At 48.8% G+C, this 70,509-nt stretch overlaps 2 protein-coding genes across 5 annotated transcripts; both read right to left on the reverse strand.

Annotated features, from left to right (window-relative positions):
* Positions 1–1,798: 1,798 nt before the first annotated feature.
* Positions 1,799–10,768, reverse strand: NMRK2 (nicotinamide riboside kinase 2). Of its 2 annotated transcripts, XM_034755513.1 has the most exons (8): positions 10,568–10,768; positions 8,842–8,932; positions 7,138–7,142; positions 6,936–7,012; positions 6,580–6,751; positions 3,823–3,894; positions 2,652–2,758; positions 1,799–2,230 (listed from the first exon to the last, which is right to left on the reverse strand). In XM_034755513.1, exons 1-8 carry the CDS (start codon positions 10,591–10,593, stop codon positions 2,145–2,147), a joined length of 636 nt encoding a protein of 211 aa, XP_034611404.1. In that variant the 5' UTR covers positions 10,594–10,768; the 3' UTR covers positions 1,799–2,144. The 2 variants fall into 2 exon arrangements, with proteins under 2 accessions (XP_034611404.1, XP_034611403.1); XM_034755512.1 differs by lacking the exon at positions 7,138–7,142 and having other exon boundaries at positions 6,936–6,984; positions 10,568–10,767.
* Positions 10,769–20,651: 9,883 nt separating this feature from the next.
* ATCAY (ATCAY kinesin light chain interacting caytaxin) lies at positions 20,652–49,391 on the reverse strand. Of its 3 annotated transcripts, none has more exons than XM_034755370.1 (13): positions 49,017–49,391; positions 46,889–47,020; positions 39,640–39,701; positions 37,620–37,841; positions 36,488–36,673; positions 34,752–34,854; positions 33,913–34,044; positions 32,234–32,320; positions 31,276–31,374; positions 30,883–30,918; positions 27,186–27,221; positions 25,063–25,095; positions 20,652–23,087 (listed from the first exon to the last, which is right to left on the reverse strand). In XM_034755370.1, exons 2-13 carry the CDS (start codon positions 46,963–46,965, stop codon positions 23,078–23,080), a joined length of 1,083 nt encoding a protein of 360 aa, XP_034611261.1. In that variant the 5' UTR covers positions 46,966–47,020; positions 49,017–49,391; the 3' UTR covers positions 20,652–23,077. The 3 variants fall into 3 exon arrangements, with proteins under 3 accessions (XP_034611261.1, XP_034611260.1, XP_034611262.1); XM_034755369.1 differs by having other exon boundaries at positions 25,063–25,098; positions 49,017–49,389; XM_034755371.1 differs by lacking the exons at positions 46,889–47,020; positions 49,017–49,391 and adding an exon at positions 44,564–45,003 and having other exon boundaries at positions 25,063–25,098.
* Between the last annotated feature and the right edge of the window lie 21,118 nt (positions 49,392–70,509).

The raw sequence follows: 70,509 nt of genomic DNA on the forward strand, positions 1-70,509 counted from the left end.
CCTCCCAGGCCAGCCCCCTCCCCCAGCTCCAGCTGCGTCTCTGAGAACCAGCCCGCCCCCAGTGCTGTGGCCACTACTGCAGCCTTGTGCATAGCTGGTCTGCCAGGAGCACCCAGGGGTGACCCCTCTGTCCCGAAGCGTGAGATTTAAAAGCCCTGGCTCTAGGGCTGCATTTTAATTGTTGGTAGTTCTTTGTATTACAGCAGCAGCTGGCGGCCTGTCACAGGGTTCCCTCAGTCTGCGCCTCGTGTTGCAAACAGCCCTCACGCCCGGCTGCAGCACGTTCAACACCCGGTGCGTGATTTACAGCACGCCACACACATGCTTGTTCCCCACGGGTGGGAGAGCGTCGCCCGCCGACGTAGCGCTGTCCACACCGGCGCGTCTGGCGGTGTAACTCACGTGGGTCAGGGGGGTGTTTTTTTCACACTCCCGAACGACATACATTTTACCGACAGAAGTGCTAGTTTTGACGTAGCCTGACTGTCCTCAGCTGAAGAGCGGAGTCACCTTGTTAATGGGTTAATCGCCTGGTGCTTCGTCAATTGTCTTGTCAATTTAGCACATGTGGGGACGCTGACTATTCCCACTCTGTCACAAGGCCCCAGCCCAGATCAGGGCCTCGCTGTGCTGGGTGCTGCACAAACCCACGTGGGAGGCAGTCCCTGCCCCACAGAGCTGACAATGTAATTAGACGAGGAAGGGTTCTTTGCCTCAACCCCTCATCGGTAAAAGAGAGTGAGAGAAGTCACGTGACTTGCCCAAGGTCTCGCAGGGAGACTGTGGCAGAGGCAGAAATTGACGCTAGGTCGTCCACAGCCCTGTCCAGTGCTTTAACCATAAGCCCCTCCTTCCTCTTTTCTCAGTGGAGCCATGTGTGTTTGACACTTGGGTGGAATCTGGCTTATTTCCTCTCAGCTCACTACGTGTTTCTTTGAAGGCCTCGGGTGGCTAACCTGGGTTAACTTCCAGATGGTGGCAGCAGTGGGCTGGTGGCTAGCTGACGCAACTGGCCTCAGGTCCCGATTCTGCCCACTGATTTTTACACTCCATAGCATGGCCGTTTCTGCTGTTGACCCAGTCCTAGTAACTGGGGAATTCAAGACTGAATCACTTTCATGCTCAGATTACAAGATGAAGAGGAGACATGAGCTGCCACTTAAAATTCTTCATCTTACAAAAGGCAATTGACTATAGAGTGTGAAACAGTCCATTGTGCCGGAGTCCTGAGAGCCAGCACCTGACCCAGAGTTTGGGTCACTTACTAGTTCCCCCAAAGAAGCCCTGATTGAGGGGAGGAAGACTTAATTATCTAATCAGACTGGGAGCTGATGAGCTAAGGGGTTAATTATCCCATCAGCTGAGCCGGTAGTTCAAAAGCACAGGCCCTAGGTACAAAGCGGGGCTAGCAGAACCCAGGGGAAGATGGGTTTCTGGCTGGTGAGAGGCCTGCTGCTTCTTGGAGACAGGGCTGAGGATTGAAGGACGCTGTAGGTAGATCTACTGCATGGGGATTGTGGTGGTAACATCAATAATCTCACAGAGGTGCTGATAATTAAGAGGCATCTGACTTTGGAGAACTCCAGGGTGGGAGAGAAACTAGCTTTGTGAAAGCCACAATATTTTAGGATAAGTGCAAATTTGGTTCAAGGCATAAAATAATATGTCGAGGTTTGGCTGACACACAGCTCATTTCCTTCCGATCAGCATGTTTTAGAAAACGTGAACTTAAAAGTGGTATCACCAGCAATAAAACAAAGGTTTAACATCGGCTCAAAAATACAGGCAGACCAGATAGTGGTTTTCTGACTGTTTCGTGTTTCGTTATAAAAATGCATCTTAAACCGTTACATATTTAAACCAGTGGAATACAAAAAACTGTCTGTGGCTGAGTTGTAAATTACTTCTCCATTTTTTTTTCAATTATATACATAAGAGCTTTTCCAAAGGACAGTATGTGACTGGTTTACACAGAATTCTGTAGGGTTTATCCATCTTCTAATCTCTAAAGTACTATTTACATCAAATCGGGATCGTTAGCTCTCCTCAGACCCTGAAAAGCAAGAAAATAATCCCCGAGGATGGAAGGCGTGTGCTGTTTCAGTGGGGTCAACCAATACACAGAGAAGCAGAGGTATATTTCCCTATGAACAATTGAAAAGCATGTTCTGAATCTCTTCGAAGACCTGATGGCACAGGTCATCTCTGGACTTCAATCCATCCAGATAAACTGAAAAGGGGGGAAAAAAATCACTGATTAGTTGCAGTCAGAATGGCATTTGTGAAGGTCAAATTTCAAAAGGCACTTGAACCATGGCATGCAGGTGGCCAGCACAAAATAACCCCCGGCCCCAAAACACCTGCATTTTCAACCAAAATAAATCTCATTCCACGGAGTCTCTCAGGTGGGTTTAGACTTCTGGGAATAACCTGTTCCTAGGGCTGCATGGTTATAAATAACACTTTGCCTTTGAATGGTGTTAGCTACCCCTGAGCAATTTCATTGAAGTTAATGAGGCTGCAACCAGGCCAGTGTTCTTGGCTTCATCACAAGCCAAATAGCAGGTGATAGAATGACAGGGAATAACCTCCTGGAATGAAGTCTTGCCTGCCTTAAATCAGCAGCTCTGTTTGCAGAGAGAGTAACTTACCAGCATCAACCTCATGGGTCTCCATTTCCTTCCTGTATTTTAAATACATGGGCCACACGTGTCCATCGAAAAGCCCAGGTGGGTCAGGTATAGGATAATGGCGTGTACTGTGGGTGGTAAAAGGGAAAGGAATCTGTTAGATTACCATGTTTCATTGTGTCTGGCACCATAGGCGCCGACTCTGTGGGTGCAGCGGGGCTGGAGCACCCATGGGGAAAAATTACCGGGTGCGCCGCACCCACCGGAAGCCAAGCTCCCCCCACCCCCACCTTGCCTCCTACCCCCCTCCCTCCCAGCGCTTCCCGTCCGCCGCCTAACAGCTGTTTGGCAGCACTTAAGACTTTATGGGAGGGAGGGGGAGGAGCGGGGACGCGGCGCACTGGGGGGAGGAGGTGGAGAAGAGGTGGGGCGGGGACTTGGGGGAAGGGCGCTGAATGGGGACATAGAGGGGGCGGGGACTTTGGGGAAGGGGGTGGAATTGGAGTGCAGCGAGGGTGGTGCAGGGGTGGGGCTGTGGAACGGGGGCTCGAGGACCCACGGGGCAGAGGGGAAGTCGGCGCCTATGTCTGACACAATGCTAAAGACCAAAGGCAGGTAGCTAATGGTCCTTCAGTAGTATATGTGTAATGAGATTCCTTCCTAGGTGGTGTGCTGGGGAGTGGGTTACCACTGGAGCCGGTTTTATTTTTTTAATGGCGATTCTTCAGGCTGATGCCAAGACTATTTGGTGACGGGGCCGCGTGTTGCCCGTTGAAATTTTGTTAGTTGCTTTCAGGTTTGCAGAGCCATCAAAGACGCAACACTTCAACTCTGCCCTTAAAAACAGAAGCCCTCACATCGTAACCAATTCAATTCCGGGCCTTCTCCCTCGCCCTCCACCCCGCTTTGCAAAAATGATGAAGTCTGAGCTTTCCTAAGGGAGTTAAGTGCCCAGAGACAATAAGAGTTGGATATTTCAGGAAGTAAAGCTGTCTTTGGAAATGCCCCATTAGCTGGCCTCGTCCTCTGACTGGCTTGAAAGTTTGGAATTGGAACTTCAGTTGGCAAGTGATGTCAATACATCTAGTATTGAATCACAACAGTCACGTGACTAATACGCGGTCTTGCCTACGTGCGCAGAATCTAGAGCAAAGCCAAATACTATTAAACGTAGCTCAAGCGACTAGCTTACCTCCTCCTCCTCTTGCATTCGTCATAGGGAACTGTCAGATAGTAGCGTTTGTTGAACAAGTCAGTCAGTGGTCTGGGGAAGAAGGGGAAAAAAGGTAACACTAGATCACTACTAGATCACTTATCTCCTCAGACGGAGAGACAAATGCTAGTGGCCACGCTGCGACAAATAGAAGCTTTCTACATTTCCTCTATGGCTTGGCATGCCATTGCTTCAGATTCTGCAGCAATGTTTCAGTCAGCCTGAAATTTCCAAATACTCGTGCGTACTACACAGAAGTAAGGTGTCTAAAGGGGCCCGAACAGCCAGATTTGGCACAAGAAAGCTAGTCAACCCATGATCCTAGGGGGAAAAACAATGCAGGCTGTTAATTCTTTCACATTTGACTTGAATTATGTTCCTACTAGGCTGAAAAAACACTCACTGGAGAGGTCAGATCAGACCAGAGGATCACTGCAAGACCAATCAGATTTGTACAGCAGGGTTGAGCAAAGTTTGACTGACAGAATTCTGATACCTCCCATGAAGGCTCCCAGAATGCAGCATTCCATCTTGGCCTACAGATAGGCTGTTCACTTCAAGATGGAGCCTTTCATAATGGGACCCAAAGTCTCATTTGGGCAACACTGCTCCACTTCATTCAGGCACTGTACAGGCCTTGGGGGCCCTAGGCGAGTTACCGATGTAGTCTTCAAAGAGGCTCTCCTAATATGTAGTCTGTGGAGACAATCCATTTACATTTGACGTTCAGCTTCAGAAAGCAGATTGCCGCTACCTGTGAAGCTTGATAGACTCAGCGTTTAAACGTCGAGCAGGTGTCATCGTACATGCTGTCCCCGCAAAACTAACCACCGAGGGTAAGGCCAGAAGGGACCGTTGTGATCATCTCGTCTGATCTCCTGACTAACACAGGCCAGAGAACTTCCCCGAAATAATTCCTTGCGCAGATCTTTTAGAAGGACTTCCAAACTTGATTTAAAAATTGCCAGTGAGGGAGAACCCACGATAACCTTCAGTTAATTACTCTCACTGTTAAACATTTATGCCTTATTTCCAGTCTGAATTTGTCTAACTTCCAGCATTTGGACCATGTTATGCCTTCTCTGCTAGATTGAAGAGCCCATTATTCAATATTTGTTCCCCATGAGGGTACTGTTAGATGGAAATCAAGTCGCCTCTTATCCAGTAAATAAGCCAGTTGTTGGGAGCTAAGATTCTGATGCAAGGCAACTGTAACGCTTCTTGGAAGTCTCATAGTTGTCGACTTATTTCACTAAAGTTACATTAAGGTTATATGTGTGGACATATAAGTCATGGAGACTTCCATGCCCCTCCGTCTCCAGCCTAGTCCACTACTCCCCACATCCAAAACTAATTTTTCACCGCAAGAAGAGTGCAGAAAAATGTTGTTTTTCTCAAATGTGAAATTAATTGCTGAGATCAGTCTTGTTCCTAATTGAGATTTACCTCACAGGAGGCTATTAGACGGCTTTCCCTTCACCCTGTCCCTGGGTTCTTGTCACGCAGACAGAAAGCAGAGGACCAGAAGTCCAAAGTGCAGGCAATGCGATGTTTATTGGGGTTAGTTTCCAGCAAGCATGTGACACTGCCGAGCCTTGTTTCCTAGTGTCCCCTCTCCCCCTCCTCAGCAGGTAATGCACGCCCACAGTCCCACCCCTTACAACTTAGGGTCATGTTCTGTTTTGGGCCTGGGGTCTTCATCCCACCTCTTGTACCCCTTGGGAGGGGTAAGGAGTGAGGTTGTGCTACAGTCAGGGACAGGCATTTCTTTGGGCTTTTATACCTCCCCCCCATCCCTCTTTGCCACGCCCGACTGGTTGCTTGACCTTGCCTTGAGATAGGGGTTGAGGCAATCTTAAAGTGTGCTCTCCAGTAACACGTTAACTGCTCTTAGCTGTTCCCATTGTACTTACAAACCCATCTGGAAGCACCATACACAGTGTCTTTTGTCCTTTGTTAGGACATATTAGTAGAAGATATAAGAGGATCAAAAAGTCAAACCCAAAATTCTATCCCAGGCTAACAAACAAACCTATGTACTAACAGAGGCCACGAACTGAATGGGCTTGGAGAATAAAGTATCTTCTTGATCCCATCAGTGATCATTGCCAGTCTAGGCTGAGACACGCTGGCAGGAGAACATAGGAGGGAAGTTTTAATGACCACTGCAGGATCAGTGGGTAAGGAGCTCTGGTCTAAGCAGAAGTCTGGGTGCCTGTCACTCCCAAATTCAAATTCTGGCTCTTGATTAAAAATTTGCCTTGAACAAGTCAATCTCTATGGGCTGGTCTACACTGGGGGCGGGTGTCGATGTAAGATACGCAAACTTCAGCTACGCGAATAGCGTAACTGAAGTCGAAGTATCCTATTCGACTTACCCCGCTGTGAGGACGGTGGCAAATCGACCGCTGTGGCTCCCCCATCAATGCCGCTTACTCCTCCTGACGAGGTGGAGTATGCGCATCGATTCGGGGATCGATTTATCGCGTCTAGATGAGACGCGATAAATCAATCCCCGAGAGATCGATTTCTACCCGCCGATCCGGGCGGGTAGTGAAGACGTGCCCTATGTGTCTGTTTCCCCATCAGTAACGTGGGGGAAATTCTTCCCTACGGCACCTCACAGCAGCACTGCAAGGATCAGTTAACTAATTGCAAGGAGGCTTCGGTGCCCAGAGCTCTAAATCTAGCCTTTTCATTGCCACACATTTGTCTGTAAATAAAAAGACATTTTACTTGTAATTGTAAAGCAGGAAGCCTTCAATGACGAGGATGTGGATCTCCTCTGGGACGGGTTCTTTAGAGTTAGGCCTAACGTTCACCCCATGGGCGCGGGCAAACTTCCTTGGCTCCTCAATCCACGCCTGCACCGTGCTCACCATTGCATCCATATCCAGCGATTCCAGCGCTAGGTAGAAGAAAGGAAGGCGAGGAAGTCAAAAGCCACAAACCACAGAGGCATGAAAGTGTGTAAATATAAACTTGTCATATAGAATTATGGAAATTTACCATTAAATCTTAATATTAGAGTGAAAAAGAAATACTTAGGAAAAATATACATTACTGCTTCCTACAGCGATCACCGCTCTTACCATCCCATTGTTTAAAGCCGTCTTCCCCGACTTCTATCTGATCTTGTGGCTGAAATATAGTGAGCAATAAAACAGGGCTGCAAAGGCAGGGTGATCAGTTAGCTAAGACAAGATCACAACCTGGGCACTGTTGCACTACACAATGGAGCAAGTGTTCATTTAACAAACCGGCTGCCGCCTCCTTCTGGGGGGGAAATTTGACGGGGCCTTTTGACAGGCCCCGCAACCTGAGAGCTTCAGAAAGTTCGTTTGCTCTCTTGTCCCCGGGGGCTGCTTCTGACAAAGGATTCTAAGTTTAACATAGTCTAATAATGCCAGATCTGATTAGATTTAGGACCATGGTTTTTACACAAAGAAACAGAATCTTCGGCTATAAAAAACACAGGTAGTATTAAGTGACAATTGCTAGATCACATGTTCAGCATAGTAGGAATTAGTGTAACGAACAGGTCCAATAAAAGCTGTACGTCAGCATAGTAAATCTTCATCTTAGCTGTGCTTTCAAGAGCCATTTATGAATTAAACATGCCAGAGTGAAATGATATATTTTACAGAAAAAAATTAGCGAGAACTCCACCCCCTTTACCCTAAACTCCTATTAGCATTAATCTAGCTGCATTTTGTGGGTTAGGGTGAAGAAATGCTCCCAATTTAGCAATATATACAATCTATTTAGTTCTATTCAGTAGGGTGTGTATGCTTATGAAGGGCGGACAAACAACTTATAGGTTTGTCAGCACAGGAAAATCGAGGCTGGGGATATCGTGTTATTAAAATAGAATTGCTCCAACCGTATCATCATAACATGGCTTGGTCTTGCCTAGATCAGTGGGATCAAACTATGGTATAACCTGGGGGTAGGCAACCTATGGCACGGGTGCCGAAGGCGGCATGCGAGCCGATTTTCAGTGGCACTCCCACTGCCCGGGTCCTGGCCACCGGTCCGGGGGGCTCTGCATTTTAATCTAATTTTAAATAAAGTTCTTAAACATTTTAAAAACCTTATTTACGTTACATACAACAATAGTTTAGTTCTATATTATAGACTTATAGAAAGAGACCTGCTAAAAACGTTAAAATGTATGACTGGCACGCAAAACCTTAAATCAGAGTGAATAAATGAAGACTCGGCACACCACTTCTGAAAGGTTGCCGATCCCTGGTTTAACCATTATGAAAATTGTTAGTGTGAAACACAATTCAGGAACATGTTCTAACGTGGCTTGGTCTTTGACATCATCTGGGCTTGATCCAACACACCCACTACCTCCAGTGGGATCTTTTCCCACTGACTTCCATTGGCTTTGGCTCAGGGTCCTACAGAGGTAAAACAGAGCTAATGGTGTTAGACAGTCCCCTGACATTATACTCTTCCTGGCCCAGCTCCTGAAAGGTATTTTGACTCCTAACGTCCATTGAAATCAGTGACAGTTAGGAGCCTGAATACTTTTGAGGATGTGCCTAAAGGACGATAGATTGGTTTGGCTTTGTTTTAAATTATAAATGCCGACTTGCTTGCAGCTTTGTCATAAAAGATCATTTGAAAGCACCGGAAAGAGAATGCTAGCAAGAAAGGGTCAAGGTAGGGACAAACTAGGAAAATAATTTGAAATAAAAGCAAAAAAAAAAAAAGTTCCACTGCCTATGTTCCAACCTTGTTGGCCTGACACGCTGGGTTCCACATACTGTGTTGAAACGAACACACTAGCATTTAGTAAAAGGCAATTGTATTTCAGTCTGTCCAAAACCATTCAAAAGTGAAATATGTTCTTCCGAAACAACTTAACCTCACAAACGCACACCCAACGTCCCTATGGTACATACTTGACATTGTACTAAATAGAGAAATACATTCAATATATAACTATTTCTAAATCCATTAAATCGGCAGAGTAGTTATACTTACCTTGTAAAAATCATCCTGATGGACAACACAACAGTTTGGAAGTGCTTTGATAAGCCGGTTGGTCAAAGTGGTTTTGCCACCGTTGGTCACGCTAAATAGAAAATTTGAAGCAGCATTGGGGAAGATGCATTAGTTCAATGGGCAACGACTGCCGACTAACAGCACTTCTTCAGAGGGTATTTCCATTACAACCAGGTCTATTTGCCTCTGCATTATATGAATTAAAAAGAATCTTTAATCAAGCATTCTGATTTGTGGCACGTGTTGATGGCCAGCAGGCTCCACACTGTTTGCCCTGATGGAAGGAAGGGATGTTTCTTACATTAATTCCATCACTTTCGCTTCAATATTTTTTGCCCCCGCAGGATCTGGCAAAAGAGGCTAGGGACAGCAAGCCTGCCCGTCCTAATAGCCATTGATGGACCTGTCCTCCATGAATTTATCTAGTTCTGTTATAGACTTGGCCTTCACAACATCTCCAGGGTCCTCCTCTCAAGAACCAGAGTCAAAGGGGGGGACCCCTCCAGTCAGAGGGAAAGTCCCCCTGTCCTTCAGATTGTTCCCCTCAGTCTCAAATGGGGGGTGTTCTATGAAACCTCTAGTTAAATTGCTCCCCTTTTGGGATCTCTGCCATGTGTGTTTCAATGAGAGCCCTGACATCTCTCTGAGACCCATGTGGCTTCAGCCCTGAAGGGGCAAAGTTGCTCACTTAAAATATCGCCCTGTCTTTAAATCCTGGGACTATGAACAACGAACATGAGCAGATGTCTCCCAGGGATTCACTCGATGGGGACTGGCCCAGACAGGCACCCTTTTGATGAACAAGCCATTTTAAAAATAGATTCCAAATGTCTTCTTCTTGGCATTGCTTTAGCCCCGTTACCCTGCTATCTGTGGGATTTAGGATACATCAGTTGATACAGCCAAGATCCTTGAGACTTTAAAAAAAATCTGCCACAAGAGGGAAATGCTTTAAACAGCTGCCTTAAAAATAACCCCAATGCAGGGAGTCTATCTTTGCTGTCCTGTGAATGAGTCTTGGGGCAGATCTGGATTCAAACTCCCACATTCCCCCCACAACTGCATCCTCAAGTGGAGGGATTTTCCTCCCCAGAGGAGGGCGGGAGTCATCAGGGCTGAATGTGCCAACTTCAAACATTTCATTCCAAAGCTTTCACCCTCGCATGCTTTTTCATACCCTATACATCAGATCCTCCACTGGTGTCCGTTGAATGGCCCGTGACAACCGGCACCCGCAGAGGATCTGTCCCCTGCAGTCACCCAGTTCTGGAGGTTCATGCAGATCTACTTCCCAGTCTCATGCATTTGGAGGGGAAGGAAAAAAAGACCCTTCTTTTTGGATCCATTTTAGGAAGCTTTTCCATCAACTTCCCCTGTGTTTTGCAATGGAACACTTAAAACCTCACTCTGCCTTGAAAGGCTCTTTCGTTTTCTTAGCTGTTTAAACCTACTTAGAAATCACGGATAAAGATAAAGCTTTTCCGGCTTCAGCTCCCTCCCTTTATTACTATATAAATCCCAACCTGCGGAACTCTCCGCATGCAATATAACAAGCATGATCTGGTGTTAGGAGACATTAGTGCTAGATTTTTGCCTTATTTAAATCCCCGCCTTATTACCACATGAAAGTACATATCATCGTCACGCCCCAGGGCGTGCTGCGCGCAACAAAAATAAAAAGCAGGAAATAAATGTAGTGACTTACCCCCCTATACCTATGATGTATTTCATCTTCCTGGAGTTGCGTCCTCAGCAGCAATGGGGAGGGAAGAAACTTGGATTCACGAGCAGAAAGGATGCCTGATCCTTTCTCTCTCTAAACAAGTGCTTGTCTCCAGCCTCTCGCTCTCAGCTCTGCTTGCAAGTTGCTTGACTATTTCATTGAGGAAAAAAGACGTGGGCGCCTTTAATTTATACCCTGCTTCTGCAATGACCTCCCCCCTCCCTCCGCCTTTCCGTGCCCCACGGGATGATGGAAAAGCACTATGACTATCATGAGATGCAATACTTTAGAAGCTGGTCTTAGCCAGTCCTGATCTCAGTAGCTGGGTCATGCGCACAGCAGCGGCACCTGTTTTCCACTCCTCCCAGACCCTTTACTATCCCTTGCTAGCTGGGTTATAAATACCTTCTTGGCAAACCTTTCCTTTGCCTAAATTAGTAATGGGCAAGCTGAGACTGTCACCCCTTTTTACATTTCCACGGGGACTTCTGGGGTAGGGGAGGGAGGTTGGTAATGGCACAATGAAAAGCGTTGCCTTTTCCTTGAAGTGACACACACAACTTCTTTGCCTTCCCTTCCCTTTCTCCTGTGTTTCTAAGTGTCTCACAGTGAAAGCATGCGAACTCAGGATTCCACCTATGATTTTTAGAGGAACATTTCAAAGAAGAATGCAGGGGGAGGCGGTGAAATTATGCTGGGCTACCACCCCTTGAGGCTTTTTTGGGACGGGCACGTTGGCTTAACTGCCCACTATTTGGGCTTATTTCTGCCACATAGACACAAATGCATGAAAAATTACATGGGCTGCCTTCCTAAGTGCCTGCTTCTGCAAAATTGACTCCTCTTGAGTAGCACTGACTCATGGGAGTTGACTTGAGTTGGACTACACACTTGAATACGAACTACTCAGTGTGAACAAAGATTGGAGAACCTGCCCCCAAACCTTTATTCTTTCCAAAGGCCCTGCTTTTTGTCCTACTCAAATGCTTTTGCAGGTTATAAGGAACTGGGGACCTTTTGAAGTGAAGGCTAAAAAAAGCTGGTGTTAACCTGGAGATAATTTTTAATGATCTTTTTTTTTCAGATCAATATGATGCTAACAATGCATAAAATACACTTAAACCGCCTCTGTTTTGAACAGAGATGGAGCTTCTGGGTTCGAATTCCCCAACCACAGTGTATCTTTTCTGTTGTGCGTTTGATAGAATCAGTGGATAGACAAAAGCTTACCCGAAGATTCCTTACTTTGCAAGGCTTTGTATGCACCACTGTAAACCTTTGTGCTGTTGATTTTTATTTAAACGACACTGTGGACAAGTCCTGTCCCTTTCTTCTTCACTCTTGCAGTCCCAGAGAGCCAAATTTTGCACTGTGCTCTTGGGGTTACTGTACATGTGGGTAGTGCTGAGGTGGGGGCTTAGCCAGTGGATTGTCGGGCTGAAAGCCAAGCTGAAGGAGAATGCAGGGGACTCAGACACTCCTACAGCACTGAAGTTGCATTAATGGTCATGGAAAGGGTTCCCAGGTGCCCTGCTGTAAGGATTTTTAGGGACCCTATCTGACCAGAAGACTTCGGGGAGCTTTACAGTATACGTCCCGCTGGGTCCCCACTTAAGCCCCTCTATCCGAGCTGGAATAAAAGAAACCACCACACGGAGATGAACTCACAACACTCTATTTACTAAAGGAGAAGGAAGGAAGGGGAGGGGGATGGATTAAGGACACTGGAGATTTGGAATATAAGCAAACACACGCACTCGATAAAGCGAAGATGTTTTTCTACCTCCTTCAGGTACTGCCGGTGGTGAGGTTGCAGAATCCGGACTGGTGAGATCAGTGATGGACACCAACGGTGGATCACAGGGGGCCAAGCTAGGTAAGTAACCCTATCTCAGATCCACCCAGTCCCTCTTTGCGTCGTCTGTGGGTGAGTGTCAGATCTAACTAACCGGATCTAGTCCGAGAGCGCACGTCTGCTTCCCAAAAGCAAATAACTAATAAACCCCAAGATGACAACTTCGTTCAGAGAGTGGCTACTGCAGGCCAGTAACCCATGTGGGAGCTGTACCACCCCACATAGAGAGCGAGCTTTTAGACACCCGAGCCCCAAAGATTAGACAAGAGCCCCTGGCCCCTCCCTTCGTTTGTTTATATAAAAACCGGTTACTTAGCAACAACTGATTCCCGCTCTTTTCACTTTCCCGCCTTTTGCAAGGAGGTCACCTTGTTCTTATCCAGACCAAGATGGCCACCTAATAAACAGTGCCCTTTGGCAGGGTTGTAATTAACACTGCATCTTGGAGAAGAGGGAAGAGAAGAATTCTTGCTGAGCTTTTACACGGCACTAATCATTGTAGCATCTGATTGCGTAGTATTTTCTGTACTGCATCTTCCAGAGAATCACCGGGCAATACAAACACACTCAGAATTTGACCCATTAAGAATAGGAAGTCTGCCCATCCCAATGATAAACGTCTATGGGCGGTCGCCAAAAAAAAAACCACGGTTTGAGTGGTTTGCACATGTCACCCATAGGCCTAGATCAGTGTTTCCCAATGTATTCCCATCAGTTTAAGCACAGCACAATATTTGCAGTGGGGAGTCAAGGGGGCAGATCTTCAGCTCGGTTGAATCGTCATAGCTCCATTTCAGTGGAGTCGGAGCTATGACCCGCTGAGGATCTGGCCCAAGTTTGGATCTAGGGTCATTTAGCTTTTCCCACCCTCACTGCACCTGTCCTCTGCCCTGCACGCCTGGGCTGGGAAGCTCTGCCAGAGATAAAAATACCAATGTATTGCATTAGTTTGGTCAGGTGTAATCTGGTGTTTGCACAGTCGTATTTCAAACATAACACATACAATTTTAATTAAAACATCACTAACAACATTTCTCAATGTATCATTATTGTTGGATCAACTGAAACTTCCTTTTTCCTCCCTGTGTGTAAATAGTGTCTTTACTGACACTTTATTCGTACAAATACCTCCCACCTACCCTCCTCAAACAGATAAGGAATATGTTACCTCTCTTTATATTTCTTGCGTATTAAGAATGTTTACAAATAGTTAAGAGGGTTAAAATATTTTGATAGTTAAAATTTTGGAGCTGGTTTGAATTGTATGTGAAAGCAGATAATTTTACATAGAACTTGATGCTTTTTCCAAGGACTAAAGTAGGACTAAAAGTCAAATGAACAAAATGTCTCAAATACCCCAAGAAGCTAACGATCGCAGCCCAAGTTCCTGTATGTGAAGCACCAAAAATAAACATAAAATGTTCTGTTGAAGACTTTCCCTCTCTCCATTTGCTTCGTCACTTCATTAATCTCCCCTAGTGTTGAAATTTTCTTTACTCATGGTATTAACGATGCATAATTGTAAGATTTCGGGGGCAGGGATCTTGCCTTGTTTTCAGCCTAACGCCCCATGCACATCTATCATGACATATATCTGATAATAATGTACATCGGGGTAGGCAACCTATGCAGAGCTCCCCGGACCGGTGGCCAGGACCGGCCAGTGAGAGTGCCACTGAAAATCAGCTCGTGTGCCGCCTTCAGCACACAAGCTGATTTTCAGTGGCACTCTCACTGGCCGGTCCTGGCCACCGGTCCGGGGAGCTCTGCATTTTTATTTAATTTTAAACGAAGCTTCTTAAACATTTTAAAAACCTTATTTACTTTACATACAACAATAGTTTAGTTCTATATTATAGACTTATAGAAAGAGACCTTCTAAAAAGGTTAAAATGTATGACTGGCACGCGAAACCTTAAATTAGAGTGAATAAATGAAGACCCGGCACACCACTTTTGAAAGGTTGCTGACCCCTGATGTACATCATCAAACATGTTGCTTCATTCATGGGCTACCTTAATTTTAAAATAACAATATTGGCATAAAACAGGGGTGTGGGGAAGGTGAATTTTCAGTGGTGGTGGTTGGGGTGGAACTTTGCTCTTTTGTTGTGGGAATTTGGGTAGAAAGGGTTTCAAAACTCCTGGACGATTATGGGAAATGTTGAAGTGTCACTTTAAGGCTTGAGAATTGAAATGATTTCTATAGTAGTTGATTATAAGTTTTGGGGGGCAAAACTTTGTTTTTATCATACTTTATGAATTTTTGGATGGTCTGGTGGGGTATTTTTCTTGCTTAAATTCTGTGGACTTGCTTGCCTTTTAATGAAACTAAACTGAGCAAGATTTGCCACACAGAGTAATTTTGGGTTAAAGTGGCAGATTTGGATTTGAGCTATAACAGGATGTGCCATTCTTGTACATGTCTCATTAATGCCTCCACCAGAGAAGCCTGCTTTATATGTCCAACTAGATGCTCTCTAAACAGGCAGAAAGCAAAACCACAATAAGTGACTTTTGATTGAGAAGGAGAGGAGGGACTCAAACCTTTTAGATACCCCATGTGGCCCGGTTCATAGACCTTAGTGATAGACACAATCTTTTAGGTAAGATTGGCAGAATTTGATTTTTATTTTGTTGTAATTTTGATGGATAATATGTTTATTTTTAAGCATTTTTTTCAATTTTTATCAATTTAAATGTTCATGGTTGCATGAAATTGGGGGTAAGGGGGAGTCAACATCACATGTCAAAATATACTAAGTAAATATCCTTAGCATTTTTCTTATCTTGCCTGTCTCTACATTTCAGTCATCATCAATGGAAATATTTTTCATTGGTTTGTGTGTATATGGTGAAATGGACGTTTTCCGACATTTACCCATAAAAATCTAATCTGTCTAAGATTACTTTTAAATCATTTAGTCTATCCCAGAGCCTGGCAGGATTGTTTCCTACAGTGCTTTGCCAAGTGCTGATTATGACAGAGCTTAGTAGTATAAGGGGCTTACCATCAATCAAATGTTGGTCCCACCCACCTGTCACCCTAAGACCCCCCCCCCCCCCCCCGGTGGGGTATTACTTCCAGGGTCAAGATGGACACATGACCGGAAGGAGCTTAATGACTTGGACTTAATTTCTATTAGTGACTTTCTCATTAAGATTTGGTCTTTTACTGTAACTAAGGCCACGTCTATGTTACGGGCACTACAATGACAGCGCTGAAGTTATGCTGCTGTAGTGCCATAGCATAGATGCTTCATACAGCAATGGACTGGGTTTTTCTGTTGATGCAGGTCATCCATCTTCCCAAATGATGGTAGCTAGGTTGATGGCCTAGCCATGTCTATACAGTGGGTTAGGTCAGACTAACTACGGCACTCAAGGGTATGAATTTTTCACACCCCGGAGTGCCATAGCTATGTCGACCTATGTGTAGACCCAGCCGGTGTGTGTTATCTTTTCATGTAGGAAGGGAGTGCTGTGCACCTAAGGAAAATATTAGCAAAGTCATCTGTTTCACAATCCATTTATCTACAGAATACACATGGAGGATTTCCCAGGTTAAGTGAAATGAGCAACCTAATTCCCCCCTAAACCCCAGTACAATTCAGTATCCCCCCAGGGTTTCTAAGCTTTCCAGTGAATCTCCTCTTCTGTGTGCCAGTTTTCAGACTACGCTTTTTGTCCCAGAGATGGTTGTCTTTTTAGTTCTGGTGCAGAACTAAGTGTTAAGTCAGTGCTTAATAAATACTAAATAAGAATATAAACTCGATAAAGCAGTCTGCTGCATAGAAGAAATCAGTGTCATTTATGGAAAAATACAGCAAAGACTGCGCAAACAGTGTGTGTTTTTCCGAGAAAGGACATTTTGCCTTCTGATTACAACACTTTGTTTCTTCAGTAGAGTAGCAGTTAATCCTATTTCAGTTGCACGGCGTAGTCATAATGTGGGGAGCTTTCAAACTTTATCTGTTGCGCTGGTCACATTCCTAGCTGTCAGGATGTGTGATTAGCATACCGTAGCCAGGATTCCCGGCCTCCTTTTTTGTCACCACTGACTCAAATTCTTCTGATGGCAAAGCAGTGAGGTTAATAACAATCTGGTGAAGGGCCACTTGAAATATTTTAGAAGTAATTCAGATCCAAGTAATATGTGCCCCTACCACTGAGGCAGTGTTTTCATCTCAGAGAGCATGTTACACAGCATTACTTCAATCAGCATACTGTTGGTAAGTCTCTGGAAATAGACCAAACGAGAAGTTCATACACTATTACTTCCACCTCCATCTTGCCTTAAGCTTTAAAATACCACTCTCTAAGCACAGTATTTCATCTGCTCATACCAGTTCTTTTGAGAGAAATCTAATTTAAAATCAGAGATGGGATCAGACAAATTATCAGAAGAACGTTAGTTGTTATATATAGCGGTTATAGTGATAGATGCTCTGTAAATCAATATTAAAAAAATAATGGATCCAATTCTGCTCAAATTCTGCTCTCAATTTCTGCTCTCGTGTAACCCAAATGTCGCCCTAATAGTTTATACGCATATTAAATGTTATGGATTTCATGGTAAATTTTTCACAACATACATCCAACAATGTTTGGTTTACGAGGATATTAATTTATATTTTATGTTCACGCAAATATCTAATTTAAAAACGTTTCTAGCATTCAAGTTAGGATCCTGACATCTTAGCTATATGTTGGTTTATAACAGACTCTCTTGCGATTGAATGGGGAAGCACGTATGTCAATTAGACTGCAAATGAATATACAAAGAACAGGTCTTCTCAAATTTCAGTTTTCGTGGCAGAGTACGGTTCTGCACAGAGTGGGAGACACAAAGCTAATAGGACAGTTTTTCCATGAGTCTCTTCTGAAGCAAAATGTAGAGACACACTTGTAAAAATCATATTGATATAGTAAAGGAAAGTTGCTATATTTTTAGTAAGTATCAGAGGGGTAGCCGTGTTAGTCTGGATCTGTAAAAACCGACAAAGAGTCATGTGGCACCTTATAGACTAACAGACGTATTGGAGCATAAGCTTTCATGGGTGAATACCCACTTCATCAGATGCATATAAGAGCATTTTTAGTAAGAGCATTTTGAGAGATTCACCTTGCAGCCTCAGCATTAGAAATCTGGCACTCTGTGACTTGTTTTCTAGGAGGAAATGGTCCTTAATCCAAAGAAACTGAGATTTTCCTCCTGGTTTTTACATTTAAGGCGACTTTGTAAACAAAATACAGTGAAATTAGATGCACACAAACTGTAGGAGAGGCATTTTCCTTTAAGGGTCATTCTGATTTTAATTAAATATCCACAGATTTGTATGGCATAATACAAAGCAAAAAATAATAATAATACATAGTTAACAATCATCTAGGTCTTCTAGCATAAATCACATAAATACAAACACTTTAGAAAAATGACAGTTCACACATTATTACATGTAGGTATGTTTTGGAGGGCCCACTGCAAAAGAAGAAAACTGAGATTGATTATAATCCCCCTCATATGGTGGCTTCAAAATTCACTTTAACAGTAGCATGCTCTATTTTTGATTGCCAGTAAGTATGGAAATACAAAAGAAAAAGTGTCTGCATTTTTAAAGCAATCTTGCCTGTATATTTCTCCCGCTATCAAGTCAATATCAGCTTAAAGCAACCATTCTTGTATTAACTTTTCTTTTTTCCTAGCCAGGAAGGTGAAATAGAGGAGTGCTGCTTTTAAGAACGTTTAACACTTAGGAATATTGTTTTTCTCTACCAACATGTAGACACATCGGTAAGCAAAGAGTCTTTGGAAAAAGTAGATGGAAACAATTGCCATGAGGTATGCTCTAAACGGACACTCAGATTTACACAGGACTGATTAGATCACAGACTCTGTCCATTTCGTTTCCTGTGTCTTGTGGGACCAAAACAAAAACTATTGGACAGTCCTGAATTTGGACACATTCTAACAATGCCAGCACACAGTAGTTTGATGGCATATCCTGTCTAGCTCATTCTACTGATTTCGTTGGGTTGTCAGTAAAATATAGCGGAACAACAAGTAGATTGGAGAGAAATCACTGAAGCTCTTAGACAAACATACAAAAAAGTTTCCTTCACTATGGCCCACGTCCAAAGTTTACTGAAGTCAAAGGGAACATTCCCATTGACTTTAATGGACTTTGGAACAGGCCTTTAGGGAGTATGCATGAATACATTCAAAATTGAATTAGGATGTTTTAAACTCTGCCCTTTAACTATCTCGATATAGAGACCAGAATCTGATTTTTTTTAGTTTCTGGTTTTCTATGACCTGGATGGTAGAATTCAACCACTAGTAGGTGTGAGTGGAATACCTTGTTGTTATTCTTGGAGCTGGTGTCACAGATGTAAGATAAACTTTCCCTCTGTCAAAAATGTTGCTCCGGATGGACTCAATATTTGAACTAAATCACATAAGTGGTGGAGTCCAGGAGTTGCCTCACCCAGGAAAATGTTTGATAACACCTGTTATTTGATATCATACAAAGCATTCATAAGCCCAAATAACTACTCTTCAGAGGAATAAGGCAGGAATAAGACCAGGTCTACATTAGACCAGGTCTACACTAGAAACTTTTCTGTTATAGTAATTGTGATATTTTTACATCTTTATACCAGCAAAAGCCCTAAAGAAGATCCAGTTATACCGCCAATTGCTGCTTCTGCTGGTCTAGCTGATTTTTGTTTGGGGAACTGATTAAAACCTGCAGCAACACTAGAGTTTTTTGCTAGTAAAACGATACCGACTTAGCTATCCCATTAAACTCTTTCTAGTATAGACAAGGCATTAACGTCATCACTGTCAGACCTCTTTAAGTCAATGGCAAGGAAATCTCGTGCCCTACCTCCAATACTCTTTCCAGTTGGTATTCTGTATAGCAGCATCACATCCAGGTGTAACCTTTTTGAACGGCAGACCCATTTTGCCTCGGAAAGTAATATTGTTATTAACATCGATGTATTTCTCCAGCATAGAGTAAGAGTGGAGCTTCAGTGAGATGCGTGGAAATAAACCCACCAAAGGCTTCTAATGACATCATTAACCTCAACAGTGGACCTTGACTGATGTCACCAGCTTTCTGACATGGCATTATGTGGTACCAATTTGTGCATTTCTAGCAGATCCCTGCACATCTTAGTTCTGCGGTGAGGCCCAGGTATGTTAAATGCCTTCAACTACCTAACAAGTACAGCTGTCCAGTATGACGGCACTTCGTGAAGTGTTATTACTGTCATAAAGCGTATTTTGTTGTACTTTTTAAACAACTGGCGGAGGACTCCAGGCCTATGCGGTTATACCAGATCCCTGCGCTCTCTGAAACTTTGTCCACCATTCTGATTCTCTCTTTTGGCAGGCCAAATTCAACCCTCTTTGAAATTCACTGAGTCTTTCTATTGTCTTCATTGAGAGAATCCAGCTCTTTTTAAAATGAGTGCAGCCATTTTGCGTTGAGTATTTTTACAGTCTAGGGATCTTCTATTATATTCATGTATAAAAACATTTTAAAATCGCACAAGGCAGTCAATACCAGTCTTAGATATGTGGCTGCATATCTGGTTAAAGGGATACCGCCCACCTGAACGGCACATTTCCATCTCAAACATTTGTAGCTACTATGGTTACAAGTAATACCTAAAATCCCCACAAGTGAAAGAAGTGATTGATACTTTTTTGTCTCTTTTTAAAATTTACTTTTGTGCATTTGACAGTACTGTGTGTATCATCTGTTTCACTTTTTCGCCTGTATAGTCAGTTTTTTTCATATTGAAAAGATCCTTATAAAGACATCAGCTGGGAAGCAGAAAATCTCTCAACACATTTTTAAAAAAAATTTAGGATATCCTGTTTAAAGAGTGCTCTACCAGAAAGTGTAATTTTTTAAAAAAATTAGCTTATTTTACGAAATTCAAGTTGACGTTCTCCATTTCAATGAATTACCTTCCCTGTATATGCAAATGAAATAGATGATGTACATTTTAATATCCTGAAACCTCAACCCCAATTGTGAAGGACCTACCTACTAATACTTCAATCTCCAGGTCCAGCCTTTCTGTGGTTTCTCTGCTAACGCTGCAAATGATGGTGTTTAAAAAAAGTTCACCTATTGTGGTTACTATTCACAATCAACGTTTTAGTTCTCAAGGTCCCAAGATTTTTTTTTTTTTTCCCCAGCAGCATGTGTGCCAGAACAGTGTTAGTCCACTGACTGAGATGTTGTGAACATTTTTGCTGAAGTGTTGAGTTACTACAGATGTGGTATCAAGTATCAGGGGTAGCCGTGGTAGAGGTTTCTGGGGTTGGATTTCAAACATCTCTTTAATGTTCTACCAATCTGCCCATGATATGACTTTACAACTCCCTTCCACCTTTCAATATCATAAGTTTATTGCATTCTTGACTTCCATTGAAATGCAGGCAAGTGTTCTCAGAATGAAAGCAAAAGTCTAGGCCCGTGAATTTCTGATGGCAATGGGGAATTCACATGTTCTGTGCTACAGTAAGAGCTGTAACGATTTATTCTGAGTGTGTTCCAAAGTTCTTTGATGTCAGGGGGAGTTTTTCTATGCACTCCAATGGGATTTGGATCAGTCTGTTTGTGGACCAGATTAACCCTCACATATTCTGACTACTGCTTCTTGCCTTGAAACTGAGTGACTGCCGGGTTTTTGGAATGTTTAGTGCAAAATGTTCTTTTTTTGTCTTATTTAGTGTAAAACTCAAACGCCAAAAAAACTGAAGTGCTGCTTTCTTTTGCGTGTAGCACAGAAATCCTACCTCTACAGCCAGCAATTGGCCAAGAGTGAAATTTCCAGGAAGCCAGGTGGCTTCACGAATGCTTGGCAAATGAACTGTTACTTCTTTTTAACATGCCTGCAAGAGAAAACATCTAGTTCTGCTTCTGTGGTTCAGGATATCACTGCAGTTCTCCTCTCCTTCCATGCATATGTCTGTTCAGTAAATAAATCCATGATTGAAGAGTCATGCATCCCACTGAAAACCTTCTGCCCACAATATAGGAGAAACATGCAGAACATGAGAAGATAAGAACATTGGCAAGTATAGGGTGAGCTAGCATACTCTCTGCTCCTCTGCCATGGTTAATGATCGGAAAGAATAAAAAGCAACGCTCTGCATTTTACAGAAAGCCAATTCCTCTGTTCAGAAAATCTTGCTTTGCCAGTATTGCCCTCCTGTGGGGTTTTACAGCAGAGGGAAGTGGTATTAATTTCAAATGGTAACGAACAGCTGGACGGTTGGGGCTCTGTACACAAGATTCACCAGGGACACCAGTTATAAAATGTCTCTTGACCACTGAGATTCTCAGATAATTCTTCAGCTGCAGAACTCATCCATCAGGGGTTTTACCTTGTGCATGTGTAAGATTGTTTGCATAGGCTGACCCTGGGCTAAGCCAGGGGTTTACAAATCACGTTGCCCGATTTCTGCTTGTTCAAATGCTTCTCTCCTCTGCTGAAAAATCCTCACGAGCCCCCAAGCCACGTGTTAAAGTCCTGATGCCATGTCTGCATCGCTTCAGAGCTGAGCACCTGTAGGTCCATACAATTCCCCGTCTTCATATTTGCAAGATTCCCAACCTGGGTTTGGGCTGGTCACACTGCAATCCGCCCTTCGCTCAGACAAGACTCTCACCACCCAGGAAGAGAATGTAGGAACATTTAGCGGCTTGTTTTTTGCAATAGGAGGTATAAAGAGTGGATGATTGTCCAGTGTCATCATCTATATAAAGAAGAGGTGTGAAAAACCAGTCCATAAAGTTCCTTCATAAGAATAGGTCTTCCTTTGTGCCATGCTGTGAGAAAATGCTTATAGAAGGATTCTGGCTAAGGTGGCATCCGAGATAGAGGATCCTTCTTTCAGAGTATCGTCTTTTATCTGTGAGAGCCTTATGAAGAGGGACAGAACAAATTAAACATCATCGCACTCACTCATAGATAAATTTCATCATGAGCTAGCTAGCAAGCTGAACCAGCAAGGATGTAGGAGGTGCGGGAGCCAGAGATGGGGGAAATGTGTTGGCCAAAGGCTTGGTGGACACTCAACATCTACTGGAAGAAACATACACCGTCTCTGTAAGGGAGGAAAACTCGCTCTTCCCAGTTCCTGCGTTAGTTAACGTAGGGCCATCGGAATCGCTATGTGGAGGAAACTGATGTGCAATTGAAAGCAAAATCGCACAGTGCTGGCCAGCAGCAAGTTGGAGAAGGGGTTTATACATTAAAAAAAATAGACCTCTTCTTTTGGGCTGGTGGCTGTGATGGACTATGGAGTGATGATTACGTGCTAAGAGGAAATAGTGTATATGTTTCCACTATTTATCTCTTGCCACAAGCCATCGTAGAAACAGGAGCCAGTCCTAGAAAGTGCTATTATTGGATTATTTTTTCCTTAAATAAAATGTTTCCAGAAGCTTTAAAGGACTTTGCATCTCTGAGATGGGGGAGGCAGATTCCTTGATCTTACAGGAGTTGGAATGAGAAGATGACTAGATCTTGTACCAGGAAGGGCATTTACAGTGGGTGGCTGCCGGGCTGCATCATTCTCCGGTTCCATTCATTCCTCGTTATTTCTATTCATGACATGCTAGGAGGGGAGAGAAAGACAGGGACATTTTTAGAGGGCAAATTGTAAGAAATCTTATGCCTTGAAAGCCAAATAGCTAAGCATCCCAAAGAATATGGATATGTGGGAGTTTAATCCTCCATAAAATTCTGCAAGCCAAATACATGTCGGGCCACCTCATGAAGGCATTCCTTTTCCAAAACTCCTATCAGGGCCGGCTCCAGGCACCAGCCAACCAAGCACGTGCTTGGGGCGGCACTTGGTAAAGGGCGGGCAATCTTGGGGTTGTGGGGGGCAGCACGGTGCGGCGCTCGGCGGGGGGGGGGGTTTTGGCAGCGCGGCGCTCCGTGGGGGTTTCGGTGGCGCTCCGTGTGGGAGGGGGCTTCAGCAGTTCGGCGCTTCGCGAGGGGGCAGGGGTGTTCGGCAGCGCAGCGCTCGGGGATGTTCGGTGGTGCGGCACTCGGCGGGGGTTTCGGCGACGCGGTGCTCGGCGGGGGTGTTCAGCAGTGCGGCGCTCAGCGGGGGGGTTTCAGCGTCGCGGCAATCGGTGGGGGTTGTTTTGGCAGGGCAGGGCGGTGCTGGGGGGGGGTATTATGGCGGGGCGGCGCTTTTTTTTGCTGCTTGGGGCGGCAAAAAAGTTAGAGCCGGCCCTGACTCCTATTCACTTATATGGGCATTTTGCGGGGTCCAAAACTGCAAAGTTTTATTTGCCCAAAGTCGTGCTTATTCCTGTATGTAGCCCATTGATGTCTATGGTCTACTCATTGAGTAAGAGTGGCAGGGTCACGTTTAATGTGGCCCTTAAGAACGCTAGGTATTTCCTACGCTGTGATCTATACGTTCCCTTATGTGCTGTAAATAACAGCTGTTCCACTTTTTAAACATTATGCGTGTTGTCCAGTAGACTTTTAGGGGTTGATGTTTGTTTCCTTCCACCAGTTGTATGATCCTTGACGTTAATGAGCATTTCTAACTGGTGACAGTAACTTCTGATGGCCAGTACTTAAACATAATCAATGCAGGTCACTACTTGGGGCCCGCTGACTGGCCCAGCCTCGCTCCCTGGTAGCAGGGCAGGAGACGATAAAAAGTTCCCTGGCTCATCACTTTTTGCATCTCATAATACATACTTTCCTGCAGTGAGAGATCATTCGAAGCCCAATCTCTCCACCCAGCAGCTCAAGGACTCGCTAACGCTAAACCCAGCCCAACCCTTCCTAATGGGCCACACGTTTCTCTGCTATTAAACTCCATCAGCAGGATGCTTGTGTCTCCAGCAGGTGTTTGTGTGCTTGAGGATAGTGGGAGCATTAAGGAATGCCAGTCAGGGCGCGTCTACACTGTAGCACTTCAGTGTAAACGCTTGTTACAGCGATGGGAGAGGTTCTCCCACCGCCGTCGTGAATCCACTGCCCCCGAGGGTGTTGCTAGGCTGACAGAAGAACTCTCCCGGTGACCTAGTGGTGTCTACACTGGGGGTTAAGTCAGCTTAACTACATCGCTCAGGGGCGTGGACTTCTCACATCCCTGGGCGACGTAGCTGGGTCTACTTTTGAGTGTAGACCTGGCCCTAGTAATGCTTGATGAACCTTAGCTTAATCCCATGAGGATAACTCTGCTAATTTAGCGAGACCCAGACTAGAGCCAAGATCTTTGTATTCCAACTAATGGCATAATTAAGGGCAACAAAAATGTTGGAAGGGATTTTAAACCTTATCTTTCAGGGATTAAGCCAATCTCTAACCATTACAGCTCCGGGTGATTCGCCCACAGTGTCTACAGCATCTTCCTGGAAAGCATTTGGCACCGGCTACTGTCAGAGACAGGCCACTGGGCTAGATGGACCTTGGATCAGATCTAATCTGGCAATTCCTATGTCCCTATCAGTAATATCGTTGCAGCATTTGCTGGTAGGCATGTAAAGACGTGTCATTGCATGGCAGAAAGAACGAAAACAAATGTTAAATTCTGAATTAAAAATAGGTTTCATTCCAACCTGGTTTCCTGATCCTCCCTCGGCAGCACAGGCCTGCTTGGGAGACAAACATTGCAGTGAATACGCAAATCTGCACGACACACCGGTCATCCTCAACTAACAGTCCTAGAGTCTCATGTGGTTCTTTGGAGTTGACACGGGCAGCTCCAGTGGAATCGCCAAGGTTTGATCTTACCCTGGGGAGGGAATAGCAGGAAGACCCACCTTCCCCTTCAGAAGTAGAAAGGAAAGACTCTGTGTTAAATAGAGTCAAATAATCATGGCGTGAGGTCTTGACACTGCCGTCTGACATTTGTCATTGCTTTGTGATGATGCGGGAGGGTCATATTCTGCTTCTAGCTGCACCCAGGAGTTGCCCAGGTTTACCTGGCAGCAGAATTTGGCCCTTTCCTTTGCAGTGACGCAACATCAGAGACAAACTTTGCTACACAGTGTCAGGAGACCACTCCGTGTGACGTTGTGGGTCTCTGGCTCCATCCCCTGACCACAGCGTGTTTCCAGCTCTATGAAGTTGAAGAGCACTGCCAGGAATCCATTCAGACAGATCAAAACCAATAACGGAGCAAGATCAAGCTGTTCCATGTATTCTTTATACAGTCACAGTACAGAAAATATTTCAATCTCTAGAACAGGAGGTGGGCTCATCAGAGGTGGGACCTGGGAGAGGTGATACAGCGAGGCCTGGTGCTAGGCTTAGAGAATTCGCTAACTTGGACAATTCCCAAATGCCTGGGAATCACACAGCTGTGTGTTAAGGTCATTCCCCAAAGGGCTGTCTGATAGTTTCAGGGGGTGGCGCTTCAGAGAGCTACCCGTCAGCTGCACCCCTCTGCAAATTTCTGTTTCCAGAAGATTGTGGCCACGTTTATGTCTATAAAGATGTTGACCTACACATGTGGGTGGGGTTTTTCCTGGTATAAATGGGAGGGAGAAACTGGCAAACGCAAAGTCCCAGGCTGCCGTAAGGAATTAAATCTTACCCCAAACGGGGGCTGAACGGCTGTGATGCAATAACGGTTTGTAAAGTCCTCCCTTTATTCATTGCCTTTGGGCTAAGAGCAAGGAGAATCAATTTCCCTGCAGGAACAGCGTGGATTCCAAAAGTCTCTCGTTTCCTTTCTCATTAAATCTTCTTAGGATTGCCAGGTGTCCGGGTTTCAACCGGACGGTCCAATTGCAGTATCCGGTCAGATGTACTGATCAGACACCAAAAGTCTGGTCACCGCTTGGGGAGGGGGGAGGCACCAGATCATTAACCCAGGCTAGTCCCTGCTCAGCCAGGACTACCTCCTACCTGCATCTCGTGGGCAGGCAGGATCTGTGTCGGGGCTGCAGCTCCTGACCCAGCCCCAGAGCAGAGGGAGGCCAGCTGGTGGTGGGAGAGAGGTGGAGAGGATCGAGTGATGAGGAAGAGGGAGAGCAGTGAGTGACAGGGGAGGGGTGGAGAGGAGCGAGCAGGGGCGTGGCCTCATGGGAAGAGGCGGAGCAGGGGGTGGGGGGTGGGGCCTCAGGGGGATACGCGAGGCAGAGGGTGGTGAGGGAGGGGAGAGGTTCCGGCGCTCCTGCTTTAGGGTCCGGTTTTCAGAAATTAGAAAGTTGGCAACCCTAAATCTTCTCTTGGTTCCCGAGAACAACTCTCTCTGCCCCTGGTTTCACATCCTTTGATACGCGAGTCCCCGGATTATCTAGGCCAGAGCTCCCTGGCTTCAGTGACTCAGGAGGGATTTGCATTGTAACATGCTGTCTTTTCACTGTGGTCCATGAACACCCAGTTGAGCAATCACCTGCACTGGGGCGTGGGGTTTGATGGCAGCAATTGACTTCGTGAGCTGCTACACAATAGGATCGTTGGTTATCCTAAGAGCAGACTGGACTTTAGTAGGGTTAGAATCTTCTCGAAGCATGCACCAGCTAAGTTCCATGGCCCAGGGTGTTCCCTTCCTTTTCTTTCTGGACAGCTTGCTGATTTGCTAGCTAGATTTTCCCCAGTAGCTTTTATCACAATATTTTCAACCACTATTAGCACCATTACACCATGGAACAGAACTGATAACCATGAACAAGGCAGGAGCTGAGGTGCAGAGTCATTGCATTCAGCTTGCCGACACGTGCAGGGTATTTACCTTTCTTTCTCTGTCATGTCTTGTTTCTCCTCTGCCCTGTAATGATAAAACGTATTTGAAATCTACCGAGTGGGAGCAGCCAACGTGAAAGGGACGCACTGGATTCTCCAGCACATGCAGCTTCTAAATCAAGACTGGACATCTTTCTGAACGAGATGCTGTGTGTCCACCTAACGTGATTTGGCCTGATGCAGAAGTTTTCCTAGAGTAAATGAATCACAGAATATCAGGGTTGGAAGGACCTCAGGAGGTCAACTAGTCCAACCCGCTGCTCAAAGCAGGACCAATCCCCAGCCAGATTTTTACCCCAGTTCCCTAAATGGCCCCCTCAAGGAGTGAACTCACAACCCTGGGTTTAGCAAGCCAATGCTCCAACCACTAAGCTATCCCTCAATAGGAGAGGCTCTTCAACCACTGTTATGCAGGAGGTCAAGCTAGATGATCATAATGGTTCCTTCTGGCCTTAAATCTATGATTCTATTAAAATACCGAGATCCAGACCTTTCCATTTTCTCTCGCTTATTATAGATCAATTTCGCCTTTATGGTAGGGTATAGTGTTCCGAAGACGTAAAGCGCTATGTACCTATATTGCTTATTACAGTCCTGATGTTGCAGCCATTACTCGAGTGAGTCACCGTGTCTCCCAGGACTAGCCCTTTGCGACTGCTGGCTGCTCTAATTTTACGTTCGTGGCGGTTTTTGAGCTTTAGAGAATCTTGCAGTTTTTTTGTTTGATCAGCTCAAGCATTTTAAAGTAACTGATTACTTCTTCTTTTGACCCTCTGACCGCACTCCTGTCCCTTTTATTTCTTTAGCTGTCCCCCGAAATCAGTTGGGTTTCAGGTCCTGTTGCTCCTCCCCTTAGGCTGGGGGGGCGGATCCTTTAGCAGTGGGCGGGCTTCCATCCGCCCACTTCCCGGACCCCAGTAGGTACTTCTAATAACTTGGGGCTAGAGCAGGGGTAGGCAACTTATGGCATGCACGCCAAAGGCGAGCTGATTTTCAGTGGCACTCACACTGCCCGGGTCCTGGCCACTGGTCCGGGGGGGGCTCTGCATTTTAATTTAATTTTAAACGAGGCTTCTTAAACATTTAAAAACCTTATTTACTTTACAGACAACAATAGTTTAGTTATATATTATAGACTTATAGAAAGAGACCGTCTAAAAGCGTTAAAATGTATGACTGGCACGCGAAACCTTAAATCAGAGTGAATAAATGAAGACCCGGCACACCACTTCTGAAAGGTTGCCGACCCCTGGGCTAGAGTCTGGCAACGTGAAACCGTGACCCTAATGGAAGTTTTGCCATTGACTTCAGTGGAGCCAGGACTTCACCCCAGGAATCAATGCAGAGAAATGCAGGCCTGGCAGAATCTGACCTTTAGGCCTGGGTTACACACAGGTTTTGCACCGATATAATTCTTTCGATTAGGGGGTGATTATTTTTTAATCAAAATAGTTACATTTGTAGTGTGGACGCAGTTATACTGGTTATAAAGGTGCCCTGTACCTTCCTGTAGAAGCTAGACTGGTATAAGCACCTTTCATACCTGTCTAACTGTATCCACACTAGAGGGGGGTTGTAATTATTTGAACTCTAGCAGTACTGGGAAAGTGTTACGATTTTGGGGGGAGAGGCAAGTCCCAAGAGAGGTAAATAGGCTTTTATTTAAGCATGTAGTCCAGTGGTCCCCAACCTTTTTCGTATGGTGGGTGCCAGACGACGAACCACCGAGGATCATGGCCGGCGGATGAGCATCTGCCAAAATGCTACCGAGAAGCGGCAACGTCAAGCGGCGTCGCCGCCGAAATGCTGCCGACAAGCAGCATCATCCAGAGGCGTCGCCGCCGAAAATCGGCAGCATTTCGGCGGCAACGCCTCTGGATGACGCTGCTTGTCGGCAGCATTTTGGCGGATGCTTGTCCGCCAGCCAGTACGCGGGCGCACATAGATGCCCCGGTGGGCGCCATGGCACCCACGGGCACCACGTTGGGGACCACTGATGTAGTCACATGCATTTTCAAATATTGGTCAGTTTTTCAATAGCTCCTTAACTGTGAAGGGTCCATGGAACTGGGTGGCTTTAACGGGTTGGAGGAATGTGAGTGGCCCCTCTTAAAAGATGCTCCCGGCGCCTGACCCGTGGTCCTGCCCCTTGGGCCATCCCTTCTCCCCGAGCAGCAGGGTGTGGCCAACAGGGAGAGGAAGCCAGGGTTCGAGCGCCAGCCAATGTATCAAGATCATTTTGAATTCTAATCCTGTCCTCCAAAGTGCTTGCAACCCCTCCCTGTTTGGTATCATCCCAAAGTTTATAAGTGTCCTCTCTGTGCGATAATCCAGATCATTTGTGAAGATATTGAATAGAACTGGACCCAGTACAGATCCATGTGGGACCCCACTCAATATGCCCTTCCAGCTAGACTGTGAACCATTGATAACTTCTCTCTGAGTACAGGTTTCCAATCAGTTGTGCATCAACCCTATAGTAGGTTTGTCTAGGTTATATTTCTCTCGTTTGTTTATGAGAGGGTCATGTCGCAGGGCTGTCCCTAGCTATTCTGGGGCCCTATGCAGCCCCCCTGCGGAGTGTGTGTGGGGCCCCAGGCCTCCGCGGGGGAGGAGCAGGGGGGCGGGCCCCAGGCCTCCATGGGGAGGGGGCTGGCTTGGGGGCAGGGGGGAACCATCCCCCAGCTCCCACCGGCGGCGCAGCTGGGGCCGGGTCCGCGCTTCCCGCCGCCGCTGAGTGCAGGCCCGGCCATGCTGCAGAGCTCAGGGGAGTGGGGAAGGGGCAGGGGCAGGGGCGGAGCTGGGCAGGGGCTTAGGGGAAGGGGTGGAGTGGGGGCGGGGCTGGGGCGGAGCAGGGGTGGGGGCCCTGGGTAAGAGGCGGAGCAGCCCTCATGATAATGGATGCTATTGTCACTAGCTGGGGCAATATATCCTAATTCCGGATTATTGTTTTTATCGGCTGGGATGGCTTAAAACATGGAAATAAAACAAACTAGGATACAATGGGCCCAATTCTCATTTATAGTAAGGCCCCGTTACACCTCTCTGGCCTTAATGAGAGCGTAAATTACATTTCCTGCCACGTTACACCACCGTGGTGAGGTAAAACAGCCTTAAAGAGGCTTTAGGGCTTGTGTGGACAGGAAGTGGTTCCTGATTAACTCCATGTGGTATTCCAGAATAAGAGCGTCCACACACGGAATTAGTCAGGGACAGTTAAGCAGGAACAACTCCTTGTGTAGACCAGCCCTTTGCCTAACTGAGAACTGGGCTCCATAGTTCCACTGCAGGTTTATTCTGGGGGCCTGTTTTTGTGCAGTGTTGAAGTATTAGTTGGGGGACAGGTTCTTCCTAGGAATGGAAGGTGAGGGTTGAAATTACCACAGGGGGCATCTTCACTAGGGAAAACGGTACATTGTTAACTCAAGTTAGCTAACCAGAGGTAAAGTCCTAGTGGGGACAAGGCAGTTGGCAGGTTTCACCCAAGTTAGCAGGTTGAGTTCAAACCTATGGGGAAGCCTGGGGTTTGCATCGTGGGTCTGTTCTGAATGAATATCTGGAGAAGTCAAATACAGACCAAATGGGTTGCCTGGGTTATGAGGAACACAGAATTTACTGGCTGTAACTCCCATAGGAGAAATCTTTAGGACAATAGGAGCCCCATTCCCCCAAAAGCTGATTTTTACCTTTCTTTCCTGGCTTTGGTTCTCTCTTCTTCGTACCTGCAACGAACAAGAGAGATTTCCTTAAATGTCCCCGCAGCATTCACTCTAAAGGCGAAAGAGCCTGGGGCAAGCAATGGCTCCAGAATACAAAGAGTTAATGTCTTCTCTCTCTTGCATTTCCTGCCCGTAGGAATGGAGAAGCTCGAGGCACAGAGAGGGTAGGACTTGCCCAAGGCCAAGCAATGAGTTGAGCTGGGATTAGGCGACAGCCAGGCCTCCTGAATGCCAAGCCTTGATCACAGGTCCATCCTTCCTCTCTGAAGCACGGGGAAACGGTGCACATGGTGAGGAGCTAATGGATGGTGGCCCCCAGAGTTGCCAAGTTTTCAGGTAAGAGCTCCCTGTGATACTTACTGTAGGAGGCAGTCAGGAATCTGGACGTGCTCCATGGGGATAGTCTGCTCCAGTTCTTCCAGACTGTGAACATACTGGATCTTATTGATAAACTTCACACTGACAGAGGAAAAGAACATGCACCCTTTAAGAGCTTATTCTGACTTTCCCCCTTCATAGAACGGTGGCTAGGCGGGACATACATCCAGATCCGATTGAAGTCTATGGGCGTGTTGCTGTTGATTTCAATGCAACTGGGATGTGACCCAAAACGAAGGCTTCTCTTTAGCCAGAGGCTGCGAACAGTTCAGACAGCTAGAGCGGGGTTCTCCTGCTCCCAACTTCATTCCACCCTTTTGATGGTAACTTTTGCTGGGAGAGGATGGCTGGGGGGGGGGTGAGCTGTGAGTGCCTCTCCTATGAGTTTTTACACCAGTCTCTACAGTGACCCCTGCTGGGAGAGGCTGGAGCTAAGGCATCTGGGACTTCTCAAAGTACCAGAGCTCTTGCACCGGGTCTTACACTAACTCCTGGGGGGAGAGAATTTGGCCTAGAGTCCTCCATGCTAGAGCACCCACCCGGCCTACGTCAGGAGCTGGCCCAGCCGTTCCTTTAGTTGTTATAAGAACTGGATAAAAATAAAAACAAAAACAAAAAAACCCCCTCCAGCAGCATTGGGACACCTTTCCCCTCTCCCAGTGAGCAAATTTCCTGCCACAAAAATCCAGCCTCCCTTTCTGGCTGCCTCAGTAGGGTAACAGGAACACAGAGCGAAGGTCCATCAAGCTTAGTATCCTCTCTCTGACTGTGGCCAGTGCCAGGTGCTTCAGAGGAAGGGGGGAGAACCCTGCACTAGACCCAGGTGGGCTAATCTGCCCCTTTGTATAGCCCTCACCCTGCTCTCTAACATGTAGAGATTAGCACAAGGTTTAATTGCCTTTCCAAAACCCACTGGGATGCGGGAGAGTTCTTTGTTCACCTGATGAAGGGCCTGGATATCGCCAGCACGGTCCGGATGAACCACGAAGGATGCACGATGATCAAAGCTTTCAGGTTTTTCCGTAGCCTGCGGAAAGGCCAGAGGCGAGAGGTTAGACGCAGAACTCCTGGAGGCCCCCGTGGGACTCCGTGGATTTCACGGATTTACTCTGGTGCCGGGGCAGAATTGGGCCCACAGGATCACATACGTTAGAGAAGGAGAAGACCTGCTAGGGCAGAGTCCTGCCGCCTTTAGCTGTTGTAGGAATGTTCCTACACCTCACCCAGGCCACTCTGATGATAATAGGGCCTCCACCACGTCCGTTGGAAGAGGAAAGAGAAAATCTGTTCCAGTCCTAAAGCAGCAACAGGCTAGTCACACAAAGGGTCTTAGGCTGGTCCTCTAACGTTTAGGTGCCTAGAAAATTGCTGGGATTCACAGGGCCTGAGTTCGGGGCCTGGGCTCGCTATACAATGAATGGGGCGAGACAGGCGCCTCAGAACGGGAATCACAAAAGCCAGCGCTCTAGGAGGCTCCTTGCCCAAGCTAGCTAGAGGGAGTGTCCTGCCCCGCCCCTCTCATGGAGATAGGTTCCTCCTTCTGCCTGGGATTTACCAACCTTCTAGTGAAAAAGTTTTTCTTAATATCCAACCTAAACCTCCCCCACTGCAACTTGAGACCATTGCTCCTTGTTCTGTCACCTGGTACCTCTGAGAACAGTCTAGATCCATCCTCTCTGGAATCCCCTTTCAGGTAGTTGAAAGCAGCTATCAAATCCCCCCTCACTCTTCTCTTCTGCAGACTAAATAACCCCAGTCCCAATCCCAAATACATGCTTGTATTTAATACTCCTGTGAAATATAACCAATAGAAGGGACGACACAGCATCAAAGTCTAATGTGAAAACGACCCTGTGTTTTCTTGTTTATGGACCCCCTGGTCTGTATATGCTGCATCTTTGTCTTCATATACACCTCTACCTCGATATAACGCTGTCCTCAGGAGCCAAAAAATCGTACCACGTTATAGGTGAGACCGCGTTGTATTGAACTTGCTTTGATCCGCTGGAGTGTGCAGCCCCGCCCCCCCCCCGGAGCACTGCTTTACCGCGTTATATCCAAATTCATGTTCTAGCGGGTCGTGTTATATCGGGGTAGAGATATATAACAACGTGGGGCAGGTTGCGAAGTGTGAACACGGTAATCAGGAATGAATGACCAGTGAGTGGAAGGAGGAAACAGGCCCCACAGTTCCTCCTGCGGGGGCCCATTCAGCACTGCAGGCTGGTTTTCCCAGTGCCTCACTGTGAAAGCGTCCCGGTGCCTCCTGGGAGATGTGGAGTGATACCAGGTGAGAAACAATTCTGCTGACTGTCCCCTTTTGGCTCGGAGGGATGGATCCGTGCCCACGGGACTTGCCGTGCTCAGCAGTTCATCTGCTGCTGCTTTATCTGCACTTGAAATCCCACCCCCTAGAGGTGGGGTCCCAGTCCTCTGTATGCCTCCAGTCCTAACATACCTTACGTGGGTGTATAAGAGCCAGAATCAGGTTTACAGCTTTGGGGCTGAGTCTCATTTCCACTCAGGCTCCTTTGCATTGTTTTGGTGGCGTCTTAAGCTGGGCGTATAGTGCAGTGGACCATCATGGAAATAACCTGCCCACAGAGGGCGGTTCCTCACCTTCTGTCTATCATCTGGTAGCATTTCTTCAACCAGCCCAGGCCCGGCATCCTCCGACGTGGTGTGGCTCCATTCAGGTACACGATCATGTAGTCCTCGGCCACCAGCAGCTCCAAGCTACTGATCACGTACCTATCGGGTGGCAATCCAAAGCAGCCATGCAGTGGGATTGCTTCAATACATACAGCGGGGTTTCTGTGTTTATTTGTATATATCCTCTCCCCCAGCCCCACCAGGCTGATCCTTCTCCAATCTATTCTGACTCTGTATTGTGACCCAGGTCGCTGTCTTTGGCCACAAGAAGGTTCAAAGGAACCTTGTAACTGAAAAACTGACCCGTCTGGCTTTGTGGGTTTTGAGACTTGGAGAAGATGGTTCAAATCCACCGTGAGGCACCTTTGCAGGAGCCATGGAGGAGGATGTGTTTAGGTGGGGCCTAGAGATCAGGAACGGTGGTCCATACGTTTATGTCCATAAGTTCCTTTGCACAGCAGTAGCCTCTGATGGATAATTTCTACTCTGGGCATGCATTTATGGCTGGCCAGCATACGGGCGCACCTTAATGCTATATGTGAAACTGCTGTGAGGTATCTGTGTTGGGTCAGAATTTGGACCATTGGGCATGTAGGAGGACACTGTGGACATCAGGTTATCCTGTAGTATACAGCCAGATACACAGCAGTACCCTGTACAACTGGCATGGATTCCACCTTGCCTAGTTTCCCAGTTGAGATGCTCTATGTAAAGTCCCAGTGAGTGGCACAGATACTGAGGTTACCCCGGGGACCTGGGACATTTCTTGCCTCCCCTCCATCATGCAACTTGGCGTAGTCACTTACAAGAAGAGGTTCTCCATGATGTAATGGTAATCAGCTAGATTGCTGTCTGGGAGATAGCAGGCAGCAAAGACAATGATAGCATTGAGCCCTTCTCCGTAGTACCCTAACAGAGAAAGAGATGGACAGCATGGCCACTTGAGTGAAGAAGAGGCAGGAGGTCAAAACGGAAAACAACAAAGTGCTTCTGCCGCCAGGCCTGTGGGTCACCACCCCATCCACAGAGAAGTGTCCTGACCCTGCGCTGAATTCCCATTGACCTCCATGCAGGAGGAACTATGGAGGATCATGGCCTGGGAGAGATGCAACGAAACGTTTGCTTTGTTGTATTAGTTTATGAAGCTCCTGTTGCTATAGCAGCTCAGGGCTTATTTGTAAATAACTATGGCTTGAAGAGTGCCACAAAGCTGTGCGGATGAGGATTTTGGCAAATCCCCAAGGAAATTGGGTTCCAGAGGTAGAGGCCATCGACTGAGAGCGCCCAATTTATGAGCCAGTCCAGAAACATTTTACCCAGGGGATGAACAACAACGGCCTCCCAATTGATCTTAACTTGCTCCGTCAGGCCCCATATTCAGCATGGTCAGTCTTTGGATATAGACCAGACTTTGTATTTGGGGGATATATGGTCCATGTCAAAGCACAGGACAAGAAGCACTATTCCTGGCTGTACCATGGACTCATTGTTAGCCACAAATTTTCAAAACTGGCCATGACATCTGGTGCCTTAGTATTTGGGTATCCAACCTGAGACACCAGGGGCTGGTTTTCAGAGTTGCTTAGATCCTGCAGCTGCTGTTGACTTCAGTATAAGTTGAAGGTGTCCTGCCCCTCTGAGAAGGACGAGACCCTAGATCTATTGCTGCCGTCAGTTCCTGTATGCTTTCTATTATGTAACTAGGTTTTTTTGGGTGACATACAGAGCTGGGTGGAAAATGGTTTTCCGATCCCTGGAAGATTTTTGATATTTTATCCTGTCCTAGGATGAAAAATCAAAATCTTGAAAATTTTTGCAAATGAAAAAATTAACAAGACCTCCAGTTCCGGTCAATCCAAACATTTGGTTTCGACCTTTTTAAAATTTGTTTTACATTGAACTATGAATTAACTTAAATTTTGAAACAAAAAGTCATTTTGGACCAAACGAGGGAAACTTTGAAAAGGTCAAAACCGGCTTTAGTGATGTGAATGGTGCCGGGCAGAGCAGGATAGCTCCCTTGTACGATATGGGGAACCGGCTCTCTTTACTGATGGCCAAGACAACCAGTTGCTCATGGGCAGCGGGTATCAAAGCCGGGGGAGGCTGAGCTCCCCAACCAGCCTTGTGTGGTCCTGCCCACGCTCTGTCCCCAGGCTCCCCCTGCTTCCCAGCGCTCTGCAGCTCTTCCCCCGTGGCCTGGGCTAATGGGGGCCGGCCTGTGGCCAAGGACTCCGGGCGGCTGGAGCCGGTGCACATGCTTGCCCGCCCGCCCAGCGCTCCGGGGTTGGGGTTGCTGGGGGCTGCACCGCCTGCCCAGTGCTGGGGGGCTTTGTGCTCCGGCAGGGGAAGGGGAAGAGGAGGGATGGGGCCTCGGGCACAAGGGGCGGGCCGGAGCTAGCCTCCCTGAGCCTGTGGTTCACCCGCCGCCCATGCAGTTGCTACATCTCTTCCAGCCCTACCATCCCAAGAAGCAACATTTTATAAGAAAGGCCAACAGGCCAGTGCATTTCTGAGGCACCATGGTCTTCCTAAACCTCACCTCCATGTGTCACCACTTTCATGTAGGGTTTGATCATCTGCAGATCAATGCGGTGTTCCTGCTCCCCAATGATAACCGTCCTCCACAGTCTCCCATTGGTAGCACTGCCGTCTTCCACCACCCCATCCCCAAAGAGGTCTGCGCTGTTCCCGGGCATGTTCTTGGCTGTGGCCACAGGTGTGTCATCTGGAAGAGGGAAAGTGAAAATGCTGGTGAGCTTCTCCTGGAGACTGGACTGAGGTCTAAGGTGCTTATCTAGGCAGCGCTGTAACGAAGGGCTGGTCTACACTGAAAACTTACATTGGCATAGCTATGTCTCTCCGGGTGTGAAAAATCCCCCCCTCCCCATAGCAACACAGTTCAGACAGTTCAGACGACATCCAGATTCAGAATGCATCCATTAAGAATACAAGCTGGAGTCCTGCAGGACAATGAGAGACTGTGACAACCACAAACGGAGAGCCTGTCACCTCAGGATGGGATGCAGAGATATTAATTTCTAGACACCATTAATGACGGCCAACTGAAGCAGCAAAGCCTGGAACCCACAACGGGAGAGGCAATTCTTGCTTTAGTCCTAAGTGATGCACAGGATCTGCTCCAAGAGGTGACCATACTGAACCCGTCAGTAATAGCGACGATGATGTAATTAAATTTAACATCCTGGTAGCTCCATTGACTTCACCGGAGCGCTGACAATTGACTACAGCTGAGCGGTGCCATACCGTCAGCCCTGAATGTACTGAGGGCAAACGCTATACAATGGAGCTACATGTCACAGCCAGGGCCACCGAGAGCGGGTTCGGGCCCCAGTGAAAAATTTTTTCGGGCCCCCCAGCAAGGGCGGATGGGCTAAACAGGGCCGACGAGACGGGGGGGGGGGGGGGGAAAGCTGGGGAAGCCAGGCCCCCTTCTGGAATTTTTTTGGGCCCCCCAGCAAGGGCGGACTGGCTGAACAGGGCTGACGAGACGGGGGGAAAGCCGGGCCCCGGTAATTTGAACTGGCTTCCCTCCCCCCCCCCATTGGCCCTGGTCACAGCTGGAGAACAACAGAGTCAAAAGAAAGAGGGTTGAAGTTAATCCAAGACAAGCCCCAAGTCCTAGCGAAATCCACCCCACGTTGGCCTTTTACCTTCCCATTCCAGTTCATTCCCGTTGCCCAGGAACTCCAGGGAGTCCGTCTCATCCGGGGTTTCGATGTCATCCACGTTGATGTCCAGGTCGTCGGGCGTGTCCAGGAAGTCATCGGACAGGATGGAACCCTCACTTTGGTCCAGGGAAATGTTGATTTCAGGGGCTATGAGCGTCTTGCGCTTCCGATGAGCCCCGTTAAAGTTCAAAGTGTTAGGGGGAGCTGCACGGAAAGCGGAAAGTAAGCGTCAGCTTGTCCTGATCATCCACCTTGCAGCAAGACTTTGCTTCGCCAGACCCTTGCATCTGCGCAGCAGCCTTACAAGCCTGTGCAGTGAGTCGTTTTATCCCCATTTTAAAGGGGGGTTAAACTGAGGCACAGAAATGTTAAGCACATGTCCAAGCCAAGAGAGTGAGTCAGTGGCAAGAGTCAGGAGTAGAAGGCAGGTGTCCTGACTCACAGCTCTCTGTTCTAATGAGGTCCCGGCACACTACAAAATACAGCCCTACTTTTGAAGTGCTCACAAAGTCATCCCTCGCCGAGCTGGGCGGGTTACTGAGACTGAACTTTCTCTGGGTCCAGAGTCTCTGTTCAGTTAATAACACTTAGCATTAACATAGCGCTAACTAATTGATCTTCACGAGCCTCCACAAGACAGGTCAGAATCATTATTGCCATTTTAGAGATGGGGAAACCGAGGCACAGAGGCCCTAGCTATACCGAGCAGGAAACTGTGGCTGAAAAGTCGATTAAAATATGAATAACCATAAAAATAGACCAATTTGGGGCCCGATGATGCTAGCACCCGTATTTAAGCCTAGTTAATACCCTGATAATTGTTTGGTCTCTGGAACCCTTGCTATGGCTGATGGGTGACGGTGGTTTGCTGACATCACGGAGGAGGCAGCCTGGGACAGTGAATTAAATATATGGCTGTGAGGAAGAAATTCCTGAGTGCTCATTCTGGCTCTGCCACTGACTTCCAGGTAGGGCCTTAGCCCAGTCACTTGTGCTCTCAAGTCCTGTCTATGATGCGAAACACGCTCTTATCTTAGGGGAAGTCTATTCTCAATAGCCAACCTCAACGAAAGCTGCAGAGCTCAAAGCATGGGGGTGAACAGAACAACTTTTCCTTAAAGGATAAACTAACCAGATAAAATGAAGCGAGGGAACAAAGATGGTTGGGGCCACTAATGCAACCGTCTTTTTGTGCAGCGCCTAGCACAATGTATAGCACCCAGTCCTGGCACTCCTAACTGCCACAGCAATGCAAAGACTAGATAGAATCACAGAAATCAGGGTCGGAAGGGACCTCAGGAGGTCATGTAGTCCAACCCCCTGCTCAAAGCAGGACCAATCCCCAGACAGATTTTTGACCCAGATCCCTAAATGGCCCCCTCAAGGATTGAACTCATCACCCTAGGTTTAGCAGGCCAATGCTAAACCACTGAGCTATTAATAAGGATTGATCCTTAGGGTTCTTATTCTCGCCCTCTTAAACAAGTGCTAAATAATATTCGGGCTCCGTTCGTGGAGCGTGTGGAGCCGTTGTATCTGCTCCGTTCTGCCGGAGTCCAGGCGCCCGGCAACGCTCGATTCAATAATTGCAATGAGCGTTCCGGTCTGAACTCTGTTCTGAGCTAAGTGAATTACAGCAATAATTGCTCAATGGCTTTTCAACCTCTTCCGACTGCTTTGCAGCAAGTGAGGCTGCAAGTGCCAGCTGGATGGAGGCCATGGGGCATTCCACTCGAGGAAGCTGAGAGGGGTGGGACATAATTTGGAGGGGCTGAACCCCCCACAATTCCAATAGGAGTCCATGGGAATACTCAGCACTGTGAAAATGCCTGTTTTCCCCCATTGTGACTCTGCAACACACTCCAATGGTTCTTGGTTTTGTCCCCCAGGCAAGATTTTTTGGCGGGAATTTGTTCTCTCTCTTCTCTAACCGCGGCCTGCTGCCCACTGGGCTCAGCCAAATACCCTCGTCAAAGCCCAACGAGGCCAGGCTGATACTTACAGGATGTGTTCTCATCTGCAGGGCTGCCCAGGGAGTCCATTCCCGTCTCTTCTGGGAGGGGTCTGCAAACCAGCCAGAGCAGAGGGTCCAGGAGGCAAAGAGAGCACCATTAGCAGGAGATGCCACTATTAAAGTCCGTTCATCCCAGCTCCCTGGGCTTCATAACGACTATCTTTAAGTATATTAGGCCCATCGTATTTATCAAATTCAAGGTACAACATCATTTAAAAATCCATCAGGAAGAAGTCCCCCACCCTAATACCAAATAGGACAGGACCAGTTATCCTCAAGTCAATGCCTCCTCCCACCCAACTCCCTAGCAAAAGAGATCAATTCCCAATGGATGCAAAGGAGTAGAGGGGAAAATGCGTCAGAGGTGCAAAAAGCTCTGGAGCGAGCCACAAAACGGACAAGAAGAGACCAGCCAAAGCAGATAGGATCTGGCATGTATCCAGAATAAGTAGGCAGTGAAGGACCTCAGGGAAGAGAGTCTCTCAATGCAAAGAGCTCTGGATTGAGAAAGACCTAGTCCGAGACTGGTTCAATGTGAATCTAGGGATGGAGGACAATAGATCTACCATGGCCAACTCTAACTGCTGGGCAGGGGTGTAGGGTCAGAAGAGGCCTTCAGCTCAGAATATGAGGCTCTTTAGAATAATACGTGATACTGAGCTACGAAGCTATTGCTCCGTTGGCTTTGCATCCCTGACCTTATACGCATGGGCAAACGGTGCCACCCACGATGGAGTGAGAGATTGATAGCATTGTTAACGGACTGGAGAGCATTTCAACCAGACGCAATAGTTGAGTTGGGTCCATCCCATCTGGAATAGCCTGGGCACAACCTAATCAACTGCTATTTATTTTTATAGCATTTTGCATCCCAAGGTGGAACTATCTATATGAACACACATACTTACACACACACGCATCACATCCCCACTGAAATGCAGCCACTTCTGGGGTGCGAGGCAGCAGCCAGACACACTGCCACCACTCAGCAAGGAGAGAGGACATTTTAGCCAAGGGCAACAGAGCAAACTCTCTTTTACCCCCCAAAAGTGCCAAAAGATGTCCTCACTCTCCCTTATTAAACTGCATGAAACCCACGTTCGTGTCCTGTGAAGGATGAAGGCTTGTGTCAACAGGGATTTGAGTTTGTGGCACTAGGAAATCTATAGCTTTCAAGTGTATCAGAGTTTCAGAGTAGCAGCCGTGTTAGTCTGTATCCGCAAAAGGAATAGGAGTACTTGTGGCACCTTAGAGACTAACAAATTAATTTCAGCATAAGCTTTCGTGGGCTACAGCCCACTTCTTCGGATGCATAGAATGAAACACACAGACAGGATGGAATGGAACGGATAGACTGGAACACACAGACAGGATGGAATGGAACGGATAGACTGGAACACACAGACAGGATGGAATGGAACGGATAGACTGGAACACACAGACAGGATGGAATGGAACGGATAGAATGGAACACACAGACAGAAGATATTTATACATACAGAGAACATGAAAAGGTGGGAGTAGCCAGACCAACTGTAAGAGGCCAATCAATTGAGATGAGCTATCAGCAGCAGGAGAAAAAAAACCTTTGAAGTTTGATGTTTCAGCTACTAAATTACTGCCCCCAGCAGTGTGTGAATTAACCCTGAGATGCACATGAGGAACATACCTAGTAGGAAACCCTCATCCATCATCTCCAGTGTCCGTCCGTGTCACATCTATTAATGGAGGAGGCGCCTTCAGGAACTAAGGTCTGAGGAACGCTTAGCTTCTGCAGAAGGCGACTCTGACCTATTTGCTGGCTGCTGTGTTAACCCTCCACTGAAAGCGCCCCTTTGCCAACCTTAAAGATGGGATGTTGACGGGCAGGTGAGTCTAGCAGAGCTGCTGAACCTGGACGACCTGTTCAATCCCCTGCTTGGTGGATTCTGGTAGGGAGGTATTGTTTAGCCATTCTCACTATGGCAAGGTGCCTTACACCCTTGTTTCCTTGCCCACCCAAATGAGGCTCCTCCCTGAATCGAATAATACTAATAAAGTATTCACACAGGAGACCCAGTCATGGGCCAGGGCCCCATTGTGCTCGGCAAACACAGAACAAAAAGATGGTCCATGCCCCAAGGAGCCTCCAATCGAAGTATAAGACAAGACACAGCAGATGGAGATAGTCCCATGGAGGAGCACAAGGAAACGGTGAGACCAGCATGATAGGTTGTGGTCTTAGCACTGCAGCAGCCGGGCTGTTGTCTAGTTTTACGCATTGCAATGTGCATTGAAATGTTCTCCTGGGTTTTCATGTCAAGTTTCTGGTTTAGATTTAACCCTTCCCCGGCTGTGTCTGCAGCCCAGCCAGCACGGCCTTGTGTGGGTCCCTTGACAGCCGGAAAGGGAAACCGACTAAAGACAACGCCATGCAGAAGCCTTGGAGCTCAGCCACTCGACGGGCTGCACTCGCCGCTCAGAGCAGGTGCATTCACCCACCCTGGCCTTCCCTGGAGGAGCCCACAACCTTCCTGTGTCCTCCAAGAAGGGAGCCTTGGAGGGTAAAGTGAACAGACTCTGGGCACGTCAGCACCCACCCTGGGCCGGTTACCTGGGGCCTGACTTCATACTTCTGCCCAAGGAAGGTGGGGGGGAAATTTGGCTCGTGGCATAGGCGGCACTTTGCAATTTTTCTACCCACAACTCTGCGAGCTGCGCTCCGGCCCTAATCTGCAACATACCCCGGCAACTGCCTTTTACTCATTCTCTTCAAGGCACAGGGGTGGTGGGTGGAGCCACCTTCGGGGAGGCTAGCCCTGGCTCCACCCCTTCTGTCTGCCCTCCCCCCCACAGCCAGAGCCCCATGCCCCGTACGCCCCCTGTGCCCGGAGGAGCCCTGAGCCCCACCCCACCTGCCCAGAAGAATCCTGGGCCAGCTGCAGCCGCGCCGTGTCGCCCCTCCCCAGCCCCCAAGCTGCCCGGGGAAAAGGGTCTGGAAGAAGCTTTGGCTAGGCCCCATGCAGGTTCCGGGGCAGCTGAGGAGGCGGGATTTGCTACTCAAGCCAGAGAGATTACTGAGGAACCCAGGAAGCTGAATAGCACATATCACCTCCTCAGCCGCCCCAGAATCTGCCTGGGGCATAATAAATCAAAAACGTCTCCCCAAAACCCCACCACTGGGGGTCTGGTGGCAGCGCCAGGGGGGGCACAGCCTCCCCTGGCCTATTCTACCCGCCGCCCTTGTCAAGGCACCTTGCAGATATTAACTAACGAACCCTTCCAGGATTATTGTGACCTTTATATGGGCGGGGAAACCGATGCCAAGAGGTGAGGTGATTGGGGCAAAGGGAGTCCGTGGCCTTAAAACTCAGGAGAACTCAGCACCTTCATGCTAGGCTCTTGCTCAAGCCTCTCCCATTTCTATCCTGGCCCTCCCTTGTGCAGAAACTGACGATTCCCCACAAAAAAAGCTGCCGTGGTTTTGTAATACACACAACCAGGACCCAGGCACACTGTATCATTTCCCTACACAAGAATTTCCAGCCATGTCTCGGGGAGCAAAAGGCCAGGGCGCTCACTCACTGAGCAATACTGCAGCCCCGGGTCACCGCTCCAGAGGCAGCTTCTGACTTTCGGCCAGGCCGTAAACCTCCCTTTTCTGCAGGACGGTCGTTGCTAGCAGGAGGTTCAGCCACGCTAACGTAACAGAAAGCTTTGCTTTCAGATGCAAGGGCCAGGGCCAGATTCTGCACTCAGTCACACGGGTGCAAGTCCTGCATCGTTTCAAGGAAGCCCGTGGATCTACCCGGGTGTCAATGAGATCAGAATTGGGCCCACACTTTGCATATGTTAAGCAACATGCCTCGCCACGTCCACTTGTAGTCTGCCCAGCTGAGCTACGTAGACCCTCGCCGGCGCGTGAATGAGGTATGTTATTCTGACGTTCTGCACGCAAAACGCCAGGCTGCGTTCCTTCTGCCTGGTGCCTAGTAACCCGAACTAGAACTTGCGTTCCACTATCCAGGGCTTGCTAGGGGCTGCGGTGTGAAGATTTGCGAGTTCAGGGACGGAGCCCCACAGAACAGGCCAGTCTCAGAGCAACCCCGTGCTTGTTTTACCTGGTACATTCAAGCAAGGGGGATAGACTGCCCGTGCCCTACAAAACTAGAGAGACTGCCCTTTGCACTGACACGCCGCCACAACCATCAAATTAAACTGTATAACTATTCAGCTGAAGGGATGATCCCCTTGGAGCCAGGTTGCTGTATATTAATGAGTGCACGAGTTCTGATTAAAGGCACATTGGCCCTGCCTCTAAGATCCAGCCCAGTGCCCGGCAGACAGCAGTACCCTAAACTGGCAAGAAATAAGAATATTCCTAGATCAGTGCAAAAGATCTACCGGACGGACGGACACACACAGACATGTGCATGGATGGACACACACACACACACACACACACACACACACTGTCTCACACACACACACACACAGTCTGTCTTTTGCACACACACACACACACACAGACACTGTCTGTCTCTCTCACACACACACACAGTCTGTCTGTCTCACACACACACACACACACACACACACTGTCTGTCACACACACACACACACACACACACACACACACACACACACACACACTGTCTGTCTGTCTGTCTCACACACACACACACACACACACACTGTCTGTCTGTCTGTCTGTCTCTCTTTCCCTGGTTGGTTCTGTGACTGTGGTCTGACCCTCTGATGCCTGACACAGTCGGGTGATGCACTGTCAAAAAAACAAGCCATCTGGCTTGGGTGTATCAAAATACTCGCTGCCGTGCAGCTCGGGGGTTTATGACGCTGACGCGGGATTTCAGATCCGTTTCATTTAGCAATAGAATCCATCTAAAAGTCAGAGGGACGGGGTCTTCCTTACCTTTCCAAAGGATGCTTAGACTGCTGTCTCCCACTTCCTAGGATAAGTCTGCCCTTGGATTTTCCTTCCCACACAGCTAGCTTAAGAATCTTTCCCTTTTCCAGAGTTTCCTGAATATAGCAGCTTTTCTAAGGGTCATGGGCCACCATTTTGCGCCGTACTGATCATCTGATGGCCAGTTTCACCCTATAAGGCACCTGCTCTCAGGCGGCGAACAGCCTGTGCCTCTGCTGTGATTAGATGGATGCTAGAGACCCAGTGAGCATGCTCCTGCATCCGCCCTCTCGCATCGCTACAGCATCACTGCAGGACCGGAGTCACACAAACAGCTGAGACATACTGGAGCCAGGAGATCAAACCTCCAGGGAGCTCTAGGGACGAGGGGGAGGAGTCTCTTCTTGCTGGTGCCACTTAGCTCATTCTCACTCTGGGTGACACCCCTTTGCTACCAGGGGACAGAAAATTCACCCCAAGGACCGGCTGGCTATGGGGAACGTTCACATTCTGCCCTTTGCCAGGTCACCCAGCGGGGATCTTTGTAGGGGCAGCCTGCAACTTCGGAGCCAGAGGGGCTGATGGCAGCTAAGCAAATACAGTCGCTCAGCACATCATCCAGCCGAGAGATACGGGCTCAACGGCAAGCCGGAAGGGACCGTCTTTGTGATTTGAGTGTGAAAATACCTTTAAATAAATTCTCCAACGCCAGCTAAATTCTGCAGGGGCTCATGTGTCATGTGACAGGCTTGGTTAGGTCTTATTTACATTAAAGGTTAACCTCTTTCCCTGTTTAATCCCTATGCAGTAGGCGGGAGTGTGGTCTAGCGGCTAGGCCAGGGGGCCTGGTATTCAAGACACCTGGGCTCGGTTCACAATGCCGCCACTGATTTGCTGCGTGGCCTTGGGTACGTCACCTCAGCTCTTTGTGCTTCCGTGTCCTAGTCTGCAAAATGGGAATAAAGGCTATCGACCCTCCTTGAGATCGAGGGGGGAAACCCAGGAGAAGAGCTACGTTATTATGATAAGATCATGAATTTGCTGCAACTGAAGAAAATGGGGCTTTGCGGCTCCTGCATAGGCATAGCAGTGTGACCTAGTGGCTAGTGCACTGGACTGGGACTCAGGAGACGCGGGCCTGTTGGCCACTGTGTTTGTACAGCACCAAGCACAATGGGGGTGTGTGTGTCTGAGCTCAGTTGGGATCCAGTTCCTCTAGATGCTTCTGTCATAGAAATAACAAGAATGTTTGGGAGCATCACGACTGCTGTCCAGTCTTGCGGCAGATCTCCGCCTCAGGGCTGGCTTGCTTTCTCATGAGCTCTTTGCCATTTTGGGGCCCCTGTCCCTCCCTGAAATAAGCGAGGGCTGTTCCCATCTTCTAGCAACACAAAGGCCTGGCTGAGTCTCATTCTTGTGCGTGGGGAGGCTGCCGAGTGAACAAAACCGAGCGGGGTACCGTGGCTGCAGACAGAGGTGCTTGGATGAGCCCTGCAGCTGGGACTTGCATGAACAGAGCCAAGCGAATCATCCAACAACAAGGAGAACAGGAGACCTCTGACTACAGTGGTTGGCCTTGCCAGGGTACCGCACTTAACAGGCCGAATTACACAGCGGGCCCACTGTCCTATGAACACAGGGTGGCTGTAGCCCCAGCGGTAGCAATTCCGCTGCAGCTGGGAAGAGAGGATCGCTACTTGGAAGGTGTCCTCACAGCATTCAGGCAGCACCGCTCCACCCCATTCATCAGTGCCAGCTGCACGCTGTGTCCCAAGGGATACGCACGGGTGTAGCCAGGTCCTGGGGACAGGCTGAAGACTGGAGCTGGGAGAGATGGGTTCTGTGCTAGGGGCAAAAATTCAGATCGGGTGCGAGCGGGTGCAACTCCGTCTTTCTCTACATGGCTGGCTGACAGCCCGGTGGGGGAGCAGTCAGGACCTGATTCTGCAACTCAGAATGGGCGTCGTGTAGCAGTTATTCACCCAAGTAGTCCCATTGACTTCAATCGCCTCACTGGGGCTACTCGCTTGAGTAAGTACTTGCAGAATTGCTACTCCCTGCATCTTAGACGAGAGAAGGAGGCATGTCCAGTTTGCTAACTATCACCTGACCACCAGGCCCCTCACCCTGGTATCTGAGTGCCCAAGGAGGTGTGAGTGTGATGCAAGATTATTGCCCCGCAAACATTTAAAAAAGGGCTGTGAGCCATCCTTGCAAATTCCCTGCTCTCAGTGACCGCTTCCCTGAGCACCTGCTTGTCAGACCCAGGTGTCCTACTGCTCTCTAGTACCATTTCCCCTGGCCTTTAGCTGCCGCTTTACCAGAACAGACCTGGGGAAGTCCTCGTCTTGCCACTCCTCCTTCACCTCCACATTCTCCATCCGCAGCGTGGCTTCGGTGGTGCCCATCGCGCTCGGGGGGAGATTCCGGCCGCACTGGGTTTCACCTGCCAAGGGGCTCGGTCTGGAACACGAGACACAGCAGCATGGGCAACGAGCTGAATGCCGAACGTAAAGCTACAGCCTTCAGGATCTGCCGCCCCCTGGAAACTCAGGCGCGTGGGATTTTTGATTCTGGCCTGTTCCAACATCAGAAGCCATTTGGAAAATTTAGCTCCAGATGTGGGTCGGGGGTGGGGGGAGTCTTCAGATCTGACGTGACTCTCTAGACTTTCTACATAAACCACGGTGGCTTTATAACAGCATGAGCCACTGAGCTCCTGGGCGTGGTGGTTTGGGGCTATCAACCCCCCTGGATAAAAACAAGTCAGCTGGTCCTGGAACACAGGCTCTGTATAAAATGCGACCGGCGTATCGCTCACCCTTTGAGAGGCTAGTTCTGAGCAGAACCATCGCGGGGGACCCAGCACGCTCCGTTCTGTGGAGTGCAGGCTCACCTTTCGGATTTTATTCTGCCGTACGACTAATATTGACGTTAACCAACACGCTCGCCAATGGAAATTCAATACAGGTTTCCAGGATAACAGTACAAGATCACTTTCAGGTTATGTGGCACTGACACCTGTTTCTATCTTGCTGTCTCCTGTGGATGTGAATCTCGTCTGTCGCACAGAGAAATTTCGGGGCGATGTGCTGTATTGCTAAGCCCCCCCCCCCCCGCACTGAGAGAGGAAGAGAGGGGTCTATGAGGAAGGCCTTCTGTGAGGAAGACCCTGGCTCTCCTTCACTCAGGAGAGACACGTGTTAGCCTGGTGACATTCATCACTTGTCCGGGGTCCCATTTTTATAAAAACATATGTCAAACCATATAGGGACATGTCTGCGTGTGGGCCTTGGCTCTGCGCCCGCTTCCATGTGGTTTATACTGACGTAACTCCATTCACGTCAGGGCAGTCACTCCTGATCCACGCTAGTGCAAGGGAAGGCAGAATCGGGACCAACAGGGCCTAGTTCTTATTTATATTCCGGCCTCTGGCAGTGCTAAGGTGTCTCAGAGCGACTGTGACTGTAGCGGACTCTCGCTTTGTGACCTCTTTACAGGGCTGCCGGTCAAGGAGAATCATGCCCATCATATCTAGGGCCTGCCCCTGTATTCCTTGCACACCTAAAGCTCGAAATGAAGTCAGTAGGAATTTAGAGCGTACAAGGATTCAGGATCAGGACTGCATGTTGTCAGATCCTTTAGCAAGGCCCCATATACTCCTCTGTTGACCGGATTCCCTTCCCATTGATCTCAACAGCAGCTGAATTTAAAGGGAGCAGGATCCGGCCCACTGTCAGAGCTGAATAACCGGCATGACACACCTGCACATAAGCGCGGCCAGCATGAAAGGCACATGAATGTTCAGGCTGAATCCAATGTGCGTGAGCTGTCTGTGTATTTAGGGGTCGGCCAAATAGTAACATATTCTTAATACAACGGGCCAGATCCCAGTCTCGGTTACATCAGCGTCAAGCCACTAAAGCCAATGTCGCTCCTCCGGCCCACTCGATGCTGTTTGTGAGAGCCAGTGCGGTTCTGAGGCCCTTTCTAAAGAGGGCCTCCATGATGATGGAGAAGCAGGAGACGCAGTTCTGTCTGCATGCTGCTTTAAGGTGGTAAAACTCTATGGATCACCAAGGAAATCCGGTGTTCGGATTTACTGGGGACATTCTCAGAGGTAGGAGCCAGCCCCGGAGGAGACTGGCAGAGAGCTGTGTGGCGAAGGGTTACTGCGTTCTCCCCACCCTCCCTCTGTCTGTGCGGCGCTTCCTGCATTACATATTTGTCTTTATCCTGGTGCATTGCCGGCTGCGCTGCCCGGGAAAGGAGTGTATTGGTGCTGAGGGATGATTTCCTAGCATGTAGGAACCAGCCATGCCCCAGCGCCGCTGCAGATCCGAGAGCTCTAATCCCCCTTCCCCAATCCCTTCAAAGCACGACGGAGGAAAAAACACCCCAAGAGCCGGACCCAGTGTCTCCATCCTCAACGGAAGCACGGACGGCGTCTTGTACTTACCCTCTGAGGGTCTCTTCTTGCTACTGAAGAACAAAGAAGCTCTCTCCTGTATTCCAGCTGGGCATTCCTCCTTCTGTAGCAGGGGGCTCCTTAGGACGTCCAGGATTGGAATAAAAATACCGCTGGGCCAGGCTGCGGAACAAGGAGCTGCATCAGTGCTGGCCTTCAGTGCAGGAGCTGGCCTTTTGCTGTGGAAATGGATGGCAGTTATTTGTATTCTCTTAACACGGGCCGGGCCCACCGCTGCTTGCTTTGCCTCAGAGGTATTTGATTATTTGCAGCTCACAACTGGCTAAGCCCCAGCTCCCTTAAGACAGCTAATTGCAGTGCTTTTGTGTGCGGGGAAGGAAGGGAGGGAGGGGTGTGGGTGGGTGGAGAGCGAGCAGCATAAAGCACCCCCTTTTCAGCGCCGCGTCGCCTCTGATTGGATCGGGGAGAGCAAATGTCTCCACAGCCTCTCCCTTGGCATCCTGAACATCCTCAGCCCCTGGCAGGATCCGGCCCAGGAAGAGAGGGGCGGGGGAAGAGCTGTTTAATATAGAGCATCATTGGCTAAGGAAAGGCAAAGGCGGAGTGGTCCAAGGCAGGTTCTCTGTCTCCAGTCTCTCTTCCCCCCAGCATCTCTCTGCACCTGGAACAGAGGGGCTCTCCCTGCTGCTGCGGGCTGGAGTGGGGGTGGCTAGGAGGGCCACTGGGGAAGTGCAGCCCCCCAAAGGGTTTGGAGAGAGCTGAAAAGAATCGGCTCTGAGGAAGGGGGAGGATGGAAGGCAGGTCTGTGCAGATGCAGCCCAGAGCAGATGGCAAGTGGAAATGGCACCAGCTGAAGATTTAGGCTGGGGGGGGAGTTTACAAAGGGGTGGATCTAGGGTAGGGTGACCAGATGTCCCGATTTTATAGGGACAGTCCTGATTTTGGGGTCTTTTTCTTATATAGGCTCCTATTACCCCCTACCCCCAGTCCCTATTTTTCATACTTGCTGTCTGGTCACCCTAATCTAGGGTGTCTAAACCCCACTGTCAATGGGAAGCAGGTGCCCGATTCCCTTAGGCGCCTATGAAAATCCCTGCTTCTGTTTCAGCCAGGTTTTTGGAAACTTTCCTCGGGCTTCCAGGAAAATGCTGTTTTGAATGCCAGGTGTTACTGCTGAGATGCAGGCGTCCGCTGATGAATTCTTATGATTATTGATGATTTGTATCACCGTAGGGCACGGACCAGGGCCCCTTGCGCGAGGGGCTGCAAAGGCACAGGACAAAAAGATGGTCCCTGCCCCACAGCTAACGGACTGGCTCCCAGCTACAGGCATCCAGCACATCAAGTAAAGCGTTATAGTCTTTGAGATCATCCATTCTGCCCCTCTTTCCTTACTGAAATCCTTAATGTTGTGTAGCTCAGGGCTGGGCAAACTTTTTGGCCCGAGGGCCACATTGAGGTTGCAAAACTATGGAGGGCCAGGTAAGGAAGGCTGTGCCTCCCCAAACAGCCTGGTCCCCGCCCCCTATCTGACCCCTCCCACTTCCCGCCTCCTGACTGCCCCTCTCAGAACCCCTGACCCATCCAACCCCCCCGCCCCTTGTCCCCTTACCGCCCCCTCCTGGAACCCCCGCCCCTAACTGCCCCTGGGATCCCACCCCCTATCCAACCCCCCTGCTCCCTGTCCCCTGACTGCCCCGACCCCTATCCACACCCCTGCCCCTTGACAGGCCCCCCGGGACCCCATGCCTATCCAACCCCCCCTGTTCGCCATCCTCTGCCCCCTATCCACACCTCTGCCCCCTGACAGGCCCCACAGGACTCTCACACTTATCCAACACCACCCCCAGCATCCCCTGACCATCGCCCAGAACCTCTGCCCCATCCAACTGCCCCCTGCTCCCTGTCTCCTGACTGCCCCTCAGGACCCCCAGCCCCTTATCCACCCCCCCCAGCTCTGGCCCCTTTACCATGCCACTCAGAACAGCATGTCCGGCAGCCGCGCCACCAGACCGGAGCCAGACACGCTGCCACTCTGCTCGGCAGGAGCACGCAACCCCGCTGCCCAGAGCGCTGCCCATGCAGCGGCGTGGCTGCGGGGAGGGGAGGGGGACGGGGGACAGCGGGGGAGGGGCTGGCCTCCCTGGCCAGGAGCTCAAGGGCTGGGCAGGATGGTCCTGCAGGCCGGATGTGGCCTGCGGGCTGTAGTTTGCCCACCTCTGCTCTAGCTAGATGATATAATACTCTGATGGAACAACTAAGCAAATCCGGTTCCCCAGCCCCATCCTTGCACATTAGGAGGGATTGTTGGGGTGACATGCCAAAGACGGGTTGGGCAGGGCTCCCCATTTCTTAGCCACACCCATTCCCCTCCTTTTCTTTGCACTGGTTTGGTGCCAACCCCATCAGGCACAGCCCCGGAATCCACGTTGGTTCTGCTGAATTGAGGGCTTCCAGCTGCCCTTCTGCTGATGGAGAGTTGCCAGGATGAGTCGGAGGCTTTGGGACAGGAATCTTGCCAGCGATCACAATTGAAAGGCTTTGCAGGAGGAGCGGGTCTTGAAGAGCGAAGTGAGGGAGGAGCAGGAGGGAGTGGTTGGTCACTTGAGAAGCAGGAGTCCATCTGAGGCGTCTTTGCTCTTTACAGAACATTAAGCATAAACCTTAACTACGGCCGAGCTGGGTTCCAACTACAAACACTAACTGCAGTATATACAAACATACAAGCCCCAGTTACACCTACGCGCCCTCGCCCTGGTAGGTTTTGGTGGCTTCTGCAGGAGAAGACAAGGAAGCTCACACACCATTTAAAGCATCCTACCCAGTTCCTAGGCACTACACTTTCCCAAGACTAAACTGGGACAATGAGCGAAGGGTCACTTTAGAACGTGACAGCTCAGGTATTGCTGATCAAAGTGGGTGTGGGAATATCCAGCGGAGAGGAACATTTCGGTGGTTTCTTCTGTTTTGTTTTTGCACAAGAAACATTTCCCTCTTTTGCAGTTTTGTGGCAATCGAAGCTTCATGCAAAGCTTATGAATGCCACCTACTGGTTCTTGCTCCTTTAACTATTGTCTCTGTGTGCTTTTTGCTCAGGCTTCTTATCAGTCCGGTCATTTGCTAAAAATAATATATATGGAGATATACCTATCTCATAGAGCTGGAAGGAAAAAGTCACTGAGTCTAGCCCCCTGCCTTCGCTAGCAGGACCAAATACTGATTTTTGTCCCAGGTCCCTAAGTGGCCCCATCAATGATTGAACTCATAACCCTGGGTTTAGCAGGCCAAGGCTCAAACCACTGAGCTATCCCTCCTCCCTGAATAGATGTGATCCTGGATTTAATCACTCCCACCTTGTTTGCTGTGGCCAAAATATTTTAAATCCCTTCTTTGGTGAGACGATGGATTCATTCTCTTTTCATATTGTTGTGTGTGAAAAAAAATTGAGCGATTTTCTTTTAAGCTCTTTTCATTTCACCTGGTCCTTATTTCAGGCCCTGATTCTGCAAATACTTATGCAAGTGTTTACTTTTACTCACATGACTAGCCCCATTGACCTTGATGAGACTACTCCTGTGAGTAATGTTCCATACATGCACCTGTGTTTGCAGGATCAGGGCCTTAGAGCAGCTGAGAATTGGTGACCCAGGTTTTGTTAATTTTTGTCTCTCTGTCTCAGGTACTTAGCTGGCCTCCATCACCATAGTACCTGAGCATCTCACAATCTTTAGTCTCACAACACCCCAGGAGGCAGGGCAGCGCTGTTCTTCTCATTGTACAGAAGCACTGATTTTATATTGATACAATGATGTCGATTAAGGCTGTGATTTTTTTCCTGATATACCACTACAACCACTAATGTGGATGCAGTTATACTGGTATAAAAGTGCCTTATACAGGTATAGCTTGTTCCGCTTTCTTTAGAAGAATAAGTTATACTGGTATGACAGCGTGAACTGTCACATGGGAGAGAAAAAAAACACCCCAAGCAGCTGACTCCCATTAACCAATCTTCTCAGAGGCTGCAGGGAGTGGGAGGAGTCTGGGGTCTATATAAGCCAGACCCTGCTCATTCTAGCTAGGGAGGAGATAGTGATATTAATAACCAAGAAGGCTGGAGGATAACAGCTCCAGAGAGGGGCAAGAGGCTAGGTGATCACCCAGGGGGAAAGGTACTGGGTCTGGGAAAAGTTGAGCACAGGCTGTCCGGGAAGTTTTGGACTTGCCTGAGAAGTAAGAAAACTTATGTGGGAATGGGACTAAAGGCTTTGGGTGTAGATGCTGATTGATTGTGGCCCTGCAAATGGCCCCCTGCCTTGATTTCCCTCTCTGGGGCACTTGCTGTTGTGGGAGCAGCAGTGATCTGTATGTTCTGCATAACTATGCTATGTATAACCTGTATGCTCAAAAGGTCTGTTATACTCCCCCCTCCCCCATTTGTCTCCTCTCCCTCTTTGAATACCTGTGAAGTGGCTTTCCCCCTCCCTCCTGGAATGCTTGTGGGATGAATGGGCTGGTTGAACAGCTGGAAGATCAGAAGAGCTCCCAGGTAGACAAGGTATCTGGGACTCTTTTATTAGGCAGCACTCGCACTTCCAATGCATGGACACTACATGGACACTGGCTGAGGTGGAGTGTGACCAAGTCATCTCTAGTCGCAGGTCTTTAAAAGGGGAAGGGGCCATGTGCTCAGGACTGCACTCACAACCTTGTACCTCTGGTGAAGGCCCTTCGCCCGGACTGCCTGGCCAGTGGTTTGCCGCGTTGCATTCCATCGTGCCTCGGGAAGACTTACCTTCGCCCTGTCCATCGCTGTGCTGTGGGATGCTTACCTTGAATGATCCGGACATCTCCAGTGCTGTGCCTGTCCTGGGAGCGTGAGTGTGTGAGTGTGACAATCCCCTCCCCCCTTCTTTTGAGCTTAGCTCTCAGTATAATGTGCTGCTTTCTGCCAAACTCTGGTGGGTCATTAGTCCTCCCTAAGCTTACTAGCTGGTCCAATTTCGGGCCTCACTTGCCAGGGCTGATCACCTGCATGCCTTCTCTACCATGTGCCTACCTCAGTTTCCCCGCTTGTTCTGGAGTCCCCAGTACCTCCAGCAAGTTTCCAAGCGTAACTAGCTCTTTGTGGGGTTATCATACAAGTCCCCCCAACTGTAGTCTAGCTTTCCCCAGCGCAGTCCAACCAGTACAGTCACTCTTTCAAGGCCTAACCCCAAGGAAGGCTCCAGCATCTCTCCCTACGCCTCTGGCTCTCACCTATGGCTCTGGTGCCTTCCTCCTGCTCTTCCAGCTGGGGTACTTCTCTACCCTCTTTCCTTCCCAGGTGTGACTCTAGCACTCACCCCTCCATCATTCCCCAGCCTTCAGCCCTCTCTGGCCTGGAGCAGTCTGTAGGTGACCCTGTCCCCGACTGCCTGCTGCTTTCACCAGACAGATGTGGCTCCACTACTCTGACCGCGCCCTCCCTGACGCTCTCAGCCCAGCTCTTCTGAGCGCTCTCTGCTCTTGGGACTCTGAACTGTCTCCCCATCTGAATTCTCCCTTTCTAGGACTGTCTCCCCTCTACAGCCCAGGTGCCTGCTTTTAAGCCCAGCTGTGAGTCCCAGGCACTCTGGCCTCGCCCCTTTAAAAGGGCCAGTCTCACCCTGTGACACTGATACGTCCCTTTTGTAAGTGCTCCCACATTCTCACCGGCTTCCGTATTTCTTCTGAGGTGGTCAGCTCAGCGTGGTGGCACTCGCTGTGGTGGGATCTAGGGCTTAGCCACAGGGCCAAGATACCTAATTAGTGATCATCTGCCAAACTCCCTGGGGCTGGTGAGAATCCACCAGTTCACAATGGCGTAAGCACCTTTATACTATAACTGTGTCCACACTGGGGGATTGTACTGCTTTAGCTGTACTAGTAGAGTTAAAGCAGTATAACTCGTGTGTAGACAGGCCTACATGACGTGCCCAAGGTCACACAGTTATGCCAGGGCTTCCAGGCTCCCTGGCACTGAGCCTGAAAAACCTGGTGGGGAGCCTGGAAGCCCTGGCTATTAACTGGGGCTCCACTCCTGGCCCTGCAGAAGGGAGCCTCGAAGCCTTGAATGCTGGCTCAAACTGGGGCTCTCCTGGCTTCCAAACCCTCCCGCCGTTCATAGATTATAGGACTGGAAGGGACCTCGAGAGGTCATAGAGTCCAGTTCCCTGCCCTCATGGCAGGACCAAATACTGTCTAGACCATCCCGGATAGACATTTATCTAACCTAATCTTAAATATCTCCAGAGATGGCGATTCCACAATCTCCCTAGGCAATTTATTCCAGTCTTTAACCACCCTGACAGTTAGGAACTTTTCCCTAATGTGCAACCTAAACCTCCCTTGCTGCAGTTTAAGCCCATTGCTTCTTGTTCTATCCTTGGAGGCTAAGGTGAACAAGTTTTCTCCCTCCTCCTTTTGACACCCTTTTAGATACCTGAAAACTGCTATCATGTCCCCTCTCAGTTTTCTCTTTTCCAAACTAAACAAACCCAATTCTTTCAGCCTTCCTTCATAGGTCATGTTCTCAAGACCTTTAATCATTCTTGTTGCTCTTCTCTGGACCCTCTCCAATTTCTCCACATCTTTCTTGAAATGCGGTGCCCAGAACTGGACACAATACTCCAGTTGAGGCCTAACCAGCGCAGAGTAGAGCAGAAGAATGACTTCTCGTGTCTTGCTCACAACACACCTGTTAATGCATCTCAGAGTCTCATCTTTGCTTTTTTTTTTTTTGCAACAGCATCACACTGACTCATATTTAGCTTGTGGTCCACTATAACCTCTAGATCCCTTTCTGCCGTACTCCTGCCTAGACAGTCACTTCCCATTCTGTATGTGTGAAACTGATTGTTCCTTCCTAAGTGGAGCACTTTGCATTTGTCTTTGTTAAACTTCATATAGTAAAGGAGGAGAAGCCTCGTACCCCTAAGGCTGGAAAGTCTGCTGCCACCACTGCGAATAGGAAATGTAGGGTAGTGGTGGTCGGAGACTCTCTGCTGAGGGGGATGGAGGCGCCCATCTGTCGCCCTGACATTTCATCTCGGGAGGTATGCTGCCTGCCGGGGGCCCGTATCCGAGACGTTACGGAGGCATTGTCGAGGATTATCCGGCCCTCTGACTACTACCCCATGCTACTCATCCATGTGGGCACAAATGATACTGCGCGGTGTGACACTGAGCGGATCAAGAGTGACTACAGGGCTCTGGGAGTACGGGTGAAGGAGTTTGGAGCGCAGGTGGTATTCTCTTCAATTCTTCCTGTCAAAGGTAGGGGCCCGGGCAGAGACAGATGCATCATGGAGGTGAATGCCTGGCTGCGAAGATGGTGTCGCCAGGAGGGCTTTGGCTTCCTAGACCACGGGATGCTATTCGAGGAAGGACTGCTAGGCAGAGATGGCGTTCACCTTTCGAGGAGAGGAAAGACCCTGTTCGGACACAGACTGGCTAACCTAGTGAGGAGGGCTTTAAACTAGGTTCGACGGGGACAGGTGAGCAAAGCCCACAGGTAAGTGGGGAACATGGAGACCGGGGAAATGAGTCGGAAACAAGAGGGAGTGTGGGCTATATTGGCAGAGAGAAAGGAGAGTCAGGACAAAACTGGGAGGAAAGATCAAACAAGTATCTTAGATGCCTATATACAAATGCGAGAAGTATGGGGAATAAGCAGGAAGAACTGGAAGTGCTAATAAATAAATACAACTATGACATTGTTGGCATCACTGAAACTTGGTGGGATAATACACATGATTGGAATGTTGGTGTGGATGGGTACAGCTTGCTCAGGAAGGATAGACAGGGGAAAAAGGGAGGAGGTGTTGCCTTATATATTAAAAATGTACACACTTGGACTGAGGTAGAGATGGACATAGGAGACGGAAGTGTTGAGAGTCTCTGGGTTAGGCTTAAAGGGGCAAAAAACAAGGGAGATGTCATGCTAGGCGTCTACTACAGGCCACCTAACCAGGTGGAAGAGGTGGATGAGGCTTTTTTCAAGCAACTAACAAAATCATCCAAAGCCCAAGATTTGGTGGTGATGGGGGACTTCAACTATCCGGATATATGTTGGGAAAATAACACAGCGGGGAACAGACTATCCAACAAATTCTTGGACTGCATTGGAGACAACTTTTTATTTCAGAAGGTTGAAAAAGCTACTAGGGGGGAAGCTGTTCTAGACTTGATTTTAACAAATAGGGAGGAACTCGTTGAGAATGTGAAAGTAGAAGGCAGCCTGGGTGAAAGTGATCATGAAATCATAGAGTTTGCAATTCTAAGGAAGGGTAGAAGGGAGAACAGCAAAATAGAGACAATGGATTTCAGGAAGGCAGATTTTGGGAAGCTCAGAGAGCTGATGGGTAAAGTCCCATGGGAATCAAGACTGAGGGGAAAAACAACTGAGGAGAGTTGGCAGTTTTTCAAAGGGACACTATTAAGAGCCCAAAAGCAAGCTATTCCGCTGGTTAGGAAAGATAGAAAATGTGGCAAAAGACCACCTTGGCTTAACCACGAGATCTTGCATGATCTAAAAAATAAAAAGGAGTCATATAAAAAATGGAAACTAGGACAGATTACAAAGGATGAATATAGGCAAACAACACAGGAATGCAGGGGCAAGATTAGAAAGGCAAAGGCACAAAATGAGCTCAAACTAGCTACGGGAATAAAAGGAAACAAGAAGACTTTTTATCAATACATTAGAAGCAAGAGGAAGACCAAAGATAGGGTAGGCCCACTGCTTAGTGAAGAGGGAGAAACAGTAACAGGAAACTTGGAAATGGCAGAGATGCTTAGTGACTTCTTTGTTTCGGCCTTCACCGAGAAGTCTGAAGGAATGCCTAACATAGTGAATACTAATGGGAAGGGGGTAGGTTTAGCGGATAAAATAAAAAAAGAACAAGTTAAAAATCACTTAGAAAAGTTAGATGCCTGCAAGTCACCAGGGCCTGATGAAATGCATCCTAGAATACTCAAAGAGCTAATAGAGGAGGTATCTGAGCCTCTAGCTATTATCTTTGGAAAGTCATGGGAGACGGGAGAGATTCCAGAAGACTGGAAAAGGGCAAATATAGTGCCCATCTATAAAAAGGGAAATAAAAACAACCCAGGTAACTACAGACCAGTTAGTTTAACTTCTGTGCCAGGGAAGATAATGGAGCAAGTAATTAAGGAAATCATCTGCCAACACTTGGAAGGTGGTAAGGTGATAGGGAATAGCCAGCATGGATTTGTGAAGAACAAATCATGTCAAACCAATCTGATAGCTTTCTTTGATAGGATAACGAGCCTTGTGGATAAGGGTGAAGCTGTGGATGTGGTATACCTAGACTTTAGTAAGGCATTTGATATGGTCTCGCATGATATTCTTATCGATAAACTAGGCAAATACAAATTAGATGGGGCTACTATAAGGTGGGTGCATAACTGGCTGGATAACCGTACTCAGAGAGTTGTTATTAATGGTTCCCAATCCTGCTGGAAAGGCGTAACGAGTGGGGTATCGCAGGGGTCTGTTTTGGGACCGGCTCTGTTCAATATCTTCATCAACGACTTAGATATTGGCATAGAAAGTACGCTTATTAAGTTTGCGGATGATACCAAACTGGGAGGGATTGCAACTACTTTGGAGGACAGGGTCATAATTCAAAATGATCTGGACAAATTGGAGAAATGGTCTGAGTTAAACAGGATGAAGTTTAACAAAGACAAATGCAAAGTGCTCCACTTAGGAAGGAAAAATCAATTTCACACATACAGAATGGGAAAAGACTGTCTAGGAAGGAGTACGGCAGAAAGGGATCTAGGGGTTATAGTGGACCACAAGCTAAATATGAGTCATCAGTGTGATGCTGTTGCAAAAAAAGCAAACATGATTCTGGGATGCATTAACAGGTGTGTTGTGAGCAAGACACGAGAAGTCATTCTTCCGCTCTACTCTGCTCTGGTTAGGCCTCAGCTGGAGTATTGTGTCCAGTTCTGGGCGCCTCATTTCAAGAAAGATGTGGAGAAATTGGAAAGGGTCCAAAGAAGAGCAACAAGAATGATTAAAGGTCTTGAGAACATGACCTATGAAGGAAGGCTGAAAAAACTGGGTTTGTTTAGTTTGGAAAAGAGAAGACTGAGAGGGGACATGATAGCAGTTTTCAGGTATCTAAAAGGGTGTCATAAGGAGGAGGGAGAGAACTTGTTCACCTTAGCCTCTAAGGATAGAACCAGAAACAATGGGTTTAAACTGCAGCAAGGGAGGTCTAGGTTGGACATTAGGAAAAAGTTCCTAACTGTCAGGGTGGTTAAACACTGGAACAAATTGCCTAGGGAGGTTGTGGAATCTCCGTCTCTGGAGATATTTAAGAGTAGGTTAGATAAATGTCTATTAGGGATGGTCTAGGCGGTATTTGGTCCTGCCATGTGGGCAGGGGACTGGACTCGATGACCTCTCGAGGTCCCTTCCAGTCCTATAATCTATGAATCTATATCTATATCTATATATTATACACACACACACACACACTCCTGCATTTCAGAGCTCTGCGCACACCCCATTTTAGTCCCCAAGCAAAAAGCCAGGTTCAGGTGCTAGCCTGGGACTTGGAAGACCATTCGCTAGGTACCATTTCCTGCTCTGTCACAGACTTCCTGTATGATCCTGGGCAAGTCACTTAGCCTACGTGTGCCTTAGTAAAATGGAGCTTCCACGTGCTTCCCTGCTTCCAAGGGATGTTGTGGAGCATGTTGCGAAATGCTGGTAAAAAACACTATATAGGATAACACTACTGTAGTAGGTCCTAGCCGGGGCTCGACCCTTCTGGACAGGAGGGGAGCCACACCGACTCACTGCTGTGGGAACAAGTAGTCAGTTAGTCCCGGAACTCCGGCTCTTTAGTGCAGAGTCGGAGCAGCCACAGTTAAAGCTCAGGCCCGGGTTTGCAGGGGCTGAGCGAGGAAACAGTTCAAAGCCCCGGCCCTGGATCAGGGCGGGGCCAACACAGTTAAGCTCAGGCCCTTGTTTGCAGGGGCTGAGCGAGCTACTAGTTCAGAGGCCAGGCCCTGGATCAGGGCGGGGCAACACAGGTAAGCTCAGGCCCTTGTTTACAGGGGCTGAGCGAGCAAATAGTTCAGAGGCCAGGCCCTGGATCAGGGCGGGCCAACACAGGTAAGCTCAGGCCCTTGTTTACAGGGGCTGAGCGAGCAAATAGTTCAAAGCCCACGCAAGGCACGCCTAGGCTTGCTGTAGCCGAGTGTCGGGTGAGGGGGATGCCTGCCACCCGTGAGTGGGGGTGGCAGGGGGGAACGCAGGCCCACCCACTCCACTGCGTTCCAGCCCGGGGCCCTAACAGCGGTTGCTGCCGCTGCTGGTCAGTGGGGTATCCAGACCGCAACACACTGACATAGGCTCACATTCAGTTGCAGCCGGACCGGGGTCGGCTATCCCCGGGCCACTTCCGTGATCCCCCTCAGATCCTACCTCGCTCGTCGCGCCGGGCTCAGGCCAGTCCACCTGCATGGGCTCCTCTGGGCCGGGGCTCGGTGGCAGGTCCGGTAGCTCTGCCGGGAAGTCAGGCCAACGGTCCTCAGGCGGCTCCTCTGGGTAGCAGCAGGGGCGGAGGGGTTCGGGTACAGTCTCACCCTCGGGGTTGGTGGGGTGAGGCTCCCAGGGATTCTCCCAGTAGCGGGCGTGAACGGGCTCCGGCGGCCCCTCCTCGTAGCGGGCCCGGGGTAGCTCAGGCCAGCTAGGGTCTTCGACGGTCTCCTGGCCGGGAGCTCCCGGCCGCACGTCTGCTCCCTGTGGTGGCTGGCCGCCGACTGAGCTCTGGCGGCCGGCCTTTATACTTCCTGTCCCGCCCCTTGACTTCCGGGGGGCGGGGACAGGGGGTGGTGGTCCCACCCACTCTGGTGCCGGCACGTGGGCTCCCTCTTCTGGACAGGAGGGGAGCCACACCGACTCACTACAACTACTTATAGGAATTATTATTTAGGAGGCTAAATAGCATCTTTCTGGGGACACACAGCTCACTGATCGCACAGCAACTTGCTCCCAGTGCTCCTATTATCAGGCAAGTTCGCAGGTGACGCAGGCAGAGGAAGAGAGAGCCAGTTATATCGGAAATATGGTCAGATGGACTGGTCTCTAAAGGAGCATGGAAGTTTTACTACTCTGTCATGGCCGTGGAAGATGGTGATCAGCAACCTCTGCATTGGACTTGTTAGTGGAAGAAGCAAAACCTTTTTAAAAAAAAAAAAAAAAAAATCGGGTCCCTAGTGTCCGTGCCTCAGTTTCCCCTCTGTGGCACTGCCCATCTCACAGAGTTTGTGAAGGTAAGGGCCTTAAAGATTGAGGTGCTCAAATACACTCCATTACCAGCGTATAGGTGTGTGTGGTTTTTTTTTGGGGGGGGGCATAGACAACTAAAACTGATCTCTCTAACGAGTTCTCTCTATGTCCGATTAAGGGCTAGTTTATTTAGTCTCCTTCAATTGCTTTTGAGAGAGGTCAGAATTTCTGTTCTGTATGAGCGGTTGGATATTCAGAGGAGCAATATTGAATACTCAGTATTCTCAATGACTCTTCTAAAGATGTTGCCTCTGTTCTGTCCTGGACAGAGATGCTACATTTAGTCCTTATGGTGGAGATATAACTCTTATTGAATTTTTGCATGTTCTAAAGCATTCAATTTGTCAGTGGTGGACTCACAATATGATTCTGAAATGCTGACGAATCCACATAGTCTCGCAAGGTTTTGCACTGAGCCAACAGAGGTCAGTGTGCCCTAATTCAAAACCATTTTGGAAAAGGACCCTTCTCCTCTCCGCCAAAATTGCTTATCCGTGAATCTGCCTGAAGGGGTCACGCTGCACCAGGAGATCACAGCTGCCAACGTTGCAAACATATTAGAAAAAGTTCCTAACTGTCAGGGTGGTAAACACTGTACTAAATTGCCTAGGGAAGTTGTGGAATCTCCATCTCTGGAGATATTTAAGAGTAGGTTAGATAAATGTCTATCCAGGCTGGTCTAGATAGTATTTGGTCCTGCCATGAGGGCAGGGGACTGGACTCGATGACCTCTCGAGGTCCCTTCCAGTCCTAGAATCTATTAATCTGACTCATCCCTCAGCTGATTCTCTAAGGGTATGTCTACACTGCAATAAAACACCCATCAGCTGCTTCAGGCTTGAGTTGCAGGGCTATACTATTGCAGTGTAGATGTCTGGAGCCTAGGCTCTGAGTCCGGGCAATGGGGGAGGATCCCAGAGCCTGGGCTCCAGCCTGAATGAGGTTCTACACATGAACTTCATTCAGCTGACATGGGCCAGCCGCAGGTGTTTGGCTGTAGTGTAGACATACCCTTTATGGCCTGGCCCATTGGGTGGGGAGTCCTGGTGATTTTCAGGTTATTTTAAATGGCTCTTCTAACAACTGCCCCCCCCCCCCAAACAAATGGGGCTTGGAACAGCATCCTGAAGTTTGAGGAGGGGGTTAGTTCTGAATGTAAGGGGTGCATGTCTAGCCTCGTGCCCAAGCAGCTCCTCTTCTTAGTGGCCTTTGTGGGGAAGGTGGCCCAACAACTGGACATCCTCCAAATCAAATGTTCACAGGAAAATTTGGGGAACCTCCCTTTCACCCCCCCCAAAAAGCCTCAAACATTTTTCAAAATTCCCTCCCCCTCCCCCAAAAAAACCAAAGGGGATTTTTTTTTTTCCAACCAGCTCAACAGGGGTCTTTGGTCGGCTTAGCCCAGAGTAAGCAACGAGGAGAGGAAGACAAGCGTGCCAAAAAATCACGAGCCAGGCTCGATTCTGGTGTCTGAGCCTGGAAGGTGCACTCTGGTCATGTTTTCAAGCCCTTCTCTGTGACGACGAGGGATAGAAACTTCTTTCAAAATGCAAGCTGAGATTCTTGCATATTCACGTGACTCCAGGAGCTGGGGCGTTAAAAACACCAGCTATCATGAGACTCATGGTAAACATCACAGCGATTGACAACACTGCGAACCCTACCAGCTCCATGCATTCCAAAATAGGAGATGTTATGTTTTTAACCTGGTAGGGAAAAAACTTAACAGGAACCTAATAGATCCCCCTGCCCCCTTGGGATATTATCACAAGTCTTATGAGTTAGCAACCCTGCAATTACCCCCTGTCGTCTGACGGATGGCTTGATGAAAACGGCTGCAGAAGAAACCGCTCCCCCCGATGTCTGTCCCTGCATTGCTGCTCTGAGTGTGGCAGCTGCTAGAAAAGGGGAGATGGGAGAATTACCCTGAGTAGAACAAGCTGGGAACTTTTCAATATGAGTTTTTCTTTGTTGGAAACTGCAGACGTATTGAAACCAAAACTGCGTGGGGGCTGGAGGAGGAGAGCTGGTTTTGACAAGTTATTTGATATGAAAACAAATGTTTGAAATAGCCCATCTTTTGACATTTTTAAAACACAAAATTCCAGTTTTCTGGTTTGCAATGGCTTTTTTTTTGCCTTGTAATTTAAGATAATTATAGTTTAAAAAAAAAAAAAAACATAAAAAGCAACTGACAGTTTTTTTAAAAAAAAAAGATCAAAATGAAACACTTCAGAATTATCCAAACAAAATGTTTCAATTGACCTCAACTGAAATCTTTTTTTTTTTTTTCTCAATTTCCCCTGCCCCACCTCCATCCCCCTTCATGAACATTTTCAAGATTTCATTTTTGGGGCTTGATTTTTGGACGAAGACAAATCTCTACCTCAAATTTTTGTGGGCTGGGAAAACCACTTCCCTCCTTGTTCTCACACCAGGGGCTGCAGTGGATCTCTCGAAACCAGCAGCCTTTTTGGAAGGGACGGGCCCAAACCGAATGCTGCTGGTAGACGATGGATTTGTCGTGGCTCTGAATTCCCCTCATGAAGCTACTTGTATGTAAATTGTGACTGTGTGGGGTTGAATCTGGGAAGATTTGGCCCATGTTTAGCCATTTTTTTTTTAAATTCCCCCCCCCCCCTCTCCTCTTCCAACACATCCTTGTTTAGGAAGCTGGCTTGGGGATATTGTCTTCCGTACCGAGATTGCATATGATGCAGATGACAACAAGGAGCAATGGTCTCAAGTTGCAGTGGGGGAGGTCTAGGTTGGATATTAGGAAACACTATTTCACTAGGAGGGTGGGGAAGCAGTGGAAGGGGTTCCCTAGGGAGGTGGTGGAATCTCCTTCCTTAGAGGTTTTTAAGGTCAGGCTTGACAAAGCCCTGGCTGGGATGATCTAGTTGGGATTGGTCCTGCTTTGAGCAAGGGATGGGACTAGATGACCTCCTGAGGTCTCTTCCAACCCTAATCGTCTATGATAAGGAGCAAGGTGAAATACCCTAGTAAAAGAGCGAGTGGAGCATGTTTTACCCAAGGGCGTGCGTGGCTGGGGAATGTGAGTTTGTTCACAGATCCCCAGCAATGTGCAGCCATGGCCAGACAAACTCGAGAGGGACAAACAGAGTGGCTCAGTGTTAGTAACGCAATGTACCTAGACACAAACAGTTGTTGGCGCTGACTAATAAGGGGCTTAGGAGATCGATGCTGGCAAAGTAACGTCTGGGATGTGTTATGATGATAGATGCCAATAAACAAACAGGGGTGGTGCTGCTGGGCATGTAATTAATATATGCCTCCCTCCACACATCCCCGTTTGCCCTTGGCAGTTCTTGAAACCACAGAATAAACATGTGGGAAGCCCTGTACCCTTCTCGAGGCAGCCTCTTCCCCTTCGTCTTGGGAGGTTTCTTTCCTGAGGGGTTGGGTGAGGTTTTTAAGTGGACAGCGCTGCTGTTTCCGGCCCGCGGAGGGTGGGAACTGAAAGCCGTTACCAGCTGCAGCCTGCTTGGGCACTGGTGTGAAAGGCGGTGGTGGGGTCTCGGGTCTTTATCCTAGAAAGTGGCCTGGTTCCCTATTTCTGGGAGCCTCGGGCTCTCACAGCTGCCATGGCACAGGGGTGATCGTTTGGTAATAGAAGCTGGGATCTCCAAAGGCACCCGAGTCAGCATGGGCTGGGTGCGGGCTGTGGGTGTGGGAATGGAGCCAGTCACTGTTTTTTACACTCTGATCTTTTGTTCTGTAGCACTGGTTCCACTTGACATCCTTCCACTCACCCTCAGCCAGCCCAGGATTAGGCGTCTGTGAGCCCCACCCTCTTCCTTCCCCTCTCTATCTCTGCCTTTTCCCCTTCACCCCTATCCTCCTTACACCCCCACGGGACGGCCACCCTCCCAGGGACTGAGCTGGGGAACTCCACTGCTAAATGTATGCGCTAACGAGCAAAGGCTCCCTGGCTGGGGACTGTACAAATCTTCCCCTCCGTGCATCGGCACAGAGCGGGAGCTGCAACGCCTCGGTTACACCAATACCCACGTCAGCCAGCTGGGTGGGGAGCTGAGAACAAAGAAGGGGTGTTGTGTGCGTGTGTGGGGCTCTTTCCAGAGCATTTCCTGTAGCCTCAGGTTCCCTGATTAGAAACAACAAGCAATCCCTCTGGGCCAAAGCAGCTCCGAGCCTAATCAAGGGCACGCTGTAGGGAAAGAGCTGGAGGGAGTTGTCGGGTAGGCAGGAGCTTCTTTGGAGGAATGCGTGGCCTAGACCCAGTAGCTTTCTGATGGGCCCCCTCACCTCTCATGGATATTAAAAACCTCCCCACAGAGGCTTAGGGAGATAAATGCAGCGGAACCATGCGGAATGCGTGTGGGATGAGGGAGCGAGCTGTGAGGCCAGGGGACACCACAGCCCTGACTGTGTGTGTGTGTGTCTCTCTCTCCCTCGTGAAAAGCGGATGATTTCTCAACACCCGCAGCGTGCCCCCCACAACACGGCCCTCGTGATCCCAGGCCATTCTCAGAAGCCTCCCACTCAACAGCTTCTTGGGAAGGCCGAGAAGTGGAAAGTTGGAGACAGTCGCACGAGATATTTATACTGTAGCATAAACAGAGGCCCGAGGGAGAGGCCGGTGTTTTTTTCCTCCTGAAATCCTGAAGATTCTTTTAAAGGCCGACGGACCTAGCAAACGGGGCCTTTGCCCAGTGCGGGGGCTCCCTTCCATTGTAAAATTGAGGTTCAAACTGGAAACGAATCCCAAAGCTTGCTCAATGCTCTGACTGGAGACAGCCCTGGGGGATTGATGTGCAGGGACCTTCCCAAGGGGTCTCAGTTATGCACCTCCCCAGGGGAATTTGAATGGGCTTCCCCCGGGGGGGGTGCTGGAGGAAGGCAGTCCATGGCACGCAATGGCAGTCTTGTCCTAGGCTGAGGCGAGAGAGAATTATGGTGGAGCAGTTCTTTGCCCTGTGCTATGCAGCAGGTCCCACTAGGTCCCTTCGGGCCTTGGCACCTGAGGTGAATCTCTAGTGGAGATGCACCCAAAATGTGCTGATCCTGAATTCCTCCTGGTGCTGGGGTGCAGCTGGGCCCCCCCCCCAAATGATTCCCCAAAGACCTTGCACTGTGCCTGTTGCCACATGGACCATTTTAAAGCCGGAGAGTGAGGATTTTTGATGGAGGCATCGCTCCAGTTTGATGCCCAGGTGATGGGCCAAGAGTTTTGTCTTAACAATCGCTGCAGGTGGTGAAATCTCAGCGTGAGACCCCCAACCTATTGGAGCTGGGTAGGTGCATCTGGGCAGGAGGGTCTGGCCCAGGGAAACCATTTAGACCGGAAAAGGCAGGGAAGCTGGAGCTCTGCATGGAGCGGGTGGGCCAGGCTGGGTTGATCGCTAAAGGAAACTGGTTCCAAGTGGTTCGTGGCCCAATCCTGCCCCCATGGACGCCCATGGCATAGCTCCCACACCGCGTGCAGGATCAGGCTATGCCAAGACCAGCTCAGCAGAACCCAGGAGGCTGTGTCCGGCTTTAGATCTAATCCTGCTCCCTGCTCTGACTCGTACGCGGCATCCTGAGAGAGCCCCCCGTCTCCAGGACCGAGATGCTGATGAATCCAGTATAAACACTCCCCGCGCAGCATTTGCCTTCCACAGACCAGAGTGTGTCCGTCTAGAATGCCCAGAGCTGGGGGAGGAACCTGCCTGATAGGGTGGGGTAAACAGGCAACAGGATGAAACCCCCGGGCCCTACTTACCCATGGTCCTCTACTTACCCACTGTGCCCTCTGAGTCCCAGTTCCCTGTTGCCCTGCACTTTTTGTGTTGTCAATTGCACCAGTGCAAGCAGGCGTTAAAGTAGGGTTACCATATTTTGAGTGTCCAAAAAGAGGACACTCCACGGGGCCCCGCCCCTTCCCCAAAGTCCCTGCCCCAACTCCGCCCCCTCCCCTGCTTCCCGCGAACATTTGATTCGCGGGAAGCCTGAAGCAGGCAGCAGGTAAGCTGGGGTGGAGGGTGGGGTGGGGGGAGGAGGCGCGGCCCAGTCTGGTCCCCCCAACCGAGCGGCTCCCTCCGGCCCTGGCCCCAGCGTCTCTAGCCTGGCTCGGCTCGGGCGTGCCGGCCCTGGGCCAGCCCCCGGCCGAGCACCCCTGGCCCAGCACCCCCAGCCTGGCCCGGCCCCGGCCCAGCACCCCCGGCCCCGCATGTCCCTATTTCCCCGGACATGTTCGGCTTTTTGGGATTTCCCCCCAGACGGGAATTTGAGGCCCAAAAAGCCGGACATGTCCGGGAAAATCCAGACGTATGGTAACCCTAGTTAAAGTGCAACCAGAGCCCAATGGCCATGATTTATGCCTGTTTTTCACTTTCTGTGCACTGCTGTAAATGGTGACACAGGGCACGAGGGAGCCAGGTGCCCCCATCCAAGGGGCGCTGTGTCCCTCCCCATCTGAGCCGTTATGTGAATAAGCCCCGGTGGGTTTAGAAATTCCAGGGGAGGAGGTTGGGCGGAGACGGATTTTTCCCCTGATAAGCTTCGGATCCTGCCGCTCGGCACATGGCAAAGGAGCAAAGGCATCTGGGAGAGATTACAGCCCTGGCCTGGGCTCTGTTGTTTATACCAAGCTAAATCGCTCATGACCCTGCATGGCCCAACCTGTGTCACATGGCTGGTTATTTCTCATAAACAACTGGGCTAGCCCCAGCCGCTCCCTCCGGTCGGGTGATTAGCAGCAGCCCCTGTCCATCCCCTGATTGCTGCCTGTTTGTTTTTCCCTGAGTAAGAAAATATGCAGCAAGAATGGGGTTGCATTGGCCATTTCTTTCCAAAGCGCAGACGTTGTGGATTTCTCCCCTGGCCTTGGCTGAGTGGGGATCGTAGGTTTTGGGGCAGACGTGGCCGAGTGCCGCAAAGCATCATGGGATCTGGCCTGGTCTGTACCCGGCTGGCTGGCCACTGGGTCTTGTTGCAGTAATAGAAGTTTCCTAGGATTTTACCCTCCCCAGATCTAGTGGGGTTTCCTCTGTCTTTGCCTTTGGCTTAGTCTCCCTGCATCCGGCTGAGGAGTGGAGCTGGAGGGAGAGACCCAGAGGTTTAGTTAGCAGGACGGCCCCTGGCAGGTCTCCCTAGCTGAGGGGGAAGGTAGGTGTGACCATGCCGGACCCTGGGAGAAAGGTGACAGAGAGCAGAGGTCTCTATAGCAGCTTGCCACCACCTCAGGGACGGGCAGTAACAACAAAGAGGCACAGATCAGACCCCAAACAGCGCATGTCACCCCAGCCCTTCACCTAGGCCCCTTCCAGTTCTCCATCCCTTTCCACTTCCTCTACTCTCTTCCCTTCCTTTCTCTATATGCTGCCTTCTATCCCTTCTCCTGCCTTGGTCTCCAGTCCCTGGCCCAGGTATTACTGTGCGGGTAGCAGGCGTAGCCCTGGGGGAGGAAAAGCGGGAAGAGGAGTCTGAGGGGAAAAGAGGATGCCATGGTTACGGCGTTAGCTTCAGAGTGAGGCGACCTCACTTCAGTTCGATGCTCCACTGTAGACTCTGTGAGATCCTCCGTGACCATTCTGTAAAATGGGGCTAGTTGTACCTCACCAGGGTGGTGTAAGGGTACATACATTACAGGTTCTGAGGTGCTTAGGTACTATGGTAACAGGGACCAGATAAGTACATAACATAGAATTAGTAACTCTCAAATGATCTCTCTAGCCATTTAAGGAACAGCGGATTCTGAAAAGATGTCCCGCCTGCTTCTCCTCAGCCAAACAGCTGAGGGCTGCAAGATGGGGTTTCCAAGGGAGGACACAGGGCATGATTATACTCCGTGGCTGTCTACACCTGCTCACTTGGATCTTCACAAGTTGAGTTTGCGCTGTGTGGAACTCCTTGCCTGAGGAGGTTGTGAAGGCTAGGACTATAACAGGGTTTAAAAGAGAACTGGATAAATTCATGGAGGTTAAGTCCATTAATGGCTATTAGCCAGGATGGGCAAGGAACGGTGTCCCTAGCCGCTGTTTGTCAGAGGGTGGAGATGGACGGCAGGAGAGCGATCTCTTGATCATTACCTGTTAGGTTCACTCCCTCTGGGGCACCTGGCATTGGCCACTGTCCGTAGACAGGAGACTGGGCTGGATGGACCTTTGGTCTGACTCAGTACGGCCATTCTTATGTTCCTGGAGAGGTCACTTATTTTTCTCCCAACCCCTGAGAGAAACCCACTAGAAGCATAATTCATAATCCAGTCTCTGATACCCCTGAAACGATGAGCCGAATGTTTAGATGATATCCTTGCGCAAGAATAAGGGGTAGAGTGTTAAAGGGAAGGGGCTTTGGAAGGTTTAGTGGCAGCTTTTATTCCTAATCCATAATGGTTCCTATGTGACGAATTAATAATAATTAACAATAAATAAATAACAGGCATAATTGCTAGCAGTGGCTATGTTTAATGTTGCTTAACACTTTCCATAAGACCCTGGGCTCTGAAGTGCTGGCTGGGGGAATGAATTCAGATCTGGGGGGAGACACCCAAAGTATAAGTTGACCTGGTCTTTCTAGACAGATGGGTCAGAGATACTGCAATTGAAGAAAAATGTGGAAGAAGCAGCCTCTTAGACCCAACAGTGCTGCCCCCCTCCGTCGCATGGTCTTAAGTCTTGGTCCCTATTACCATTTTGCCTATTTGTGATCTAATTGTTCAACGAGAATCCAAGGTATTCTATCTCCCGCTTTGCCCAGACCCACTTCCGAGCGGTGACAGTAAGCCCTGCTGCGTGGATTTTTCACTAGAAGTCTGCCAGCTGCTCTAAAGGAGTTGTGCAAGGATATCATTGAAATATGCAGCTGCGTCTTCTCCACTACTCTGAACGATGCTCATGTGTTGGAATGTCGCTGGTGCCCCTCAAGGCCCAAAAGCACGACTAGGAAGCGACAGTCCCACTGGCATTTTAAATGCTGTGTCTGCTATCGAGGGTTGTGCTAATGGCACTGCCCACACCCTTTACGTAAGTCAAATCTGAGACGGTCTATCAATTCTGGGCAGCGGACGGGAATCTGAGCAGGGGACAGCATTGATCTTATCAAAGTCGACACAAAAATCAGCTGCTTTGGGGCACTGCAGCCATTGCACGACACCTTTCTTCACTAGTTAGACGTTCAGGAATTCCTACTTGTCTG

This window comes from Trachemys scripta, chromosome 22 (genome assembly GCF_013100865.1).
Source record: "Trachemys scripta elegans isolate TJP31775 chromosome 22, CAS_Tse_1.0, whole genome shotgun sequence".
Taxonomy (NCBI): domain Eukaryota; kingdom Metazoa; phylum Chordata; order Testudines; family Emydidae; genus Trachemys; species Trachemys scripta.

Coding starts and splice junctions, on each gene's coding strand:
- NMRK2 (XM_034755513.1), bottom strand. CDS start 10,593: ATGAAATACATCATAGGTATAGGGGG. Junction 6,752..6,935: donor CGGCTTTAAACAATGGGATG/GTAAGAGCGGTG, acceptor TCTTCTACCTAG/CGCTGGAATCGCTGGATATG. Junction 2,231..2,651: donor GACCCATGAGGTTGATGCTG/GTAAGTTACTCT, acceptor CCCCCTTTTCAG/TTTATCTGGATGGATTGAAG.
- ATCAY (XM_034755369.1), bottom strand. CDS start 46,965: ATGGGCACCACCGAAGCCACGCTGCGGATGGAGAATGTGGAGGTGAAG. Junction 34,855..36,487: donor GAAAGTGGTGACACATGGAG/GTGAGGTTTAGG, acceptor TTTCTCTGTTAG/GGTACTACGGAGAAGGGCTC. Junction 30,919..31,275: donor ATTCCTGACTGCCTCCTACA/GTAAGTATCACA, acceptor TGTTCGTTGCAG/GTACGAAGAAGAGAGAACCA.